We start from the raw sequence: 72,089 nt of genomic DNA on the forward strand, positions 1-72,089 counted from the left end.
TTGACGCCAACCAGTTCTATGTGCAAAATCTGGGAATAATTAACTTGATATCTAATTTTGTATTTTGACAATAAATAACATACCCTTAGAGTTATGAGTATTCTTTCTTCAGCAGTCACACATTCCCTCATATTTGTGTCAACCTTATGTATAAATGGAGCAACCAGCGTCACCAATTCCACATATGACTCTTTGGACATTCTGTAGAAAGCTATAAACTTTCTGTCTGTCTCTTTTAATTGTTCAGCTGCTACGAATAGTCTGCACCTTACATTTTTCTCTATGTATGGGTGACACCAATATTTTCTGCGCATTCTTCGTTGTCTACGACGTAGAAAAACATGCAATTATGCCTTCCTCATCCTCACTAGTACTTGACATGATCGATAAAGTTACACTCCGACAAATAACTATTCAATTATTGATATTTATCAAGTAAAAAATTGTGAATGTAAACATTACTATACCACTATACGCATGGTCGCACAGAGATCGCCAACTGATCCACACCCAGTCGCGTCGTGTGTGGAGTCAGGTTTTATTTTGGTTGCAAACTCGTTGCGTTTGAAACTAGTTCTAAACTCTGGTTGCAAACGGGTCGACCCGTGTGTGGTAGGCCTAAGACAGTATGAATCCCAAGACGACTTATGAGTAAGGCAAACCAAGGGTGCCTGCCTGTCTATGTTACTTGATTTCATGAAAGATTGTAATCTATCAAAGTAACGTTAACTGGGGAGGAAAGCTTCAAACCAAAAACTCGTTATTGGGTTCCGTAGAATGGAATAGTAAAAGAACGCCATTATGGACTGGAGAACGGTCCACTTTTGATACTATTCATCAAATATAATATTTCTGTAGCTATAACTGAACATAATATGTTAGCATAGTAGGTCATGAGAATCTTCAAATTTGTGTAACTGTAATTCACTGTTATCTTTAAAATCGGCTAAATAACTATGTGTTGAGCATTAACAACGCTTATTTTCTCTAGTGTTTGACAAATCGCTGCAATTTCTCCATTACATCTGCTACAACAATTTCCACTTTGAAGAGATATTTCAGATAATTTACACTCACAGGCACGAACGATTCTTGTTGCATTTGCAGCAGTCCTCTCATTATTTATTATAAGTTTAATTGGTCGAGTATCTCATTATAAACCTTTCTGCAGTTGTCAATTTAATTTCATTCAGAGATATATGATAATTATTAATAGGCTTAACAAGCTTTGAATTCTTAATGGGATAAATACTGAGAAATAATAATAACTGAGAAATAGAGCAATTCATCTCTTACGTATATAACAACCTCAATGCATTACTTTTATTCAATTGATACGTTGTAAAATGTTTTGTCTGTTCAATATTATTAATCTTTTGATGAATTGATTATTTTCAATCGGTAATCAGCGTGATATTTTCACTGAGATTGATTCTTGTATGTCTACGATTTATTTTATAAAGTTGATTTTTGCGAATGAATAAAAAATTACCAGAATCAAAATAATATAGGAAATTACTGCAAGTAATAAAAAAAATCGTGTCAACTAATTATCAGTTATTTTTGTTTCGAATGGTGACTTGAACTTAAATTAACTATATGACTGTCTTAAAACACATGAGACTTTATTTCATACAATAACATTACAAATAAAGTTTATCTCATACAAACAAAATAGGAGCACCAACGTTACACGACTTATCGCGTAACAGGCTTTGCTGAAGCTACATACACAGTTTCTAGTCCATAGCTCACTTCATTAGGCTACATGTGACACTAATACACATGTAATAGGTACCCCTAAGACCAATACAAATATGTTTGCTATTGATCAGCCAAATCCCATGAAGTGGTCATCATAGAACCTGAAGTTGCTTATATAGCAATGAAGCTTTGTTTATAAAATTTTAAGGTGTATAAGTCGATCTATATATGTCACACAGATAGATAGTTAGACATACAGACAGACAGAGATCAATCCCATTTGTCCAAGGAGGGAGCCGCTCAAGGAGTGAAGGTTAATTTTTCAATTAATTTATTTATCTGTCCCTTAATAAGTATCAAATTTTACAAGTACTGAATAGTTTTCTCTCATTTACAGCCTACAACATAATTCTGAACATTTCTATTTCACCCCTCTCCACCACCACCATTTATTCGCTTCCGTCACCCTTACATGGTGGATGCCATGAATACACTGTTACTGACAACAAATGGTCTACCCAAAGAAACGTTGCCAATACAAAACAAATTATATATTTTTGAAATTTTTATTCATCTCCAGCCACCCCTCAGGTTTAACTTCTTATTAGGCTAAAATACAGGCTGCCTATACAGGTGAACAATATCCTAAATGCAATAGTCAAAATCTTTCTATTTTACCCCTCACCACCACTTTTACTGACGACATCACTCACGAATGGTAAATGTTATTAAATAATTAATTGATTTATATTTATCACAGAAAAATTATATTTATTAAAAAAAAATTTATACATGCGAAGTTTAACCGCGTTTTAACGTACATATTGGGATAAGACTTTTGGAAATTCAGATAAATCCCTATTAACTATGACGCTTCTTAACTATTTTATAATGGCTTAAGTATTTATACTTTACTTGCACTACTTATATTTCTATTAAACCCAACAAAATTAAGAAAGTAATAAGTTTTAGTGTGAGGAAACGTTGTTATAGCACCATATTTTGTTTAACACTTTGGCTCTCTAACTGCACACTTTCTTGATGAGCTACATAGAAGAATCAACGTGTATAATCCTTGGAAGTGAACGTGTTAAAATAAACACATTACTATAGGAATCACATACTAAAGTGGCCTGTAAAACTATTAGGGTCCCAAAAAGTTCCAAAGTATTTTTACGGTATAAAAATGTATCTTATAATAATATCCGGGCTAAGTTCGTTGGCCAGCTTTAAACGCCATTTAATATCAATATAGCGGACGTTCAAACTTTAAAAATATTTACAACTCCGTTATTTGTGGACATAGGAAAAATCAAAAGCGGTCAGTATCGCTTGTAACATTTCCTAAACATTTTGTAATATACAGTTTTTTGTATCTCAGCCGGTTTTCGGGATATTAATTATACTTAAATCCCATGAGAATAAATTATTAATATTTCCAATTTCTCAATATCTATCTACTTCTTATCAGCTGGAAGAGCTATTTTAATGTAAAAGCTTAGCTCTGATAAATTTTTATGTACGTAAAGCTACTATGTACGATTCTATAACTAACGTTAAATTATTCAGGTTCGTTGACCTTTAACGAATGTCAAGGCCATCGTTGTTATCATAGCAGAGTGAGGTAACAGAAACTGTGCGAAAGACAGTGCGAAACTGTTATCCCAGCCAGAGCACGCGGTAGCTGCCGAACGAGTCAGAGTCAGATAATAGGTATCACATTACACATGTTTTATCAATACATGTAGATTGGCAAGTGAATCCGGCTTTCCCTAGGAATGTGTGTGATGTAAGCCCGAGGAAGATAAGGTAGGTAAGTCCCCACTGGGGCCAGATATAAAGTGGTATCAAGGTCACGGCCGAGCAGATGTGGTTCTGCAGTCGCTCGGTAGTGTTCGCTCCGCTCTCCCATCTCGGTGAGTACTTACTATCTCCTTTAGCTCTGTGCGGCGCGGCAGCGCACTTGGGTTTCGCAAAACAATACGCAACTAATTCTGTTTAAATAACAATAGTTTTGCATTTTAATCTATTTTAAAAGTTCTACTTAGAAATATTATTCACAATATTAGAATACAGTACATGGAATAATGTACATGAACACATTACTACAAACAATTCTATAAAATCAAGGGGTTTTTTAACAAATGTTGTCAATTTTAATAATGTTACATTTTAATACAAGGATTTAATAATTTACTGAATCCAAAACTATATTTATATTTTATATAATATAATTAAGTAAAGTATAATCCAATATAATACATGGAAAAACGAATAATAAAAAAAGTGTTGATGATAAAAATTGATTCGGTTTGAAACAACATACTCGTTGATAAGAGAAAATATTTTATTAGTAACTGATAGTAAAAAAAGTAAACAAATTATGATTTATATGCAAACTGTTTTACTAAAAAAAAAATAAAGATAAACTTATGTTATGGGATTACAAAACACCTTCTTTCATACATTTGATTGAATTGACTTATTTTGGTAAAGGTTTCCAAAATAAAACATAGAATTATTTACGTGTTTTCATAAATGATCTAATGACTTTTAATTACTACGAAATACAAATTTAAATACAGGAAATAAATATATTTCTAGCGTTTGTATATGATTTGTTAATCCTTTTGTTAATAGGCTCATATTCACAGACTTCATACTAGTTAACTGAATTAAATGTGGCAATTTTATTAAACTGGTTAAAACTTAAATGTAAAATCTGAAAATGTTTATGTCATAATTTCATACTTTTAGAATATCAAACCACTTTACGAATGAAAACAGAATGTATATGATAAACTATTCTTAATTTTATGACATTTTTAATACAGCTATTCTAAAATATTAATTCATTATAGATGAATTGTTTTAACTTTTTTTAACTTCTTAAATACATATCCTTAAAATTTTTTTCCCGAAAAAAAGTTAAGTGTAATCGTGCAAGTAGGAGAGTGAAAGTGATTTTTTAATCAGCATATTAAAAGAATCTCTAAAGTACGTGGAATCAAATTTATAGATTAAAGTTTTAATAATATATGTTGACTGCTTGGTAAATTTTCCAATTACCAAATTTACTTTATTTAATCATTTGCTGCTCACACTATGCATTCGTATTTTTAATTTGGCAAGTTAACATTATTATAATTAAAAGACATATTTCGACTTTTTAATGTAAAATAGTACGTGACACGACGAGAGATAACATAAATTATTAATTCCTTGAAATACTTCTGTTACCGCGATGTTTCATTTACTTATATACAAATAGTTCTACAATATGAAATTATTCAACTATAACTAATAAAATACTTAAATATAATATGTATATTTAAAAAATGTATCTTTTTAGTGAGTTCCGTAAGACGACAACAAACAAATTATGCTAGAGTACATGAAAATATAATTGGAATATCGTAATTTTTAATATTATACTCCAGACATAATACTGTATTATACTGCACCCATAATGAGTATCATATTTAGAGATAAAGATCAAGAGCTGTAACGATGTCTCGGTCGGGTGGTTGATCTCCATACGTTATCTGCTTTTTTTATCGTTCCGCTTTCGTTTTTCTATACATCACTGATATTGACTATCAAACCTACTAAATTATAAAATTTATTTCTCTTTATCCTTAATACTGCAAGTAAAGTGGTAAATATAAACAATCTGTCTACTTCTTTTATGTAAACTGAATTATGTTTACTGGCAGAACCGAAATTTACATCCTAAATTGGGTTTGTTTAATTTTATTTATTAACGAGAATTAAATTTAATTTTACTGTGTAAATCAAAAAGCCTTGCAAAATAAACACCTGTCAGCAGAACCATACTATACGAAAATTTGCAACAAACATCATATTAACAACATAACAAATTTACTACATATAACAACACACACACACACACACACAAGACATTATATGATAATGTCATTATTTGATACAAAAACAACATACACAATATCATATAAATAATAATGGTGAACTATGTATTAAGATGTTTAAGCATTATTTTTGGGGATAATCTTTCAACAATTAAGGAATTAAGTTCATCAAGTTCTTAAAATACTTTTTTCTAAAGCTAACGGATTAAGTGTGAAGATAAGTGTGCTTGGTTTCACGGTTAGGACGAGCAGGTTTTTTATATTTTTCCTTATTTATAACTACTTCTAAATAGATTTGTCACTAAAAATAATTTTCACAAAATTCGAATTTTAGGGAACATAAGCAAATACAAACATTTTACATGTAGCGCAAACTATTTAAAAATCAGTCACCGTACTTAAATATAATTATGTCATAGACAATTAGCATAACGAACCATAGAGACTCTACTGTGATTTTTAAGTATGAAATCATGTACGGATCCTTTTAGTTGTTACATTGAAAGAGTAGTTTTAACGATATTTAAGGTTTGGAAATGATAAAGAAAGGGAAAGTTTGAAATCAACAATTTCAAAAATATATATAAATAGTCTTGCAGTAATAATATCACGTCAGAACGTAGCTGATCGTCTCCTCTTATATGTCATAGGAGAATTTAAGGAAGCGCACAGCCTTCCTGGAGTTTCATGGTCAAGTGAAACTTTGTTTCTTCCATCTTTCACTAATTTCCGGTGTAATAGGCGTGTGATTGGCATAGTTCTTTCAACACTTTTCTGGAGATTCGGTTTCGAACTTCTTTTCGTCTCAAATGTGTGAACCATATGTTATGGGGACGACTCCTGACAACCATCTGACATAAAAGATATATTTTTTATAAGTACAATTAACTGGTCGTCTCATGTTGAGTATCATTTACTAAATATAATAATCGATTCTACAATTTACAATAGTATTGAAAAGTTACAAAAACTATTGTTTACAATATAAAATTAACCTTGACATAAATAAAACTACGATTGTTAAAAATGTTAATAAAATGCAATAACTGTATGTAAACATTAACATCGTTCATTTACATATGTACAATATTCGAAGCACTATAATCAAATATGATCAAAAGATAAGTACAATCGATCTTTTTATCGCCTATAACAATCGATAATTAGAATTACCTCTTGTAAAAGTCTACCTAAATATTCAAGAACATTGCGTATATTACAAATTACAGTTATTAAACATTGTAATTAGTATAAGATACTACTTATGGCATTAAAAGGCAAATTAAATTTTTTTAACTGATTACTAATTATAATAGTAAAAGTTGAACAAACACACGATAGTAAATAAGATTCCATCGCCCGAGGAGCCTGCATCCGCCAACTTATCAATCGGATTTTGGTAAGTCGCATACTGTTGCAATCCATACGAAAATAGATGTTAGGGTGTACATTAAAATTCTATTTTATACCTGATATCAATTAATTTATTACAAAAATAAAACCCCGTTTAGCTGAACCAGGTGATAGAAAAGTTTAGAAAGTAACTCAGTTAGACTTAAAAGAAACTTAAGCTATGTAATCGATATAAAAAAATCTAAATAAAACCCTTAAATTAATTGTACAATTTTCAATTTTATAGTTTTATGAAGAGATGCCATTAAATCTGGTCCAACCGTTGATTTTTTTACTGACGGCGAGAACCAAATTCTAGGCCTTAAAAAGTAAACTGAGAATATTTTGTTGTTTTCTCACAAAAAATAAAACTGTCATATATTTAGTACAACAGGCTTAGTACAACAAAAAGAAGAAAATCAGAGCACTGTAATATATTGTGCATTTTCAAATGCCATTTAATTAATTATACTAATTAAATTGTCAAAAATAATCAACCACTTGAGAATAAAGGAAATGTTGTATTCATACTATTCAAAACAATGTGGTCTGTTACTATTTAATTATGTAACCGAAAAAGTAATTATATATGATATTCTTTACAAAATTTTTTTCGTTCTATTATTAAGGCATTTACTCGTTAACATGTTTGGTCTTCGTAAACTTTAATCGTGTTCGAAGTGGACTCCAAAAAGAAAACAGTTTTAATTTTTGTCCGTTTTTGTTTTATAAATAAGATAGAAAGTACAGTAAGTTAATTATCAGAAAACAAACCACTGATTATGTTGTATTGTACTAATTGAATACCTGAAACAACTTACTATGTGCACAAGCCATGCGTCATAATTAAATAATTCGGTTCTATTATATAGGCTAGAAGATCAATCACCGTTTCCTTACCTAATTAGTTCGATTATGATGCTAAATCTGTTGAATTATTGACACACGATACAAGCCAAGCATAAGTTCATTTAAACAAACATTTATTAGTAGGCTACATATTTTTCCATAGTTAATACAACTTTCGGACCAATATACATATAAACATGAGGTCTGTAGACAGAATATAAACGTCTGAATCAGAGCGTACAGGGCGGGCAGATATGTACCACTCCCACGGACAATTACGCGTGGAACTACGCTCTCCAATGCATGTGTGGTAGGCTTGAGTGTAACTAACTTAGGCCACAAAGCCAGGTGTAATTCTCTCGCTTACATAATACTGTCCTGCGTCGGTTTTTCTCAGTACGTTCAGATCCAAAATTGATAAAAGTAGACACAATAAAAATAATAATAATTTAAATAAAATAAAAATTTAATAAAAATAAAAAATTAATAAATAAAAAATTAATTTAAATAATAAAAATTTAATTTAATAATATTCGGCAAATCACTGGACTCTTCAAACCCCATAAGAAGTACACGAAAATGGCAATTTACCATCGATTATATGTTTTCAAACCCAAGATAGGTGGATGTACTACACATTGATCATATACAACGATTTTCGATCATCAACTATGTAGATAAAAAAAGTAGAAAAAGGATTACGAACAAATTGAACAGTATCAAAGTTAATTTTAAGTAAATTTGAATGCTAACGTTCCTTTTTAGTTGAATCAATGGGGCAAACATCATTAACTATTGCGCGCCACTTATGCTTATGTTCTCAACACTGTGAAATTTAATGTTTATTGCAAGGTTGGTAGTCAACCTTTATTTAAAACTGTCATCGGATATACTGTTCAATATATTAAGTGAGTTTATTCTTAGATTTGTAACTAAAATACAAGAATACAAAGTTTTCAGTTAGCAGTTATTTAAACATGTAGGCTGTAACCTGAAAATTCCAATTTTTCAATAAGCTTATTTCAAGTACTGAGAATTGTTTTACTCGAGGTTAAAATAAACGCTGTGAATAAGCACGCGGCAAGGTAAGTTTAATTATTTATTATTAATCATCTCGCATTTGGTTTTAGGGTTTACTCATTTGATAATTTGTATTGTAGTTTCGTAACGGAATGCCGGATAAGTCTTGTATACGTAAATATGAAGACATAAATATCAAGGCGGGAATACAACACGTTACATTTGCGTGTAGGAAATTTCATCCAATTCGTGCGTTTAATTAATATCTCATAGAAAGAAATATGCCTAAATACCAGTTAAAACAAAATTAATGTTCTGATAAGTTTTGTAGTGAGAGATTAGCTATAATATGTTATCCGGAAAAAAATAATTTGGACTATACATTTAAATTATTCATCAGTACTATTTTTAGAAAGCTAGTTGTGACATTTCCATTCTTAAATCCGATTATGAACTTTAAGGAAATAGAATATATCTTTTTTATATCCAATCTTTTCTATCGAATATTACTATTTTACTAATCCTATTCACATATTCAGACCATTACGAATGTTGAATTTAGTTCATTTCACCTTCCGTTAAATACATGTCACTGTCAAAGACTTTGACCCCTGGAATTTAGAGTCCACGACCGTCTAAAGAAATCCATAAAAGTCGGCAACAAATAAGTTTAAAAAAGAACTCTTTGAATCGTTTCGTCATTAGAGACGCCTAGACTGTAAATGAGATCATCCAGTGTAATCCAGAAGAATAGGTATTCTCATTATTTATTTATTTATTTATTTATTTATTTAACGGAAACCCATTACATGCAACTACATAACAATAAGCAATCAAAGTTTGAAGAAAAAAAAATTATATAATTATCTCATCAATTGCACAATTTGAGTGCACTACGATGTTTTAGACAAGATTCCTACTTAGGTAGGATGGAGTAACCGAATATTCTACACATAACGTTATAAATATCATAACGTTATAACCTGCAATTATCATTAATTGTTTTTTAGTAAAGTCTGAATCCCGACTTAAATAATGAGATTTATAAAGAAGTATTTTTGTATTTAGAAAAGTTGGTAGATATTACTGAACCAATGAGTTACAAACAGCTGCGCAATAGGGCTAATACTCAAGAAAAGTTTATTCAACTATTCTGACCAACATAGTTAAATTTAAATTAAATTAGCGGAAAATCATTAAATATGCTATGTTATGATTTAATTTTTATAATTAAATAAACAGGGCATGCAGAAAGAAATAATAAATAGAAAAACTCGTGCCATAAGCACTATCGTAGATAGCCGTGTTCTTAAAAGAATACAATATGGAAAAAGATCAAACTATTACAACCATCCTCCAAAATTGGTGAAATAATGGTTACACTTTATTTTAAGTTCCTTTACATTTCAAATTCATGGCCTATTATACGTAAACATGATTAAAAAATGTATTACTCCTGTTAGTGTTAACGAATATGTTTTAAGAAAATTTATACTTTATAACACGACCAGTAGAAATTACTTAAGTCATGGAACAGTTGAACCCCTAAACATAACCTAACCTAACCTAAAATCTAAATTTAGTGAGCTGAGAAAACTATCACCAATTTAGCCAGGTCAGCCAATTAGGGCCAGGAAGATCCCACGATTGCCGAATCTGTGTGGGAATCGATGGTTCCTGGGGTCATTGAATAGCCCGACCATTGCCGTGATTGAGAGAACCCTAATCGGCGGCTCTTGTTGGTAAAATGTGCGCTTTACCGACGACTCAGCCCGTATAATCGCGCAGTGCCTAGGTCACGCACGACCTGTAACCCGACACTAACCCCACAGTACCCAGGCATTTCTTCCAATCAAATGTCCGTTTACTTATCTTTATAGCGTCCGTAATGTTGTATTTGTAAACTATACGTATTTGAGTCTACGTCCAATATGTATAAGCTTCATTTTCCAAGGCAATAATTATCTGATTTATTTGAGTGGTCGTATATTGGTTGCTTTTTCTCTTGAACAAGTGGAGATTTAAATTCCAAACACCTTCTATCCAATTATAATCTTCTAATCTATGATGTTCTAAAGATTAACTGTACCCAGCAGGGATCACTTCTGGCTGGTTTATACCTTCCACTTGATGAACCCACCACTGGGCACAGCAAAAACCGATGTGTCATTTAAATCTGGGCAACCTTATGGATGTCCAGGAGCGGCACATCACTAACCGCAAATGTCGATATTCTGGGGTTCATGGACAAAATTCGATAGGTCTAGTCTACTGTGGGAGGTGACTGTTGGAGTTGGTGGGGTTTGTTCCCTAACCTCAGAGGTTCTTGCTAACCTCGACAAGGGTGTGCCACCCCCTGCCTACTTTGGCTTGACAGGCTAATTCAGAGCTGATCTCCCCTTCTTCCGGGGAGACATGACTTTGAGATGTAGTACCCTGATTCTTCCTCGTGGATCTCGATAGGAGGTGACCCGTACTCCCTAACCTTTACCCATCCTGAATATACTGTCACTCCGGAAGCAGCGCAAAGGTTCTTACAGGACTAAGTGCAATTTATAAGCTTCTTGTCCTAAGATAATAAAAAAATTAACTATAACATTTTTCAAATTCGAAAGGGTTTAAACATTTTTTACGATGGAGGGTTATATAAAAACTTAGTTGCTTTGTATATCAATCTTCATTTGTGGAACACAAAAAAATAAGAATTGCAATCAAATAGCCTGTACCTCCTTGTTTTGCAAACAGTTTATTCTATTTATTAACGAAGTTATTTCAAACTCATTATTTGTGTTCTCAGTCTTAAATCAGTCATGGGAAACAACGTATGGGTTTTTGTCAAAGTCTGGCTTTACATTTCACTGAAGCAAAGAAGTGAATGTTTTGTAGGTTTAGTTAAAAACGGAGGAATTTCTCACATTGTCCAGGCCCGCGAGATGAGTTCAGACCCCAGTGAAACAGAGCACAGCCTCCCGTCATCATTACTACATTAGACGGGCTCGTCTAGCCCGGTCATCTTGCTTTCTACACTTTCCCCGACACTATCTGTCGTGCTTTGCTTCTTATATTTGGTAGTCAGTCTGATACTGATATTAGAACGGGTTTCCTTCATTCCACGTTTCAGTATGACTTGTGCTATTCATTGTGGAAACATCTTAGTGAGCGGATTCCTAGTATGGTATGTGAGATATGTGCTTACTGTATAAGATAAGTGTACATCTACAAATTTAACATAGTAGCTAACAAATCTATATATATATATCTCTATATATATATATATATATATATATATATATATATAGATATATATATATATATATAAATGAATGTTTGTATGTATGTCCTTTATAGAATCGTAAACTATTTGACCGATCATTATGAAAATGTGTATGTATATGTATTTTTCGACGGAGAAGGTTTATATGCTATGCCTATTGATGTATCTCGCCACCAGGCGGCACTGCAAAAGTTAAAAGTTTTTAAAGCGCCTGTACACTATAAACTGCGATTACGAGACAGTTGAGTATATTCAATAACGAAAAACTATTTGAAGGCGCTAAGCTTTGATGTATATTTGTCTTCAAAATACATTTCTGCTTGAACTTAAAGCTTGAGTGTTAGACCACTTTATAATAAAGTACATGTACGTAGACAATGGCTATAAACATACACTTTTGACAGATTTTCTTGATCATGGCATCAATACAAACTCTACATCGTCGTTGGAAATACAATTCACTTGAACCAGAAGTGCACATACACGGGCAAAGCTTACGAAAAGCGTGCGAAGCCGCGGGAAACAGCTAGTCTTTTATAAAACTTACATGAAAGCACAATTATTACTTAGAATTCTATTCTGTAGCAGTTAAAATATTAATTTAATCGTTCTTAAAAATCTATATAAATAGTACGTAATTGAATTATAACCCGCATAACATTTCGGACTAGAGATCCAGGTATAAGTTTAGTTAACAATTTCAGTATAACATTTTCATTCAATTAGTATAATGACCTTTTATGAATAGGATATAAAATAGATTTCTCATTATATCCACAACAATAAGACTATAATGATCTTAAGAACAGGGTATGCCAAACTAACTTACATGTAGCCCTCGTGATTGTCTATAAACAATTTCATCTAATAAATTAATTGAAATTAGTAACGAATTAATTAATTAAATATCTAATGGCTTTTATACCAAATGTGAGTGTATTTGGTCTCTTCCTTATGAGCTCCACCCACCATTATTATACGAGTAGTGGCTATGGAACTACTTTCCTTTCTACATCAGAGACTCTTAATCAGTTTACTTGTGATCTTACTGATAAGATAACAACTACAAGCTGGACGTCAGTGCGCCACTTCATAAAATCAACCTTTGTTGTTATTTGAAGATGGTCAATAAATGTTATTTGAATATGTCAAAATCAGCACGTCACACTTGTACAGTGCCAAATCACTTTTTAAAGCAAATTATTTACTATATTGTGATTTTAGACTTGACCTAAAGTTAAGTATTATGAATGAAAAGTTAATGCCTTATAGGGAATTAAAACATTTATTTGTTCGTTCTTAGAAGTATGTGTAAATAATACGAAATTGAATTATAAACCGCATCAAATTTTGGATCAGAGATCCAGGTACAAGTTTACTTAAAAATTTCAGTTTTATTTAATTACAATTACTATAGTAATTTTACTCCCCAGTGTAAATATAGTTTAAAGTTGATTTCTCAACTGCTTCGGTTTATTTTTAAAACTAATATTTTAGCAATACATTCCTAATGTTATTTATGTCAGCTTTTATACTAATAAACATGTATCAACCAATAAACTTATAATCATAACATGTTATTTTATTAATTATTTAATATTAATAATTGGGTTCATACTGTATGAAGTAATATAAAATGTGCGTCTGTGATGCGTACGAATAGCCTACTATTTTTTTTTATTCCTTACACATCAACAACTTTAAAAGGCCTGGAAAAAAAGAAACCCTCCTTCGTAAACCTGAACAAGCGTACTTAATCTAACTATAGACGTAACACCCAACTTGATTTTCTTGATTAAAATTTAGTAAACGATGTTCAGTTCATCGCTATCCTAGATCACACATTGTTTTATCCGTAAATAAAAATATCAAACAAGTTATATTTAATTTCTGAATAGACAATCGGCTTGACAAAGTGACACCTTACACAGCACTTAATAACTGAAGGTTTGGTGGGTTAGAAAAATTATACAATTACTGATGCGAGTAGTGATGGAATATTTTAATCTACTTCAGCTGAATAATTTAATGACGAATTAAGAACAGATTGAGTATATAAAAAGAAAACACTTTTTATTATTGTGAATGTTAAATATAACCCTAATTCACCTTCGTGTTAATGCAGCGTCTGGAATCTGACGCTGTCAGAGACTTGACTCTTGGAATTGTTAGTCATGATCGTCTGAAAAGATACAAAAAAGAAGCTCAAAATTAACTCTTTTCGACATCAGTGACACTTGACTACAAAATATAGTGTAATCTAGGTGGAGGTTTTCTCATTGTCTCATCAGGCACTAAGAGGAAGGTGAACTGGAACTGAACTCAACATTCACATTGAATCAACCCTTGCCACCATAGCTAAGCTATATATATATTATTAATAACAAAGATTTTTCACTTCTCGTATTGAAAATCTGTCTTTAAATTAGTGTTTTCTGTGTGCTAATAAAATGTTACGACAACCAAATTACTGAAGGCTATTACAAGAACACTCAAATTTTATATCGTGAAGTGTACAAAATTGATATCAAGCTAGTTTATGTAAATTATAACAGGCGCCTGCGGGCGCAGAGCAGCAGAAGGTGGACGATCCCATAAACAATAACATGTTATAGTCGATAATTGCTAACTGTTATAGTGTTAGATTTAGCCTAGGATATACGTGTTAGTAAAATATTAACTCCCCAAATTGCTAATAAAGTTTTAATTCCGTTTCAGATTTCCCAGAATGGTGAGTCCGAGAAGGACCGGTTTACAAACAGGCTAACAGACGATGATTGGTGAGTTAAGTTTAATGAGCTATTTACTAAAGTAAATTTACCGTAATCATGATAGAACTTATACTTATAAGTCCAGCCGCCAAAGTACTTGTGTTGATTTGACATCGTTACTGTTATTGTTACTGGCTTGAAATCTTCATCAATAGGTTGGTTAATAAAATACCGAAAGCATACGCATTTCAGCGCTTGAAAATTAATATGGCGACAAATCAAACAACAGTTATCACACTGACATCTGAGACAAGATGAAATTTCAACAGCTCACTTTTGTGTGACATAATTGCTTACTAATCGTACTCTTTCTGAACTGTACTTAGAAAGTCAATTTGGTAATTACAACTCTAGTGTCATTCTGCATTGAACATTATAAACTTGGATATTTATTAATCATATATTGACATTTTAAACTATCAATATTTAGTAATAGTTAAACTGACAGACGCATCTTGAGAAACAAAGGATTCTAACTTTGATAATTAGTAAATGAAACTATATTTTCACATAAAATTAGTTATTCAATATTCAACTTTACAATGATAATGACAGGAGACACTTCAGCGGTTACCGTTGACTAAATTTCTCCTTTTCCATAAAATGATTTCTTTTCCTACTTAACACTACATTGTAATTATTTAATAACGTATGAATTTGTAAGATAACATGTAAAAGGTAGGATATTCATAAATGATTTCCTGCTTACTAGGAGGGTCATTCAGTGTAACGAGACAAATTACTACTGCTGAAAGACGGTTTGTTCAGCCAGTGCAAAACTTTGGTTGCTTTTTAACATAGTTCCCAGCAACACATTTATAATTGTTCTCTTCTAATTTGTAAATGCCCTTGGCATAAAATCCTTTGGTGATATCGAATTCACCCAATTTTGCACCTGATTTTTGACCTCTTTATTGGATCGAAAATGTTTCTCTCGTGACCCTATTTTAGGGGTCCAAACAGATGGAAAATCGCACTCCAGCTGTTGAAATTTCTCTCGTCAGCTGAGTTGTATGTGGACAGCCGTTGTAATGAAGCAAAATCACGTCTTCAGTCAAGAGCCCGCGGTGTTTCTCCCGAATGGCAGGTCTTATCTTGTTTTCTAGCATGTCACTGTAGTACTGGCAGTCGAAACTTATTTGGACTTCACGAAAGTCTCAGTTTGTGGCTCCTGAAAATTTTAGATTACTGTAAGCATGACCTTACCGGCAGATGGCGGGGTCCTGAAATTTTACGAGTGGAAGAAGTCGTATACTTCCTCTCAAGGCTTTGTCGTTTCGACTCTGGCTCCATAGTAGAAGATACATGTTTCATCAAACATTAAAAACTTTTTTTAAACCTTCTTCTTTAGGCGAATATCGATGTTTCAACTGTTAACTGATTTGAAGTCTGGTTTCTTTGTAGCATCCGTGAGTTGTCTGGACACCCATCTCGCACAGGTTTTCTTGTACTGCATCTTGTTGTGTATAGTTTTATGGACGGTTCCAACACTCGCGTTTATTTTTACATTTATCAATTCAGCATTGAACTGATAAATGTGTGCCTATTGTCTTGAATTAACGGTTAATCCGAGATTAGAGAGAGGAAATCCCAACTTAACCGATCGTGATTGCGTTGCTCGTCAGAAATTTTGTACGGCCACTTTGAGTGTTCTACCCATTTGTAAACGTCCGATCCATTCAAACAATTGTCTCCGTACAGTTTTAACATTCGTTCGTGGATTTTACAACCTTTCTGACCTTCCGAGACTAAAACTATGATCATGGCACGTTGCTCTCCGACGGTGCAATTCTTGATCGGACTCGCCATTGTTATCTGAGTAAATTTGAAGGTATGTTTACAAAATATGACTGAACAGCTGATCAGATGTCAATGCAAGGTTACCAACTTAATGTACTGATACTTTAATATGGATCGATTCAATCGTTTTTAGCAGTATCAAATTTGTCTCTGCTTATTAAATATCCCTCGTAGAATAAAATATTTGTTTGACTACAAATATTTTAAAATTATTTACATACAATTATGAAATTTCCGTATATGATGTTATGTTTTTGTATTTTATTGGTCCTCAACACGTAACACTGTAAGAGGTATATAATCGTTTTGGTTATTTTACTGCTCGAAGAGAAAGTAGAGCTGAAAGCTGGGCGGGATTTTATGTCCCTTGACGCCTGGAAAGTAAAAGTACACAACAAAGGAAAGGGAGGATGAAGCAGTCATATATGGAATGTTTTCGTAACCGTAGCTCAGCCCCAACTGCAGTCAAGGACCTGAGAGCAACAAAACATCACGTCGTAAATACCTCTCTCTATCTCTACCTCTCTCACTCTCTGTTATCTGTCAGTTGCTCCCGTTACTCACAACAGGTTCCAATACTCGACTTTACGACTTCTCTCCTCCGACTCTCACCGGTCGATCCGAAAACTTAACCAACGCCAACGCGAGAAAGCGACGACAAGCTGAGCAATGGTCGTGAGGGAGTTTGTCCAGCAGATCCACTAACGCCTCAATACCAGCTTTCAAGGTCTTCTAAAACTGATTTCTACAGAAAAGTTACTTTAAAGGAACAATCTGAACATTCTGTATATTAGAATCGTTCTTTGAAGGATGCCCAGTGTAGACGCGAGGCAGTTGAGTATGTCAATCTATAAATTAATAATTGCTATATATTAATCTAGAATGGTATTAAATAGTTTCTTCCAAAACATTTGTAACGAATACATTTTTGTAGTGTTTCCCTCACAAGTGTTGTTAATAAGCTAAGGTACACAACTCGACTCTACTTATTAGCAGCGCCGTATATAGAAATCACGTAGAAAATGAATTAATAAAGAGATACTTAGTTATTATACTGACTCATTTTTAGTATTTCGCCTGATTTCTTCAGATGTGAAGAGCGTATCCTCATGTTTCCTTGAAATTACGGGGAAACTGACCTAGTCAAGGTTTAGTGATTACCCTTTACCAGCCATTACGAAACGTTCGCAAGACCGCCTTAGAAAATCCCGGTCGAATTCTTTGGGCCTGCATTGATGAGGGCAGTACAACCTGTGTCCCACATATTTTAACAGACACGAGATATGTATACGACAACTCATTTTGAGTGTTTCCATATGCGTTGGAACAATATTGAAAAGTGTACCTATTAATTTTGATTTTGGTGTCTGCAATGGAAACAAAATGGCGTTTGCCGACAGCAATGCGTAGTTTAAACGGATGAGAAGCATAGTTTATTGATTCACGTTATTCCACATTATACGATTGAAGAAATGCAAAGTTGCATGTTTCATTCAGCAGGATGGGACGGCTCCACACTACGATTAAAATAAAAAAAGTTAGTTGGTCGTTGGGTTTGAAGAGTAAACAAAGTTATGGACTAGTCACCTATACTTAGTTTGTGACTTTTATATGGGGTTATCTAAAACAAAAAGTTTATTCCCGCAATAAAGAAACCAATAAAAATATAAAATGACTACTCGAAGAAGAAATGCCTAATATCTTAAGGGAATTCTTTTAGAACGTTGCTCCTAACAGAAGACGTATTTCAGTTGGAATAAATTCTTTTTGCGGGGCAAGAAGCGTGTTTCACCCAAAAAGTTTCATAAGCCGTTACTTTATAGTAGTTAAATGAAAAATACAATTCTTATTACAATCTCTAATAGATTCATGTCTAACAGTAATTTTATCGCTATTGCTTGCTGCCGAATTAATTATCAATTGCTGTCGGCAACCATCAATTTGTTTTTCAAGTTTTAATAAACGTGAAAAGTTGTAGGTACACTTTTGGATATGTTTTCTAATTGTGTGAAAATATGTGTAGTAATTGGTGTACGTACACTCATCTGCTGACTGTTAAAAATGTTAATACGTAAGTGTGATATTATTATATAATCAGTCGAGACCTAAAACCCAATGTTTCTAAAACTTTCGAGCTTTGATCTCACTTGCTCTTTTGTGGCGTTGCAATTGCTTACTCATTTTCTCTTACTGGACACATTTCTGGAAAATACTTTTTGTCGTTATTTTCACTTAACTTTCGAAAAAACGAAACCGACTTGGATTTTGTCAGTTGAAATGGCATTGCGGTGAAAAGTAGGTGGCAGCGGCAGTATCTGCTAATAGCCTGACACACGGCTCGCAAACGCATGCTACCTTAATTTCAGGTGCAAAGGTGTAATCACACAAAATGTGTGTGAATTGAAACTCCAATTATTTTACTCTCGCTTATCCAATGCTGTTGAGCAAGGCATCCAATCTGAATTTCTAAAAATTATTAATTATTTGTTTGGCAAATAAAATACATTAATGTAATCCCTTAAATTTTTTAAAGAGAAAATTCGTCTACAAACTAGTTTATTTGTTTGTTCCTTAGCTTCATTTTTAAACATTTATTAAAATAAATTGCGAATTAAATAAAACAATTTTAAATAGGAAATTAGGAAGGATCCTATTTTTGTATTTAATGTATCGTGCTTTTTTAGATGGCTGAGGGTGCTGTGCTGCTTGTAGCCGCCGTGTTCGTGCTTCACGGCGCACACTCTAGGTATGAGATAATTGTGTAAAATAGTTAATATATAGTGTACATCCTTAATTCCTGGAATAATATAATTTTGAGTTTTATAAATCGATTAAATTTTATTCAATTTTTAATATATTTTAAAATGTAATTACATTATTCCGAAAACTAAGTTCTATGTTATCTTTATTATTACTTAGTAACGTAGACTATCACGAAAACTTAATAATACAATATATTCAATTCACATGTTTAAATTATAAAATTGTTTACTCTTACTATTACAAGAGACTAAGTTGTTATGTTTTGAAAGAAGTGAGATGTTTTTAAACCAGATACCACTGTATGACATAGTTGAAATTTGTTTGTAGACAAACGTATTTTAAAAATATAATATTGTAGTTTCAAGGTTAACATATAAAGTTAAGTCTTTTCCTATGAATATGATGCTGAAACAAGTTTTCTTTTCAGTGTACCTCCAAAATTCATAAAGGCTTCTTATGGAGTCCAGAAGGCGTTGTACGCCAGGAACTACGGGTACTCCTTGGTGCCCATACCTGCGCACATCCAAGTGCAGGCGCATCCACCGAAGACGTTGCCCATAATCGGGGATCATCCTGTTCTGTCCGCCAGACAGGGACGGGCCTACAGGTACTACAAGCCGCGGAGCAGGTCACGGCGAAGGAAGCGTCCTCCGACTAAGCGCAGAAGGCCGTCAGGGTACGGCTTGCCGGTGTATGCCACAAAGTACAAAAACTACGTACCTTCCAGGAGACCACCCTACAGCAGGTACAAGAGGAAGAGAAGGCCCTACAGAGGACCTCCCGGTCCTCCAAGGAGGCCACCTCCACCTATCAGAGAAGTCCACCACGAATTTGACGAGTACGAGCAAGAGATACCCGATGATTACGATGAATACGATACGCGAGAAAATGATTACAACTATTTTGACGTTCCACCGAAAAGGCTACCCTTGGAGTACGACAAGGAGTTCTTGAATCGTCACGCTGATTTATACAACGGTGGTTACAACCCCGGCCCTCCTCGGATCAGGCCGAAGGATGTGGTCGGTCAATACACGGACCAAGTCAGAACTCGGATCCGATACCAGACGAATACCGAAGATCACTTGGAGCAACCGGAGAAATCTGGTGAAGAATCTCAAGAGAGTCTGTGGCCCGGAGAAGTGACAAGTGTACATAGTCATGAGGATCCCTGGCACGATTCTTCCAACGTTCACGCGCAGAGCTCCTGGCACGAGGAGGTGCACAATCCTTCCAATCAGTGGCACGAGCATGCTAAACCCAACCAACAATCTTCTCACGAATGGTCTAGCCACTCTAGGCCCCCACGACTAGACAACCAGTGGCAGGTCTACCACGGACCGCAAGTTTCCCATCAGTCGTACCAACCTCAACAACACCACCAGCAACACTTCAACTGGCCGCCGAGACCCACTAGGGCTCAAGAGCTCCGCAGCTGGACGACCTCCCTGCGACCCAAACCTCTTTCGGCCGCCGTGGCCGCCCCGTCCAGACCCGTGATCCCGAGGGAACAGGAGTCCCGCCCCGTCTACAATTGGGATCCAACATCAAATAGTTATCAACTTGTCGAACACAACGACAACCGTCCCCGCTACCAGGCACACTACTCGGAAGCTGACTTCAACTATCTCCAGCGGAGTAGCAGCGACCACGTGGACCGGAAGGCGGCGGAGACTCATAGAAGTAATCGGGCATTCAGCGAACCGGATATCGGTTTCGGGGAGGGCTTAGAAGTGGTGGATGATAACGTTGCGGGTTGGAAAGTGAAGAAGTGATTATTCTATAAACAATGTTCACGGGTAAAACTAACAAGTTCACCTCTTTATTTTACTAATTTTATTAAATACTCGTACATAGTTTTTTTTAGATATAAAACATTGTAGTCGTATACATATATCAGTATTATACTGTTCTTTCAGTTATATTCTTTTACTACGCAAAGCACACAATAATGTACAGTTACTGTATGTTAAAATTTATTTTTATGCACATAGATCTAATGAACTTAGTTATTATAAGAAGGTACACGTTCAGTTGAATTGTTATAACAAAGCTAACTGTAAGATTACCGTATACTGAAGTTGTAAATATCTAGCTAGGTTAAGATTGTGAATACCGGTAACCTAAATTCTATTTGCTCATACATAATGTACCATGGGTGCATAGTATACGCATAACTTATCTGAATTATAACCTGTTAATATTATTTATATACCTCGCAAAATTTACGAACAATTTCTATTTTAAGAGATTGTGTTAACGTTATTCTGTTATCATTTTGTTTTTGTTGTTGTTAATTTTACTGTTTCTGTTATCTTGTTAATTGTTATTGTTATACATCACAAAGTAGGCTTAGTAATATATTTAATGCTATGCATGTTACACGGCAGGACACGAATCTGCTTGGAATCGAGTACGTTAATCTTTAACGGCTGTTATAATTTATACGCTGTATGATATAAACCAAAGCTGTACATAATATTTATACTTGTTATTAAATCTGATTTATGATTGGCTGGTTGGCTTTTACTTTCAGAGTCACTTTCCCTGATCTAGATAATTGAGGTGTTTCTCCGACGACAGGTGACGACGCGCTACGTTGCCTTGAGCATTGTGGAGTCCCCCTTCCCCGCCAACAGTCTTCTCTCCACTCTTCTTTCCATCTGGACATCGACGACTGTCAAGGCCACTGATAACCACAGATTTCCCTTTCTGCTACAATACGATTTTCTGATTTACCTTCACTAACTGAATTTTAAATCAGACTCTCAGCAACATCAAAATTAAGACTGATAAAAAATAAGTCTTTCCATTAACATTACATTACATTTTCTACCACAATTGAAAATATTTACAACACTTTTTTTTTTAAACAAATACTGATCTACAGATACTAAGCTATGAAACATGCATTGCCGGTGACAAAAGATCCTCGTTTATTTATTCAGATTCAAAATGAAATGAAATTATGTACATTCTGCATTTCAAAATTACCTAAAGAAAATTGAATAGCACTAACCTAAAGAAAATTGAATAGTACTAACGACTTTCTACAATTTTCAAACAAAATTTGTAGCTTTTATTTCTTTAATTTAAAATTGAGTTCTCTCAAGTATCATGGTTAACACCTAGGGTCTTGGTCTAGCATAAGTTTCTTCCACAATTAGAATGAGGTTGCGAAAATACAAACTATGAAAGCTGACAAACTGTCGTTACCGAAATAATTAAACAAATATCTATCCCCCAGAGTGTTCACTTCTGGCTGGTTTATGCCCTCCAGTTAAACCCACACTGGGTACAGCAAAAACCGATGTGTCACTTAAATCTGGGCAACCTAATCGATGTCCAGGAGCGTCACATTACTAACCGTAAATGTCGAGATTTTGTAGCACAAGGGTAATTCGATAGGTTTAGTCTACTGAGGTAGATGACTGTTGGAGTTGGTAGGGTTCGTTCCCTAAGAGTCGAAGGTTCTTGCTAGCCTAGACATATGGGTGTGCCACCCCCTCCGTGTTTTGCCTAGAGAGGTGGGTTCAGAGCTGGTTTCTCCTTCTTCCGAGGGAACATGACTTTAAATTAGTGCCCTAAATTTTCCTCATGAATCTCGATAGAAGGCGGCCCCTACCCCCAACCTTACCATTTCAGAATATCCTGTCACTCCGGAAGCAGCGCAAAGGTCCTTAAAGGACTAGGTGCAATTTTCTTAGCTTCTTGTCATAAGAAAACAAACAAACAAATAGCTAATTTAGAAAATGTATCAAAATAGTCAGAAAAATTATTAAGTAATAAATTTAACAACCTGTCTAATTTCCACTCAATTATATCTCAGAATGGACAATTTCAGCGTAAATAAAATCTCTAGGCAATGGCTAATTGTAATTTCAATTTCTTTCCAGTGGTTACAAAGTAAACAAATCTGAGTACAAAAATTGAAGTAACATATCAGCTGAGCATGGCAGACATATTAATTGTGTTAATTGTGGTGCAAACGAAGTCGGCTAACAAAGACGAATGACGTAAATTATATTTCGTTGTAGATTCTGCATTATGCTTTCAGCACATAACTAACTTGTTGTTTGACCTGATCAAAGAAAAATATGGAATATTTCCAAATCCACAGAAATTGGTAAAGTTGCTGAAATTGCAATATAATAATATGATACGTGCCTGATATAAAATTATGTTCTATTTTCCTTCTTCTTTGAGCAAAATGTTTCAAATTTCTTTCAAATCATAAACTCTTTCCAAGGCCTGCTAAGTCAACAATAGACAGTCGTGAGTCTTGTTGTCATTTTGGAACAAAGCCAATGGCTAGTGACACTTACTATTTACGAGGATATTTACTTTGTTAAGTACCTTGTGAAAGTATTTAACTCAAGGTTTGGCCTGTGGCTGTCATGTGAATACGGTTAGTGATACAATATTCTCAGAATTTGGCGAGGATATTCTCTAAATATAATTCAAGTCAAGTAATACTTATGGCGTAATTTAAGCTTTTGCAGAAAATGGTACACTTTTCCCCCCTCACCACTTTTAACCCAGTTAATCTTTCTTGCTATTTTACTCTTTAGCCAACTAATAAAACTCATCACTACCCTTATGTATTTAAATTTACCAATTATCTATATTTACTCATCTGATTTTGGTTAACAACCGAATGTCGCTAACACCCATCAACACCCAGTGAGCCGAAGGCGAGTATCTCGATATAACCTTACATGAGGAGATAACACACATTTATATGACACAAGTGTTAGAGATAAGTACCGTAGAACATGCAGCAGTGAACGATAGCATGAAAATCCTTTGTAAAGAGCCCAAAATATTAGATCACAAAAAATGATTAATGCGTTTCTTGGTATTAAATACCATTTACTCTGGTAGAGATGTTTCCTGAGTTGGTCCTGCCAGCTGTGTGATCCTGGTATCATCTATATGTGTACGAGAGATATATATAATAGATATCTAGGAATAATCTGTAGTTTTTCTCATAGCCAAACTGACAATTCTTACACACCGTTAAATGATGTCAATACAGTAAAGGAATATTATTTTCTATTCATTTCTCACTCCGACTTTTTTTACTGAGTTTAAGGGTGTCAAAGCGTGTTTAAAGATATTGATATGAGCGCGGAATTTGTAGTGAGTTACTTTCTGTCAATCAACTGCTCATAAATCTATGGTTGAAGTTGTACAAAGAAGGTGTGTGGTCCTTAGTATGATACAAACTGGATACAAACGCTTCTGGAAATTATGGTGAGGTAAGGCGTCCTACCAAGATTCATTGAAATTGTTGCCAATGTTTGACTTCATTGTGAGAGAAATAGTCGTGATATTGAGTAGGTTTGAACTTACATTTTTTGAAGTGTTATTTTTTTTTAATGACATATAAGAATCATTTAAATGGCTTTTTATTGTTTTAGGGTTATAATACCGTAAATTATGAAGAGAATATCTAAAACAACTTTTTACTTCTTTTGTAATATATTACAACAGGGAATGTTCTTCTAGCTCGTTGTTTCATTGTGACATGCTTGAAAAACTTGAACTCTTTAAACTTCATATACTTTATAGCCGTCAGTCGGCTTAAATAAAAGTACTCCGCATATATTACCCTACTAATTTTATAGTTAATATTTTCCATTCAAAACCCGTAATGAAGCTTAAGCCTGTTGATTTTAGTTTTTGATAAGCATGCCAGATTTAATACTATCTTTTATTTGAAGTTTAAACATAAAATAAAAGCAAAAAAGTTTAATTGCTTTAAAGCACTGACGAGACGGGTGGTCTCCTGAAATTCATTACTTATCAGGCAAATTACGACAACCGTCTTCTGAGAGCATTCTTCACAATATTGTTTAAATATATATATATATATATATATATATATATATATATATATATAATATATATACATATTATATATATATATATATATTATTTATATTATAAATTATTACACACACACACACACACACACACACACACACACACACACACACACACACACACACACACACACACACACACACATATTATTATTTATTATTTATATTCCCTATTATATATATATTCCCTATATATATTCAAACTAACGGTGAAGACACGTCTGTAAGTTGTAGTAATTAAAAGTTGACATTATTGATTACTCAGCACCATTAGAACACTACTAGTGGTTCTCAACTTAAAATTATGACACATTAATTTGAGTTATTAGTAAGGAAATAATAAATGGCAGTTCGGGCTTCATTGGTCAATAGAGCGTACAAACACTACTCATGGTATTAACACCTATTTTCGCACCGTCCATTCATATGTTCCCACATCAGTTGAGGTCGAGGCATTTCATTAAAGAATCCAAATGAAGAAGAGTAATTTTCAGCCTCCCACAATTTTCACGTACAATAATGGAGATGTAAATTCGCTTGTGGTGAGGAGAAACCGTGTAATTAGTAAAAAGTGCGGTCACTCCGTGAAATTGGTTGACCAATTTGTTGTTTTATTGCGAATGACTCCAAATGGACCATTTTATAAAGCTTGTAGTTTAAATTACCACTTCTCAGGAATTCGCACGTTTCCGTAATTACTTGCGATGATTCATTTACTAGCTAAACGTGATCAGTAAGTAAAAGGTAATTAATTAATTGTGACTCAGTAATGTGACTATCACTGATTCACCACTCAGCTATTCCAAAAAAAAATAGATGGTTAAAAAATTTCGTATTTGTTAATTATTTGTGTTTTGTATTTCCTTCACAAATTTTTGTACTATCCGCTGCAGCATTAGGATTATTGTGAAGTCCTAGAAAACATTGTTATCAGAAAACTTTGGATACTAAAAATTATTACTAGCGTTCTGATCGGGTTCAGTGTAATTGTACTAATACAATGATAACCAAAGTGAGACATCGATTAATAAAGTAGTTTTAAACCATAAATTTATCAATGTTGATTCATTGTTAAATCTTTTTTCAACTATTGTAATGGTTGGTGAAATTACTGAATAGATCCTAGTATGAACCCCAGCACCAGGGGAACCCAATGACCAGCGACAAAGACACAACAGTAAGAAATTTTACACCGAGGTTATTAATACAGCATTAGGAATTAACTAGGATCTTCTATTTGAAAAAAAACATGATGAATTTTAAATTGGCCCTGTTGGAAATATCGGTTTACTGGCTTGACCTTATTAAGCTTATTAAGGATTCGACAGGTCTTTCTTAAAATCATGTTGCTACATGTCCATCTGCACGATACGTCCTAATACAGATAGAAGGGTCTTAGAGACATAAAACGTGGTTTAAAGGTCTCTCTTCGCACAAGGGAGAACCCTATTGATTTTGGATTCAAAATTTCAGAGCACTAAAGTTGAAATATAACCCTACAAGTGTAACACTATCTCATATGTAACCATGATGGCAATGAGAAAAACAAAAAATTAGTAAATAGAAAATACCGTGTTTACATATGACATGATTTAGTCATTTAATATCACTCGTTGTGAAGTTACTTTGTTGGATTGGTTGGTTTCATAAAATGTTTAAAATATCAGTCAATTTTATCATAATTGACGTTACGTTAGTCAGGACATGCAACCACTACAGCCAGTCAGCATGATAACTTTATCCTCACTTTCATGGACACAGTCTGAAACTTTCCACAATTTAAAGGATGAAAAATAAATATTTTTAGATTATCGGTTTTCACTGATCTGGGAATAAAGTTACAGAGCGTAGAGACTCTCTTACGTTGTTCGGGTCCTTCGACAAAAGGTGTACCTTGTACAGTTTATTGTATCTTAATATGTTTATCAAGAATTTAGTGCTCTGTTTGGTCAGATAAGGAAAGATTGTTCCAAGTAACCTAATCGATCTTATCGTAAACAACTGTTTAAAATTGATTGAGGTGTTATAGAAAAAAACAGATTAAATTTTGATCGTGTTACTTGAAGATTCATTTCATAACATAAACCATTCTTTATGAATAATGATAGAATCATGGATAATCGAATCGTTATTTACAGATTAAAATTACAATGTTAAATTGTAATTTATCCTGTAAGAGGTTTAATCAGTAACAAAATTATCTACAAATAGGTAACACTACAACATGCAAGCAACAGTTACAAACACTATCGTAATGATAATTACATAATATGTAAAAGTTTTAATATAAAAAAAGGAGACCAATCCCTTTTTAGCCTTATCCTGACCTCCTTATTGGCCACTGGCCTGTGCGAAGAGCCTATAAAATAAAACACGAGGTACAGTTGACAATATATGCATCCCAGACAGTATACGATCCTTATCCCATACGATCCTCGTATGTGATCCATATTCCGTAGTATCTAAAGTCCGACATTTTAGACGATAAAGCAACCACAATTGACTCTCCCAAAGTTTCAGTACCGTACTATCTTCTGAAGAAAAATTAATTCTAATATACCACAATTGACAGTTTACCTATCTTCAAAACCAAGTCAGAATATTACATATACATTTTAAGAGGCAAGCTTTAGTAGTCTATTCATGATATGCGAAGGTGACAACCGTGTTTGTCATTCACATAAGGGCTTGACTTGCAAACACGTTCAAGCGGAAACAGTGAAATTTGAAAGTTCTGGATATCTTTAGAGAGTGAATGAATGAGTAGTTAAATTTCACAGACGACTGGTTGCGTACTTAACTCGATATGACAGTGACGCCAGGACACACGGTTATGTCTGCCAGATCATGAAGCACTGTAATTGGGAAATCTCTCACTTGTAAATACTCGTAAACCGTTCCCACACCGTAACTTTACACCCCTGTAATTAGTACAGCGAATTTTCATCGTAATGAAGTCAAGTCGGTAAATTTGATATAAACTTGCTAATAATATGTGACTTTAAAAGAATTTATACAACTCATTTTATTTATTGGTCAGTGATAAACCAATTTAAATATGATTAGTATTATACAAATCTGAGTATAGTATTCATTTACCGAAACATACTAGACATTTTCCATTGAGGAAAAACACAAGTGGGCTTCTAACTCTGAAAACTGCGGGAATCCAAAATCTACCCAACAGGCTATGCTGTTTTTGTTAGGAGAGGGTTTTGATATTGAAGAAGGGTTTCTTGCGATCCAATTTAATAGAAAAAAATAATATTATAATTCGAAAAGTTTTAATAAACGCCTAACATATTGTGGGTTTAAAAGTTATAAACACACGATGTATATTTAATTTTGGGATTCTTAACTAAAAGAATTGTTGTATCCATGACAAAATCTAAATTTTTAAGTAATATAGTCGATTACTATTTTGATAAGAATGATGTTAAAGTATGGTTTTCTGGAATGAATCTTAAGTACCACGTTAATGTATAAGTGGAGATATTTTTATCACCGGGGAAAACAAAATTGAAACAAAGTGAAATACTTGTAAAAAGTATACTTAGAATTTATCATTAAAAAAGTACTTTTTTAAGTATCAGATTTGTGTATATATTTTTTTCCCAATTTATAAATTAGCGTAGAGTTTGAAAATATAACACGTATTAATGTATTACTTTAAGTGTTGACTTTAACTCCAGTTCACCTTCCTCTTAGATTTTAGATTCTGCACTAAGAGAAAGGTGAACTGGAACTGGAGCTAAACTCACCAATCACATTAATTCAAACCTTACCACCCTATCTACGTTACGCATGGTTACCAAAAATTACCGAATAGTATTTGAATAGTGCATGAATTTGATAACATTTTGTAAGTCTTAAACATTCTTAGATTGTGAATGTTCATGGATGTACAAGTCCATGGATTTAGGTGTTAAAAATATGGAAGATCCGAATAATCCAGTTGCTCTTTTATGATACATTTTGTCGTAGATTCATAATTAAATTATCAAACTTAGCAAGTAAAACCGTTTAGAATCGAGTGTACAGATTAGCTTATACGAAATAATGATTTCAAACAATCCATAATATTATGAAAATTAATAAGTATGTATTAAATTTTTTGTGACAGTTAAACCAAGTGATTACTCATTATATGCATGTGGAAACAAAACATTGCTATCATATGGACATAATTATTAGTGCATATCTGTCCCATTTTTCATCAATCATGTGGCTATTCTGTCAGTGGTAATTTGTACAATTTTAAAAGAACGTTTCTCAAAAACTGTTTAACGTAGAACCACTAAACATTTACCCCATATTTATTATTATGTTAAAAAACTACTGAGCGTTTCTTAAACTTTAGTTTAATTTTGAAATTAGAAAAAAAATTAAAAACACGTTTTTTAATTTTAATGTTATAATATGTATTGCTACTAATCTTGTCAATATGCCCAATGAGTTAAAAAATACTAAGTACTTTGGAATAATATACATATTGAATATATGGTAAATATTTTAGGTCTGTACCTAGTGTACTTTTTTATCAATGTTCCTTTTTATAATAACAAATACAACTTTTTGATAAAAAAAGGAGTTTTATTAATTTACATAGTTTTAGTACAGGCCAGCTCCAAAGGAGGGGCAGCATCACTGTCTTTGGTTCCACCTCATCCTCAAGCTTTCTTTTAGCAACCTGTGTTCTCTGGTTGGCTTTCTTAAAGAGTTATTAATCAAACCTCCAAACATCCAAATATCCAAACATTCAAACTTTCGCATTTGTAATATTAGTGGGATTTTCTTTAATTCTGCGATTCAAATTATATGAGAACGTAACACTATTTTCAATTGATCCTATAGAAAAAAGTACAAATATGAACTTATTGCATTTTCTTTCAATTTCCAGTAATTTCGTAGAAATACGAACTTATTGTATTTCCTTTCAATTTCCAGTAATTTCATTATGATTTCATACAACAGTATTTAAGTAATAATTATGGATGACATAATACTGCTAGGTATAAATAAGTGAGGCTACTATTATAATATCAAATATGTAGTATATTAGTTCTACATTAATTACGATGCTATACTACTGTATATTGTTTATTTCTCTGAGTAATTATTAATGTTAGATATATTTCATTTATTTCCATCATTCACACACTAAGTAACAACAATAAATCTAAAGTATTAGAAAAAGAAAGCACAAGGATTACGGTTTCCATGGATAATTACATATGTGGTTTGGAAAATGGAAGCCCGGCACAGTTGTTACATAATTTTTATAAGGGATTCTAACTAAGTACCGCAAATTGGCTACCCTATATTTTATAAAATTTAAATAAATTCAATTGAAAAATTAATTAAACCAACACATTAAACTTAATTTTTGACAGATTTACAATTAATTTTGTGTGAATATTTTTGAGGATTAAATTGTTTCATCGGGGATTGCACAGTGTTGTTACCGAAAATGCTTAAAATTCGTAGCAATATTCACCCATATATTAATATTTTCTGGTTTACATTTTCAGTGTGTATAAAACATTAACATACTGTACATATATATATATATATATATATATATATATATATATATATATATATATACAACATACAACAACACACATCTGTGAGTATATATATATATATGAATGTTTAATAAAAGAACCAACTAGAATTACAGCTGAATCGATTTCCTGCATTGATCACGTTTTTACAAAGATAACAAACAAATATATGACGGAGGCGGAAGTGATGGTTGTTGACACAAACATAACGGACCACCGGATGGTTGTCTTGAGTGTACGAGTGTGCGCTAACCGGACGGACAGACAGATAGACACGTCACCTGCGAGCTCTGGCCCTTCTTATCGTATTGATTATGTCAAACTGAAAACAACTCTAGATAGCGTAGATTGGAAAGATGTCTACAGTGACACAAACCCGTCCTCTGCATTTTATACTTTTGACAGTAAGCTTCTGTCAGTCATTTCTGAATGTAAAGTTGAAAAACGCAATGCTAGGGAAAGCTTAGTTAAAATTAAACCGTGGATGAATAATTATATATGAGCGAAAATAAAATTTAAAAACAAACTTTTTGAGAAAGTTAAAAATCACCCGAACAATGATAAATTAATTAATTATTTTAAAAAATATAGGAATAAACTTCAGATTGAAATAAAAAATTTAAAAAATTCATACTATGAGAATGCTTTTAAAATCTGTAACGGTGACTCAAAAAGAACCTGGCAAGTATTAAATGAAGTGACAGATCAAAAAGTAAAAAATAAATCAATAAAGAGTCTGAACATAAATGGTAATGAAGTTAAGGATACTAAAACTATTTGTAATGAGTTTAATAATTTTTTTTTATCTATTGTGAATACATTGGATATAACGAAGACAAAACCTAGTAATCTGAATTCATGTTATTTTAAGAATTGCTTTAAGATAAAACACTCAGTTAACTCCATGTTTGTTGATCCAGTACTTGCTGAAGATTTGATTAGAGTAATTAATTCACTAAAGAGTGGAACTTCACCTGGGATTGATAATATTAGTTCTGGTATGCTAAAACAAATTTATCCTAAGATCTCAGATGTTTTGTTGTATTTAGTTAATTTAAGTTTTGAAAAGGGAATTTTTCCGGATATGTTAAAGACTGCAGTGGTGATACCCTTGCATAAAAATAACTCTGTTAAAGATTGCAATAACTATAGACCGATATCTCTTCTTTCTATTTTCGCAAAAATATTAGAAAAATTAATGAAAAAGAAACTAGTCACATTTCTTGAAAGAAACAAGTTTTTTAGTGAAAATCAGTTTGGATTTAGGGAAGGGTTGAGTACAGAGGTAGCATTAAAACGTTTCATGGATTTAGTTTATGAGTCCTTAAATTCCGGAAAAAAAGTTAGTGGAATTTTCTTAGATATAAAAAAGGCATTTGACACAGTAGATCACAAAATTCTTTTGGAAAAGTTATATATGAGCGGGGTTAGAGGAAATGCTTATTCCTGGTTTGGAAGTTATTTATCAAAAAGGAGTCAATGTGTGAAAATTAACAACGTTTTTAGTGAAATTGGTTACATCAGTAGTGGAGTACCCCAAGGGTCAGTTTTGGGAGCAATTCTTTTTTTAATTTACATTAATGATCTTTGTAATGCAAAATTAAATGGAAAATTAACATCTTTTGCGGACGACACAGCTTTGTGTTACGTAAAAAATAGTTGGACTGAAATAGAGCAAGCCATGAATTCTGACTTGAACGCTATTCAATGGTGGTTTACAAGCAATTGTATGCTTTTAAGTCCGGAAAAAACAAAATACATAAATTTCAATTTAAGAAGTGAGCAAGAATTTGATAATGAAATTATATATAAATGTATGGACTGTTTGCTTAAAAATACCCATTGCAATAATAGATGTGCAATTGTGTCACAGACTTATAGTTTGAAATATTTGGGAGTAATTTTAGACAGGGAGGTAAACTGGAAGAAACACATTGAAAGTTTAAAGAAAAAGTTATACAATACGCTAAGATGTTTCTATTTTTTGAGAAACATGTGCACGGAAGATGTCTTAAGAATGTTGTATTTTTCATTAGTAAACAGTAGACTGGAATATGGTATTTTCTGTTGGGGTGGGACTTTTGACAACAGTTTGAAACCACTTTTTACACAGCAAAAGAAAATTATTAAATTAATTAAACGAAAAAGTAAATTTGAACCATCTTGGCCTTTATTTGTAGATTTAAGAATTCTCCCTTTAAAATATATGTTTGTATATAAAGTATTAAAAATTTTTTTCGTGAAAAGTGGGAATTTGAATGAATTAAATAATTGTTACAAAGATAAATTGATGTATAAAGAACGTTTGGAAGTACCCAAGCCAAATTTGACACTTTTTACAAAAAGTTATTGTTTTATGGGTCCTAGAATTTTCAATATTATTCCGAAAAGCATTGCAAATTGTACAAATGCTAAGTTGTTTGCAAAAAAATTGAAGTTTTGGCTTTTAAAAAAAGATAATATTGATCACCTTATTAATATACAAGTTTAATTTGTTTAAATCTATATCGTAAAGAAACAAACATTATTCTAAGCGGCTAGGTTTGATTATATTGCCACAATTGCATTTATTTAGTGGGACTTTATGTAGTTAAATAAAATATAAAAATCTTTGTAGCGCAAATTGTTTAATCTTGGAGAAGGAACCTCTACACAGGCTTTGTCTTAGAGGCCCTATGTTTTTTGAAAGTAAATATATATTGGATATATACTAGAATATGTGTGCTGCATTTAAACTTATATTTTTATTTATTATATATATTATATATAGTATTTCTATTCTTTTAATAATTATGATAATTTGTGATATTGTATAGTTTAATCGCAGTCATTAATTTAAGACTATATGTGAATTAATATTATTACCATCTTTTTTGATAATTTTGCACCAGATTATTTTAGTTGTGATGGATTGTAATTACTTTCGAAAAATAAATATATTCTATTCTATTCTATTCTATTCTATTCTCTCTCTCTCTCTCTCTCTCTCTCTCTCTCTATATATATATATATATATATATATATATATATAATATTTCTAAGCTAGTGATATATATATATACTCACTAGCTTAAAAATATTCCGTACATTTCTTATCAGTAATCAATAAAATAAATAATAAAAATAACACCAGCTGAGACCGAAGGCCGAGAACAAGACAGCGGCGGGTTTTACTCTCACAGAAAGCATTAGCGCCCCTTAGATTTACAATTCCTGTTGGAATGTTCATTAGCAGAATTAATGCAATAATAAATTTTAGCATTTATTAACTGGCTGAACGTTTCAGAAGCCTATTACTTGAGATAACGAAAACTAAAAAGTAAAGTGTTGTTTATTTTTATATATAAGCCTAATATATAAGCAACATCGTGTTCGATAATGTTATATGAGATGCCATGGATTTGGCTGAGCGTTAGCAAACATTTTTACATTAGTGTCATGGGTAACCATGATGTCAACGAGAATATTACAGAATAAATAAATTCGGTAAACAAACTGAGCACAATCATGTGACGTAGTAATGTAGCTGTAAACTTGAAATTTTGCATGAAACCTAAGCAAGCCCTTTTACGTGACAGGGGTGTGGCGTACCCCTCGTACCGTATAACAATGTGATACGTGATATGTAATATCCTTATAACTAGATGCATGTTACATATAATATTTAAGGTATTATCATGCAGTGCCTGTTTCAAGGGTGCTTCATGGTGTAAAGACGTTGTCTAGTTAATAACCCAAACAATAAGGATTACCTCGACAGAAATTTATTATATTGAGGTGTATAATGAGTTGTATAACTTAGCCATAAAAGTGTACAACTCGAGAAGTTTTACTCTTACCATACCTCGGTTTCAAAGCTCGGAGCGAAGCAGCTCGCCGTGCGCGGCCGCTAAAGGCGGCGCCAGACATGCGTCATTCGTCAAGCACCGAGCAGCGACTCGCCGAATCGCGAGCAGTGTGGATGTCTGTTTGTCTATTCGGCAAGCAGCAAACATTAGTGCTCGTTGTTTCCCGTTCAGTGTCGGTCTTTTGCACACATCAAAGTGGACGAATATTTGGGAAAAGGCAAACTTTGCTTCATCCACACATTCGGCTTTGTGGTTGGGAGATAAGAACTGTTCACGGTTTCCAATTTTGTCATCAGAGCCTCATTGACTATTGGGTAAGACGAATTTTATTTTCTTAAATTGAGGTTAAGTAGTTCTTATTTGGCTGAAAACTTAGTGAATGACCAGGCTACTGAATTATAAAACTGAATTCTTTAAATGTTTTAAAAAATTCCTACAAATATTAATATTTAATATTTTTGTCATGATTAAAGTTACAATTTTAAGGGTTTTCATGTCCTATACAGTTATTGACCGGGGTTCCCCATTAACTCATTAACATTTTATGAACTTAAGAAAAATAACATAAACAATAATTTTATTCTTATTTTAAGGTATGGAGTGGCCTAATGAGTTGGTGTTGGATTTCTTACAATACTATGAGAATGAACCAGTTATTTGGAACCCTTCTCATCCCAATCACAAAAATAGAAATGAAATATACGATGCATGGAAAAGAATCGAAAGCAAGATGGTAACAAGTTTTCTGTCACCGAATTGAAAAAGAAAAAAAGACTCTCTGATGGCTTCATTTAGAACGTGTTTGAAAAAGGTTAAGGAAAGCTGTAAAAGTGGAGCCGGATCTGATGATATATACAAACCAAATTGGTTTGCTTATGAAATCATGGAAAGATTTCTCAAAGATAAGAAACCTGCCAAGAGGACACTTAGTTCAGAGGGTAAAATATTTATATTTAATTTATTAAAATCAATGGTACAGGGTACACATGTATTTAACTGTAGTCATTTTGCCAGGGGGATTTTTCCATTGTTCATAAAGTATTCAGCAAACTCTTCTCTGTATTCCTTTGCTGCGGTACCTGGCTCCTAGGCACTTTCTGTAGAGGTAACATAGATGTCATATCAGCGGTATCTTCCCTCCACGACCCTCCTGTAACCATACCATTATCTTCAGAATCAAAGGTTCCCGCTGGAGTGTACATCGATCGTGATGTCCTGCTTCTTCTTAAAAAATTATGCAGAATAACACAGGTCATAGTAACTAGTGCCACTTTGTCAGGTTGTAGTAGCATTGGCTTCCTTAGTACACGGAAAACATAGCCATTATTCCGAACGTATTCTCTACTATTCTTCGGGCTCGTGATAGACGGTAATTAAAAATGCGGGGTTTGCTACCTTGTTCATGGCTACCTGGAAATGGCTTCATGAGTCGCTTACTTAAAGCAAATGCATCATCACCAAGAAATACATACGGCATCAGTTTTTTGTCTCCCTGGTAGCGGCTCATCGTTAGGTAAATTCAAACTCTTACTTTTTAGTTTGTTGTAGAGTACAGTGTTTTTAAAAACTGCACCATCACTCAGTCTTCCTTGACAGCCACAATCAGCGAACATAAAACAATACTCAGCGTCAACCAGCGCCATGAGTACAATACTGAAGTATTTCTTATAATTGAAGATTTCGGATCCACTGTTGATTGGTGACTGAATTGTTACGTGTTTCCCATCAATAGTACCAATTGCAGTGTGGGAAATTCCACAGTTCCTCGAAATGCCGACTAATTATTCTCCACTCAGTCGCAGTAGCAGGAAGCTGAAAATGTTATTTAAAATTAGTGTCATTGTAATACTTTACATTATACAAGTTACTACATTTGTGATTTCAGGTGGCTCCACCTCCAAATGAAGAGCAATTCCAAGCCGAAAGGAACATAGATTTGCCAAATTTTATCAGATAATGTACCATCTGCCAGCAGGGAAGAGCCTGAACAAAGAAACGAAGGTAATGTGTTTTTTTCTATTGACTATCCATCACCGTAATTCGTGTGGGAGTCCCATAATTTTGCACCGTTGTAGTAACTGGAGTTTATTAAGATACTTAATGAATTTGTCTTTAATTATTTTTGTAACTTTACAACATGACATACAAAATTGTGCTTTGCATATATATTTTATTCCATTATATTGTAATGTTTCTTTTTCAGCTATTGTTCTACCTGCTTGTGCCACAACTTCGCCTAACTATGCCTCATCTTCCTTTAAACCTCCACCACGAAAAAAGTCCAGAACAGCTGAAGAAATTGAGATAAAAAAGAAGATGGATGCTGCGTTTACTACTTTACAATCACTTCAACCAAAAAAAGAAAAAACACTTATGTGACATATACGGCGAATTAGTTTGCGGCAAAATTAAAATCGATGGACGAGTCTACAAGGGAACATATGTATGCACCGGATTGACAACGTTCTTTTTGAAATGAGAATGGTGAAAGGACCTGCAACATCGGGCAACACCTACTTCATGCAACCATCACCTTCCTCGTCAGCTTCTGTAAATTCATCCCCATGTCCTGATGAAACTTTAACATTGTACACAGTTCCAAGTGATTCCAACGAAATTACATGCTCTCTCTGGAACTGTTGTAGTATGTTCTGATGCTGAAATATGAACATCCTCCAAATGTTGGACTTGAAAACTACTTTTCCAAATTTAAATAATTGGTTACTTAATATGTTACTAAATAATATATACTTATTGTTTAAATGCTAAACCTAATAACAATAATACGTAAATGATGTAAATGTTCTTGTACAACGTGACGAATAAAATGAGTTTGAAAATTTTATTATGCTTACCTTAATAACATCCTTCAGTACTTCAATTATTGAGCTGCATACTTCTGGAATTATCTCTGATATTATTTGGGGGTGATACTTTAAACAAGTAATGCAGGCTTTTAAAAACTATCTCCTGTTGCTAGGAATCGTAAGGTTATGGCTAAACGTTCATTCGGTGGTATTGCTTTCCTCCACTTTGTATCTTTCTTAGCAATCAAAGGTGTTACTTTTTGCTAGTAGTGAACTAAAATCTTCATTAGACATTCTACAGAAGTTTTGGAACTGTCCAGAAGGCTCTTTTAAAACAAATCTGCTAATAAGTTTGTACCGCTGTACCTGAAATCAGAAACATGCAATAAAGTGTTTAATTATTACTGTAGGTGGCATGGTAAGACTTAAGCCCAAGATCATGATAACTTATATATATATATAATATATATATATAAGTTATCATAACATGGTGTATATATATATATATATAAAACCCATGTATAAATACTATGTGTGTGTATGTGTGTGTGTCATCGAAAATATTAAATATGCTTAGTACGTAAGTTGCGACGGGGGTATTTTTTTATTTAAACGTATTAGCTGAAAACTGTATACCTAACTAAATATACAAAACATTGGGTAAGCTGTTCTACAATATATTATAGCTTAATCTTAGTGCAATTACTATATATATTGAGAAGTGTCCCAACATTCCCAGGGATAACAAACAAAAATTCAGTTATTATTTACAAGGTACTTACTGGCTTCTATTACGATTTACGGATACCGCCCACCATCTCCTTCTTATAGGTTTCCTTTTCATTTTTAGCAGTAAATATCCTCCAGTTAAAAATTATAAAAGCGTGATAAGCAAGAAGAGCATCACATCAACATCGACATCCATGTTGACGATTATTTGCTATTCCCAGAACGAACACGTGCTCGGAAAAACCTCACATGTGTGTAGACGTCTGCTCGTTAATCGGCAATAGCAAGACAACTAGTTCGCCGAACGTCAAACAATCGGTGCTTGCCGAATGACGCATATCTGGCGCCGCCTTAAGAGCTGAGCGGTAGTCTACCATCAAGCGCATTCTGTCGGCACACTCTCTCACTACTTGCAACAATACAATGTGCTGCACTTTCGCAGTCATAAACCGAGCCACAACTGCAGCAGTACTTCCTCATTGCCGACTCTCATAACCGCCTTACGCGGAACCGCCCTGCACTTAGTCAAATTACTCTTTTTGTACTCGCTTTCCAGCCCGGGAACACAGTAATGTAGTAAACAGTCGAGCCCCAGGCCACGCGCAGGTAAGGTCTGACCGCTGTCGCTTTCCAGGAGAAATTTCTTTCAAAAATTAATAATTGAGGAATGAAAGTCGGGACACGCGTACAGTATGAAGTGTTAACTTCTCACACGTGTTTAGTTCTTAACTGGTAGTACAGGAGCCGACATCCAATGTGGACTGTACAAGCACACGATCCAGGTTGTCTTGAAATCGATGAGGAATTTTTCGCTAGCCACTCTAATCTTAGTGACGTCGAAATGTCAATAGAGTTCAAATATGAAACAATAATTATTTTTCATATTACATTTCTTTAATATAATACACAAAGTCAACCGTAATGCACTTAAATAAATGTTAAATCATTACCAAATAACCGTAAACAGACCCTCAATCTGGTAAATTTATACCTGTTTATCTTTATCTAAAGATGACATAACTATTATTTATGTTTGACAAAAAACATAATTTGAGAAAAAACTTTGTTTAAAATTTTAACCCTTTTGAGAATCTCCCATTTCGATCTCCACCCAAGTTGGTGCGTTTTCTTTCTCTGACGATTTCGCGAAAACCCATGTTCTTTGCTTATACACTGTAAATTGGTACTCTGCTCCTGGACTCAGTTATTTATACCCATCAAGTGTTAAAATTCTTAATTGACATTCAGATGCAGACAGAGGTCCAATCCATAATACAAAGTATATATCTTATATATAAATAAATAATAAATGTTGATTCTTTAAGTATTCAATTCAACAAATGATATGTATATTGAAATTACAGTGAGTACACTCCACAAAGATATTGCATTATTAATCGTTCATTATCAATTCCTAAAAATCATACGGAAGTATCTCTGTAAAGTCTCATATTGGCTTTACTGACTTCTTACTGAAATTTAAAATCCAGTCTCTTGTAAATTGTAAACAAAAATATTAAGAGACATGTAATTTTAAAAGGCTTGCTTGCGAAATTCGGTATAACTTATATATTCAGTGATATTGATATTTATTATTTTGAAAAAAGACTTAGAATAGTAGTTTAAATAGGTTTTTAAGTAAGTATTTATACTTATTTATAAAATTTAAGAGATAAAAGGTTTTATGTCTGGTTTTATTAATTATTAGCGCATGTGCCTTAAATTTGGGTTAAACTGGGTCAGGGGTTAAACTTGTAGGAGTTACATACATACGTATGGGGTATAAATACAAATATTTCTATAATAAAAATATTCTTGAAATATAAAATGTTTTCCTAATAAAATTATATATAAAGAGATCCTAACAAAACATGCAAAAATGATTTTTGTCGAAATAAATTTTTTCCCCTACATAGTGAGATATTGTTAACATTCATAATATGCGTTCTTAAAATACATACAATACGTGTAGTTTACAATTTAAAAAATTACTTTTTCATTTCTTCATAGTAAAAAAACTGTAGTAAAGCTGAATCAATTAACAACTGTAATAAAAGAGGTTCAAAACTGTACTTATAAATAAAATCTTATAGTTACAATCATAGTTTAGTATAAAATCGTATAAAACAGATAAATACTTTCCTATAAAATCATATGTATATCACAAAAAACATGTATATATTGTTTCTCTTGGGATATTTGATTGGCACTAGCACTTATTTTATTACTTTTTATAATTTTATATATTTTAACAGGACCAGAGTTTTTATTTAGTGAACTCGTCATCTGTTGTTTGAAGATTAATACGTTATAATAAGACTAACTATTTTTCAAACAAAAAAAAAACTAAAATTTCGTAGAAACCTTGCGCAATGTGTTCATACAATTTGTAAAACTTTTACTAAAATACCTCAAAAAGACAAATAGAAAAGGACAAAAATCGATGTAGTTTAATTTTATGTCGAAGATATATAGAAATTATACCATTTAACAAGTTAACTAGATATCTAACCATAAACTTGGTTAAAAGTCAATACCAACTGGATTTAAATCATAGTAACTGTAATCTGTAATCATCTATTTCCAAACGAGAACTAGGCATAGACCTATTTTATATACAACAAACTCCATTAGGATCGGTTACAATGCTATCTTTCTTCACTTGATGTTTTCACTTTTATTCATGTTTGTGCTTTATTTGTTAGAATTGGGGTGATAGCTGTTAGAACCTTGGGCTTATCTACAAATCTTGTTTTGAGGAAATCTGAATTTAAAAGTTTGGTATATATAAAAAAGCTAAGACGTTTTATAAAAAAAAACTCTTACTATCGCAAATTTTGATTAATTATTTTCATAATTCTTCACCGAATTTAATTATTTTGATTAATTATTTAAAATAGTGTTCTTAATTGAAGTCTGTGGACTTTCTAGCATAGAAGACATAAAACAAAACAATTTGCTGCATCACACTATTTTACTAACCTTATATTATAAAACGTGACATGTTTTAATATTGAAAGAAAGTAGATGATAATAATATTTAAAAAAAATACTTATCATTTTTCATCCTTGATATGCCTTTAGACTTCTAATAATATGATCAAGTTTTAACTTTCGCTTTTGATCCGCACATTGTTGTCACTGTTCAGGACAATCTAGTCTTTCCCCTAACACTATTTTGTTAGTTTGCAAATGAAATTCGCCACTCATTTCTTTAGTATTTAACAAGGATTAACATATAACGCTCAAATACTTTTCGTACGTTAAACCACTACAATTCAAAATAAATATGCGAGGTTATTCAGAAATACACAGATATAACCAGTTGATTGATGGTAACCAGTCGTTTACTTCAGAATGGCCGCATCACACATGGAGCTTAAAACAGGTGTATCTTACCAACAAAGAGGAATATTTGAATGGGTGAGCAGGACGTTAAATACATAGAGAATAAATATAAGCGATCTCTACAAAAATGACTATCTTGAGATGGGTCCAGATATCGCATAAATTGTATCAATGTAGTAATTGATGAGTTTTCTGCAAACGAAACGCAAAGCGTATCCACGCAAGGTGTAAAATTCATTAAAAGAAGTTTGTTCTTTTTACTTCAGAAATAATGAAGTAGACTGTTTTACCTCAAACAGATGGGGAACGTGGCAGCGGAAGGATAAAAACAATATATACATAGCAATTAAACTACCTTATCAGTTTATTTTATCTGTTGATTAAAATTGTGCTTTTACAAATTTTCAATTGCAACCATTTTTGAAAATTATGGCATGACAGTTTTAAACTGACACCATTGATTGTGAAACAGTGATCTTTTTATTTCTAGTAGTCAGTTACTTAAACAAAATAAATACTACACCAAATAGCATATTATATTCTTTATGCAGTTGTATTATAATTGATTATTCAGATGTAATTGTGTATTTTATGCAATAAAACAGCTGAATTGAATGTTAAGTAGTGTTAGTTGACAATCGGATTATGCATGTGAGAATTACACAGTATGTGATGGAATGTTTATATTCACAAATTTAGTGCAATCGTGCATGAACGCAAATTGCCGCCGAAGCTCCTGCACTACCAGCTCCGGGCGCTGGAGCACGTCTTCACACTATCCGACCAACATCGGAATTCGGTACTGTAGTGAAAATGTGCGTGCTACTTACACGCTTATTGGATAAAGTAGGAGAGGCAAAAGTGAAAACGACTAAAAAGGAGGATCCTAATTTATAAGAGGAGGAGAGAACAAAGAGGACTAGGTCAAAGGTGAGCTGACCAGAAGACACAGCTGAGCGCCGCGCGCCCTGTGACCTGGACCTTGGGCCACTTGGCAACGGCAAGGACTGTGGGCATCCGCGTCACATACCATTCCCAAACATTCTTATCTATAACAATTACATTCTAAGAAATATAGAGTGCGTTTCGTGAAGGGCTGCAACTTCAGGGAATAATACAGCAGTACACAAAAACAGGTAAGAATCAAATTGATAAATGATTTTTTATCTCGCTGTTTATCGCCTGTCTGTCTGTGTCTCTCGTTGAACATTTAATAGCTCTGAAATTATTTAAGGTGTAATAGTGTTGTTATTTGGTATAATATTTATTTTGTTATCTATTACAATAAATAAAATATGGCTCGTGTTATCAGTGTAAAACTTTCATATCATAATTTCAAAAATTGTTGCAAGTGAAAATGCGTAAAAACACAATTTAAAATTTTTTGCAACTAAAAGGATTCCAAGTTTTTAGAAACGACTTGACATAAATACAACAATTGTTAATCTTTTTAGGTTCAAGTTACAAATTCTAAATGTTTAAAAGTGTTACGAGGTTTTTAAAGTACCAATAACCAGAATCGATATATCATCAGTGTTGTACAAATTAACATTTAAAACTAATACTGCGCCTTCAGTTTGATATTTTAAGATGACAACTCCGTATGCCTCTACTGTATTCAGACTTGCCAAAGTGATATTCGGAACCTACATCTATTTTCAGATTCAGTACGCGCAGTATACTCTATTCAGCATGGTGGAAATCTAAATTTGATTCCGAACTGGTAAATAATGCAAGTTACTACCAAGTAATCAATCATAATCTTGAGGCTGGATGGAAATAGTATAATAGGGATGGTGGAACAAGTTTAGATCAGATAGATAACCAACAGGCTTTCAGCGGACTATGCCTGCTTCACCAGACGTGCTTGTAGAAAATACTTTCCCAACAAACACTCCAATAGTTTATTTTAAATTCCATAACCTTCAAATTACAGATTGGGTTGGCCAGACTGCCCTGCAAATAAAAAAAACCGTTCTAAAGTTTTGACCACCGGGTCTCCATAACTGTAACAACAAAACAAACCCTACACATTATATTGTACTATACCATCAAAGACCAAAACATGGGTTGAGAACGAGTGTTGTTACAAAGTAATCTAGGAGATTTAAACTCAACGTTTTAACGAACATAACATTGTAGTTACCTGCACCAGTAAAAATGATCCTTCTGATTAACTATGATTATTATACATTTATTCTCAAATTCCATCCAAAATATTAACTCAACTTCCTTTTAAAACATTTACACGTTGTCATAAATATCGAGCATACGTGGAAAAGTTTAAACAAATCGTTAGACCTTAGAATCCCCATGTTGTTACCCTGTTTGAAACTAATATTCTCCAAATATTCATAAACACATTATCTTTAATTTAATACACAATCCATGTATGTTTTTAAAATAAACGCATTAAAAACTGGCATATATATGTTTATGTTTTGGTACCAGTAAATACCACATTTAATTTTTTGTGTCATCAAATTCTTTTGACCTTTGCCTAAAAGGCGGTCTGGTTTAAATAACCATGAGACCTCGATGTACACTATTGTCCCTTTGTTCACCTAATCATAATCCATTCACATATATACACACATAACAGATATTATTTACAAAAAAAAATTACAGCACAAAGGTAAAAAATGGATTTTATCTTCTCTGGCAGGGGCCAATCAAGCAGTATCCTCCTAACCCGAAAGGGTGGGCCACGGATAGAAGAACCCTGGGATTGGTTTCACATATATGTTTTAAAAAGTGTTAATATTGTTTATATTTTTTATAGTCTTTTATTGATGGAAAATAAAAATTTATTTATTTCTATCTAAATTTCGTGATCCTCCATGCTCATAATTTCTCTTAAGCCTGTAGAAAAATTTTGACTGAGTGTTTTGGTCTTTTTTAACCATTTCTCTCTTTCACAATAATATTTCGGACATTTCATTAAAATGTGTTCTAGCGTTTCATCTGTACCTAATGTACAATTTAGGTATAGTGGGGTGAAATAACATTTAATTCTATGTAAGCAGGTGTTTGCATTCTTTTGACCTTGTATGTTGGTTAAAATTATAACCATTGCACTCACAGCTGATTTGTTAATACCAGCTAATTTTCACTTAGCTGTTTGATTTGGTTGTCATAAAAATATGGGATAATATTATTTCAAAATAATAAATCTGAACAGAAAGTATGTTTCAGAGGAATACTATGTTATAACTTTTGGAATTCTATGACTAAAGCTGTTTTTTTTTTTACATCTCAATTAATTATTAAAACCTGCGTATCAGCAATAAAACTATTTTTTTGACATTAATTCTTTATCGAGTTAAGTATAAGATTGTCTATACCATATCTATCATATTGATATAATTTGGTGCTGCATATCTGTAAACTTAAAATACATAATAAAATGTATTGAGAAAATTATTGTATAAATAAGAAAGATTATTATTTGTGTATACAGACTTTTTACGAATAGTATCAACTAATTTCGAGGTTGTGTTCTCTACATCAACACAACCATGCCAATTTATTCTATTAGCCTTCATTAAGCATAACAATTAAAATACATTTTTACTGATTGAATAAATGTGAATCAACACGTAATTTCAACAACTAATTTGTAAAAATATACTCATTTATTCTTTTACCGATCCGAACAGTAATGTTCTAAACATTATATCATTTTGGGGGATAATTTAAGTTTTTAGACATTTCTGCTTTTATATAGGTATATTTAATGAAATGTGATGGATTAACTGCCATTTTACAATAAATTAACAATTTTCTTTCAGTGTTTGTCACAAGTCAGACGTTAGGCGGACAAACAAATTTTTGTTCTCACATGAGTAATGTAATTTTTAATTAAATAACAAAGTCAAATAACACTACAGTTATGAAGTAGTAAACATTGTACTTGGCCGCATCCACTCTTCGTATATCCTCGTATATCGGGCCTCAATGGTTGATGGGACCAAAATTTAATATATTTCGAATTCTTGTGTAGATAGTATTTGATTTATCTATTATGAAAACTAATGGACTCAACTAATTTAGTGTACTTAATCCCGGCATTAATCTTTTCAACGTAACATTATGTTTAAGATGAAATTCACTTGTAATTATGTTTAAAAAATATAAAGGTTTTTACCGTTAAGTCGTTCAGTTTAGATAAATGTGATACAGCTCACATTTTTATTGGCCTGAACGACGGTACATACGTATCCTTGTTTTAACATATTTCCCACAAGACATATAAGTGTTCAAACTCAGATAACAGTATCCATAAATTAGATTTACAAGTCAATTTTCATCATAATAATATCATCGTATTGTTCCAATTATGGGTCTAAGGAATTGTGTTGTGCCTTTGTTTGTATTAGTTACACTAGAGATAAATAAATCGTAAGGATGTGCTGTGGAGGCTCTACAGATAATTCAGTTAGTTCTGAGAAGCTAAGGTTAGGCCACTAACTTCAATTGTTATCTTTCAAATATTTGTTACTTGACCTATCACTCCACAGATGGCAGTCCGAGCGCTCAATTTTACTGTGCCTCAATTTGGATCATTGTGTGAGTTATTTATTGTGTAACAAATACAGTCAAGGTTGTAACCTTAATTCATAATATATGGTTTTACTATTTGTAACTAAACCTTTTATTCACGTTAGGAAATTATGTACATAGATATAATATGATATTCAAAAGTTATGAATATCAGAGACGAAGAGCTGAACTTGCTGTTGTTCTTGTTGCTGACCACGGTCCAGAAAAAATATACCAACCCAAGAAAATATCCTCTTGGTAAATACTAAATTGTATTCAATTAAATGTAATGCACAATCAAAAGGTAATACTGTAACATTTGATTTAGGTAAGAGAAATGTTATAACAATGGAGAATTACAGAATTACTAAGTTATTCAAAGAGAAGTCCTAGTCCCGGAGAAACGGAGACTACGTTCGAGATAGAAAGGGAAGAATGAAGTTAATTAAAAAAGAAAGAGAAATTAAAATATAGAAGTAATTAGCTTACTAACATTTAGTCAGGATGGTAATTATTTATTTTATTTCATGATGAATTGCTCTATGTTATTTGTTCTGGCAACTAATGAATTTGAATTGTTATATTTAATATATGGTATTTAATAAATGAATAATAATTTAATGAACCTTTTCCGCTACACTTGTTAAACGTGTAAAGAAAAAATTTAGAATTCTATCAAGTGTGTGTTACCCACGGTGACTAAAAGTTTACCACGTTTACCACGTTGACTGCGGTAGACGCCTTACGGTGGAGAGGGAGGATTAAGAATAGACGGTCTCACTCGGTGTACACTAGCAGTGAAGGTCGTAATAAATCAGAAACGTTGTATGAGAAACAACATCCAGGACAATATGGGAGCAGTATAGGGTACAACGACCTTAGTCAACATAAAAATACAGCTCTTTGTAATTTTTAAATAGAATTTGTGGAGTGAGAATTCTATCATGTCTAACAGATTCTCACGAACAGTAAAATCAAAAATGTAATGAAAACACTTGAGAGGGACTTTCTTAATGTTTTGCTAACCACATCTCTGTGATTTCAGATTAAAACATATATTACAACATATGGGAAAACGTTTTAAGATTACTTTTAAGATACATTATACACTAATTTTGATTCGATCGTCACTATGGTTCAGGTTGTATATCTCATTGAATACATAACGACCCAAACCATTTTGATCAAGAGTTACATCCCATAGAGGAGAATAACAATTATTTACCAGTATTTCTCATCGATACATTTCAGAGTAATAAAAACAATTTCCTCACACCACACAGAATTCTCCAATGTAACATAGTTTAATCTACAGTCTATATTATACCCTACTATACACTATACTCTTCAAAAAAGATTGTTAAATTACGTCGTTACTTCCTGATTGTATCCCATTAGAACTTGTGACTAGCGGATGTCTATTTTTCAGTTAAGTGTTGACCACCTACAGCTGTTTTGTTAAAATTTTTCTTTAGCGATTGTTTACAAACAGCGTAAATGTTGTAAGACGTACGTACGTTTTCGACTATAAGAAATATTTTGTATAACAGTTCTGTGTTATCATAATGGCACCAAGCATGATCTTGCCACAGTTTCATAGGTGTTTTAATGGCACTTCAGTTCCCACATCCACTCGTAGATCCTTCAGACCACGTAAAAAGTCTATGATGTTATTTCTAGTTTTGACATGTGTTGTCTTTTGTTTTTGTGCTTTCTCTCTCCTTTCTCAGTCTAGGAGTGGAAGAACTGTAAAAGATAACGATCACGAAGAGAATGCGTATAAACAAAGAGAAAATACAGATGATTTAATTCCGATGCAGTCTTATGGAAATGAAGCTAGTGAAATTGATGGACTGATGAAGTACAACATCGAGAGTCGGCAGAGCCCTCAGACAGTTACAGATATGGCCAATCTCTTAGAAAGAATAGAAGAAGAGGTTACGAAAAATCAGAATGATACAGAAAGACTAGAGACAGATGAATCAATTAGCAAGGAAAATATAAATTCATCTATAAATGCTACGGATTTATTGAAATCCAAGTTAGAAAGTATGGTTGAAACGGCACAGTCAGAGTACATACCAACTGTGCCTCCTTTAGCAAGTGATCATTACCCAGTTATAAATGGTGGGGAGGACAAGAATCCAACTGCTAGAATTCACAGGGATAAAGTAAAGGAGATGATGAAACATGCGTGGGACAACTACGTGCGCTACGCCTGGGGCAAGAATGAGCTGCGGCCGCTGAGCTTGGTGGGACATTATGGTAGCGTCTTCGGCTCGGCGTCAATGGGAGCAACCATCGTGGACGCGCTGGACACCTTGTACATCATGGGGTTTATGGACGAGTTCAAGCAAGGACGTGACTGGATATCCGAAAACTACACCCTTGATCATCCAAATTTGGCTCTGTCAGTGTTTGAGACTAACATCCGGTTTGTGGGGGGGTTGCTGACGTGTTTCGCTCTTACGGGAGACATCATGTTCCGAGATAAGGCGGAATACACAGCACAGAAACTTCTGCCAGCATTCGAGACAGAAACCGGTATACCCAGAGCTCGTGTCTACACCATGACTGGGGAGAGTTATAATTACGGATGGGCCAGCGAAGGGGATAGTATTCTCTCGGAGTTTGGAACTTTATCACTGGAGTTCGGCTATCTGTCAGACATCACATACAATAGAGTATACAGTGACAAAGTCGATAAAATCCGGCAGCTCGTCAACAAGCTGGAGAAACCACGGAACCTGTACCCGGTCTACCTCAGCCCCGTCACTGGAGAATGGGGACAACATCACGTGACGATGGGCCCACTGGGAGACAGTTTTTTCGAGTATCTGCTGAAGGAGTGGCTGCGCAGCGGTCGTGAGACGCAAGACGCGCGGAAGATGTACGACGAGGCTATGGAAGCCGTCATGACTCATATGCTACGCACCTCCGCCGGAGGTCTCATGTACTTCTCAGATTTTTATTTGAAAACGATCGAGGAAAAGATGAGCCATCTCGCCTGCTTCTCTGGCGGCATGCTGGCGCTCGGGTCCTCCACACTCCAGAGTCCGCAGAGCGCCAGGTACATGGAGGTGGCCGAAGGTATCACCCACACCTGTCACGAGTCTTACGTCCGAACGGTCACCAAGCTGGGGCCGGAGGTATTCCGGTTCTCTCGTTCGGCGGAAGCAGTGGGAGTCCTCCCCGGTGAGAAACAATACATTCTGCGGCCGGAAGTTGTCGAATCCTATTTCTATCTCTGGAGAGTGACAAAAGATCCTAAGTACCGCGAATGGGGCTGGGAAGCCGTTCAGGCTCTAGAGGAGCACTGCTGGACGCCTGGTGGGTACAGTGGTATAGAGGACGTATATGACAAGGACTCTTTACAAGACGATGTTCAACAGAGCTTTTTCCTGGCTGAAACTCTGAAGTACTTGTACTTGCTGTTCAGTGACGACAGCCTCATCTCGCTGGACGAGTGGGTGTTCAACACCGAGGCCCATCCTTTACCGATCAAAGGCGTCAACCCGTATTATCGAGTTCGCCCCCTCGCATAAATATCCCTCTTGTACACTTTAGTGAATTAATACTCCGTTTGTTGTTTAAACTGCTGTACCAATTAGGCTTAAAACTATTCCAACAGAATGGAAACGCAATATTTATTTAAGTTAATTTATTTATTGTGACATGCATTTTTACAGTAAATAAGAATTACATGTTATTGTAGAATCCATAACATTAAAATAATTTAAAACTTTTGCTACGCTCAGTTTATTCATAATTGACATATTTTCACTGTCCATCCTTATAAAGCGCAACAAATTATTACATAAATAAAAAAGGTGGTTCTTTGTGGTGATTTACTATATTAACGCATTAAAAGATTTTTATATATCTAAAGCTTTGAATTTTTTTGAAGTTATTGTTACAGTTTAATTAAAACATTCTAACAATTTTGTTACTTGCAATTATTTTCAAATTCATTGTATTTACAGAATGTGTCTTAAATATTTAATCAACCGGCTTTTTTAATTTATATATATATATATATATATGTATATATATATATATATATATATATATATATCAAATTGTATAAATGGCAATTGCCTTATTTAGTTTCAATAAACATTGAATAGCAAAAAGTGCTCCCGGCGGAGCAAGTACTTTTTGCGATTCAATGTTTATTGAAATTATATATATATATATATCTTAATATATATATATATATATATATTTTTTATATATATATATATTTATATATATATATATATATATATATATATCTTACTTTCGCTATAGAATGCAGTTCTGAGTACTTAGCTAAGCGTTTTTGTGACTATATATTTTTTTGTGTGACTAGTACAAATACAGTATACTCATATAACTTTGTTTTACATTATGCTAACATTGCAAATGGCGATGGTATTAGTGCTGGACATATACCTATATACTTCATATGAACTATTACCATCACAGCCAACGATCTGTGGGCGGCTTTACGTTACTGAAAATTGACGTAATTAATCAGCAAACTCTATACGTGCATATAATTATTCAAATAATTGTAGCTAAAGAACACAAAATACCCAAGTAGAGAGAGAAGCACAGTGAAAGCGTAGCCGGGATTAATTGGATATGTCACAAGACTATATGGGAAATCCAATCAGCTAGTAATGTAACGCGGTGAAAGGACGGACACGCTTTTCAAGTTAAAGTTTTTGTGCGCGAAAGAATCGAGGTAATGGCTGTGTCACACTCCTTGTCACGGAAAACACGTAGAGCATGTGACGTGGCAGTACTCCTGAGATGTCGTCCCGACACGACAATAACAATAACATTAGCTATATCGTTGTAAGGTAATAAAATTCACTGTGCACAACACATGAACTTGTTACACTCTAAACTAAGTTTAACTAGCACTTTTAGTTTTATGGTTTTTATACACGTGTTGAGAACGTTGTAACCTTATGTATTAGGGGTTTTGACACCTGCGGAGGAGGGTAGATTTCATTACTCGAAACGTAGTGTTTTATTTTTGTAACATAAAACGATGGCAAATGTACGAAATCCTATTATTTTTTCAAATCATCCATCGTCAATAACTAATTCCAAACACGGTGTACGGATAAACGTTCAGGAGAGTCAAAGGCCGAGTGTCTTTGAACATTGCAGTTTTCATTGGTACAGCCGACCTTGAACACACTCTCTCCGTTATTCTGTTTTATAAGATCCGGTACTTTTGTACTATCCAGAATTATATAGGAATTATATATTATATATTTTTGGAAGGATTTGGAAGGAAACCTATTTGACTTACTGTAAAAATTACATTTACAATTACATTAGGAAGATTGGTTCGTCTTGTTTGCCTCCCAAAAGGAAGCGATGTGGCGAGGAGGCCATTTTGTCCCTATCTACAATTGTTATTAAGTGACTATATAACTATAATTTGTCTATATAAGTAGGTACTATCTCGAGGGATGCCTTTTCCCACCAGAAGTGCGGGGGAATCGTCCAACGTGCTTTGGCGTCGGAACAGTTGGACGATCTGGGACGTGATCTGAGGTCGGGGAAATACTGATGAGAAATGCCCCTGGCTACCAGTGTATGCATCGGTGGCGCCGAAAGGCACCACCACGCACTTATGGCGAAGGAAGAAAAACAGCCCTCGAGATAGTACCAAAAGTTTAGCTCAGATCACGTGAGCGCTCGTAAAGGTTATCTTTAACTTTGGTACTACTAGCAACATATTTATGATAACCTAATATACGCCTACTTATTTCTCGTAGTAACAAGTAGTAGATAGGGACAGAATGGTCTCCTCGCCGACTTTGCTTCCTTTTGGAAGGCAGAAAACAAGGACGGACGTGTAATATTTACAGTAAGTCGAATAAAATCTGTTCTTTCTTATAATGTAGTTTTTTAGGTCCACGATAAGAAAACCTCTTCCAAAAATAGTGGCCACCGAATAATAACAAAGTTCCTAAGGATCCTCGCATAGGCTAGTGATCCATTGGTACGCGCAGAATAAGGCTAAAAAGGAGATTGGCCTTTCCTAAAAAACAAATAGCAGTGATCCAAAAAAAATTATTGAGCGCCATTATGACTTTAAATAATTTAAAATTGAACTTAATTAAAGTTCTGAAGGGGTGTTACTGAAAATTCGGACTTCATTCGGCTATTAACAATACATTGCACCAGTTACATCTAATACTAACAATTTATATGGAACAGAATTTGCGATTCATAAATAGTACATCTAAACTCAAAATAATGATTTTTTAATTGCAAAGATGATGTTTTAATTATTCTTCCCCCAATTAAAAGTGTCTAATATATAAACTGAATATTTCGTGTTTAGACAAGAAAAGAGGAAGGGTGAAATTTAAATGATTTCCTTAGTGCTTTGCACAGCATACTATAAGACGCAATAATTTATTTTTTAATTGGTCGTAAAATAATCTAACTGTTTACTTTAATTATGATCTTTAAAATATAACGGCTTTAGAAACTTCTTACACAATGCCTTACAAAGAAAATTATTTGTAATCGGCGCCATTGTTTAGTTATATTTGTATCCTCTTTATAATGACACGCGAGTTTGGAGGTTTATTCCAAGTGTCTTCTTCGATTTCATATTTCCCGATGGAACACAGCACTTTAAAAAAAATGTAAAGTAGCCAACAAACATCTATAGAATATTTGTATGTGGTTTTCTTTATCAAACAGATAAATAGGGAGGGTGAAGACATTGCTTGATTTCCATCCTGTATTTAATTAACAATTAGTATTTTTTAAGTAGTATCAATGGAACCTTGATTAGTAACACGTTGATACATCTTAGTCGGGCAAATAACTAATGTCAGTTGTAACTCTTAACTGTAATTAAACAAGTGTTTATTTGATCCATCCAATTATACAAAGCAGTGAAAAGTGAAGTTATTAATTCTGTACCTTAGTATAAAATAATGATTTTTGCCTTTTATTTGTGAGTGTATAAGAACACTTTTCTATTGCTGGATGATATGTGTACCAATTTTGTATTCTAGAACATGTTTTGAATGATTTTTTTTATTTTTACGTAGCTGTATGCGTGTGGCTTTGTACAAAAATAGTTAAACATATTGGTCCCATTTGAAACTCGTTTTCTACAAATAATATAGCATTCATCTTGCCTTCTGAATTTATGAATTTAAAGAGTTTGTTAGCCAACTAAGGGAAGGAGCTTAAGAAGAGACATATTTAAAAAAAACAGTGTTTCTATTTGAAAAATTGCTTTTTATCCTGGATAAAATATTGATAAAGTTATAAACCTTGAAAAATAGAAATGGAATTCTTTTATCTAATAATAAGTAAGCTTCACATGTTAAGAACAAGTGCAGATTTGGTATAAAACAACAGTTTTCAATTTAATAATTGAAATTAAAAAAAACTTTATGTAATTTCTAGAAATTCACATTTTTATAAAACAGGTATGAGGATGTTGCTCGTTTTCAACTGCACTAGTACTTGACAAACCTATGTAAATCAAAGATGTATATGCATTGCACTTGAATGACTTACAGGCTGTTTTAGATTTACAAATGGCATTGTGAATGATAGCAAGTAGAGAGTTTAAATTTTCCGGACGAACACAGTAAGCTAAATAGATCAAATAGCTTAGAATAATCTTCTCCAATCTCTGAGAATATTCTAGAAGTTTTAAATGAAAAATAACTCTTTTACTCAAATCTAAGACTAATTGGTTAAACGTACGAATTGGTTCAAGTATATTCTCTCCTATACACAATTTTAAGAATATGTAATGTATTAGGAGCGCATAACGAGACTACAGATTCACCAACTGCAGCACTGTACAAGTGCCCACGAGGTTATCACATCCACCCACCCGCCGACGTGATGCAACACATTCCACAGGACATGTGACGTGATAAGTAGCAGTGAAGAACCATATTTGATACAGTTTTTACGGCGTTTCCCGCGCGTTGGACGGGCTTTCACCCGACAGCTTCCGCAAAACGCTCGGACCAAGGCTACGGCACCGACGGAAATTACGCATTAGGAAACTGCTGAGAGGATGTCAGATCATTGCCATTTCACTTTCACACATAAACCGTTATTACTGGAGTTAGTGAGGAAATTACTCGATAGCAATTAACAAGAGAGCCATAGCGCTCGTGTCTGCAGCAGCACTGCCAGGGTTACGGCCGCTGGGCGGTCAGGCACGTACTGTGAAGGCGGCGAGAGTCAAGATCAGTGGTCCGGGATACGGGAGCTGTCCAGCCCGTACTTTCTCACGTTCCGATATAACACGTTATAAAGATAACACTGTTTGTTGTCTGCCGACTTCATATCTCAGACAAACCTCTAAGCGATGTGCTTACTTGTCTGCATTTTCTTTTTAACGTTTTGTTTAAAAAATGGGTATAAGCCAACAGGGATTAATTTTTAGACTGATTATGCCTTCATAGTATATTTTATAAAGTATTGAGTAGGCCTACCAGAAGTGGATTTTCTAGTCTATAAACAATGCAGATATCAACATGTCGAGCGTCACTATTTAATTAAAAATACTTTACTTCTGTAAAGCAGAAGAACTTTTAAGAATGAAGGCAAACATACAATGTCAAACATTTTTATGATCCTATTATAAAATATCATGAGGTGTAAAATAAGAGTGTTGTGTTACATTTACCAGCTGTTTATGTTTAATATGTTGTTTTAAAACAAAAATATTTGAACCAACAGAGATTACATTTTTAGACTGATTATACTGCCATAGTATATTTCATAAGGTGTTTTGCACCAGAATTAGATCAAGATAACACACAATGTAGATATTAACATGCTGAGCTTCGCTACTTAATTTAAAATAATTTACAAAAAGCAAAAGAGTTTTTCAGAATTTAATCAATCCTACAAAGCCAAAAATTTTGATGATCCTATTATAAAAATATCTTGAGGCGAAAAATGAGAGATTTTTGTTACATTAACCAGATTTTAATTTTTAATGTTTTGTTTTATTACAAAACAATGTTTGAACTAACAGAGATTAAAGTTTTAGACTGATTATAATGCCATAGTATATTTTATAAAGTATTTTGCATCAAAATTAGATCTTCAAGTTAATACACAATGAGGTATTAACATGTTGAGCTTCACTATTTTATTTTAAATAATATATAAAAGTAGAAGAATTTTGCAAAAAGGTTATGTAAATGATAAAAAGTAACCGGCCTGTGAATTATTAACTAAATTAAGCCTTCTTAGTATCTGCTTATTAACTGATTCTCACTGTAACATGTATATTAAGCAACAATTGACACAACATACGACATTTATTATACAGTCTACAAAGGTGCTTTCTAACGTCGAAATCTCTGAAACATACAGCAAACATACAATGCCAATCATGGTAATACTCCTATTATAAAAAGGTCTTGAGACGTCTTGTTTCACATTTACAAGAAATTCCAAAATCATGAGGAAGAGAGGCTCCTTTCTTTAATATACTTGGGGAGTTAGATCTACGCCAATTGCATTATAGGAAGCACATTTTAGAAAACAATATTGCATGTACCCGCGAATATTCATACACAAATAAATGAATTTTAGTGAAAGAGGTAAACTGTTGTAAAAGACCAGGACGAGCCATGACCTTCCAGTTTCATCTCCGAACTTTGTCATCAGCCTGAAATAGTGTGTAACGTATTGCTTTTTTTCAACGGCCAATGTTGAATCCATGGTATTCTCTCGCGGTTAATATTTATGGTTGAGTTATTTTTGAACTTCATTGTTAGAACCCTTCAAAAAAAAAAAAAAAAAAAAATATATATTATATATATATATATATATTATATATATAATATTAATCACTCCATGAGGAATTTTGGTAGTTTAAAGGACTATTGAATAATTGATAGAATAATTTAGCACTATTGTATTATGGCCAATGGGTACAGAAACTCCGACTACTGACGTTAATAAGATTTGAATCCTCTCTCAGTAAGAAATTGAGATTTCCTTGTGTAAGGGCTATCTCACTATTCAAGTAGGTGTCTTGATGACGCCTGTACTGAACATATTTTGTTTGAATAGAGCAATATTATGTTTGTACTAAAAATTTGTCATAAACAGAGCACGAATAATTGTTAGTTATATTCGTCTTAAAATGTTAAAAATAGAGGACATATCGGGCAAAATACTCTGATTGACTTTTTTCGTATCAACACTAGGTGTTACGCTATCAACACATGAAACATAAATTAATAATAATAATAAAATACGAAACTATGTATAATATAATACAACAAACTCTCCATGTAAAAAATGTCTACATCCAACTCAACTCTTCACTCAAATGACACGCGTTTATTGTGACAAAAGTCTGCTACATTACAACAAACCGAAAAAGTACGAAATCCAATTTTCTATGTTGTATCTACTCCAGCCAACCCATAAAACACCATGCCCATCATCAGAAGGAATTTCCACCTTAATTGCTATATGTGTAATCTCAGCATTATTCCAAACAACGAAGGAATACGCAGGAAGACTTCAAATCAAGAATTTATAAACATCAGAAAAACATATTTCCTGTTAAAAAGTCCGAATCCCTAGTCGTTGCTACCTTTTGAAGCAAAAGCAATATTGCTTCGGGGGACCTTAAAATGTTTAAATCACATGAAAATATTAAAAATATTTTACGGTATGCTCACTAACCATCCAAGACACTGTAAACAATTCGTGAAACCCCCTCAAGAGCACAGACATTAAATGTATCAAAGACAAATAAAAACCCCTCAGAAAAAGCTGATCAGCACATAGACCGTTAGTAGTACTTAGTATTTGAGCTGTTAAGTAGTTTAAGAATGTCTTGTTTTGGTAACTAAATACTTTTTTATAAAGGAAGACGCTTAAATATATGCAGTCATAAAGCTCAAGGAATCTGCTATACTGTTAATTTCTAATGTAGAATAGATACTGATGTGTAAGGAATCAGTAAAAGTAAAGACATTTTCATGCATCTGGTTAAGCATATTTTATTGTTATAACTTAATTGTTATTTTATAACAATGTATTTGCATTGTATTACTCTCTGTTTCAAATTTTAAGAATTTATATTCTTCATTAATAAAAGACTGTTTAATTTATATCAAAGAATAAAAATTAAATAAAAAAAGCTTTGACGTTGCGTTTTGTTTGTTGTCTTACATTATTCTTTACAGAGTACATTTGAACTTAGCAAATAATATAATATATAACAATAAAATACTTTTCTTAGTTACACTAAAATATATATTTATTAAATATTAAATCACAATATTGCCAATATAATATTTAAAGTTAATATAGATGTAAGTCAGTGTAAACGACAATAATGTAGCCTATACACCAAATCATAATATGAGTCACCCACTACTATCTAATGACATGACTAAATAAAAAAAAATAAAAAAACAGAATACATTTAATTTTGTTCCGATGACACACAGGACTTTTAAAACGTTGAAATTGCATAGTTTGTTTGCTAAGCGCCGAGATAAATAGGAAATCGTTATCACACGCTACCAAAAAATAACAATATAATATTACATACAACTGAGCCAAGTTTCTACTTATGCCATATAAACATAATGTTGTGAATAGTTTTGTAACTTGTCAAATTGTTATTCTACGACCAACAAAAGAATCAGCGGAACAAACCAGTTTAACTAGTGGTGAGGCAAGAACTATAACATTGTGTACGCAGTAAAGTGCGTCATAATTATCGAATCAGTTCCGCGCCTATACCAATTTGAACACAACAAAGGTTTGTGCTAGAAAAAGCTTGTATTGATATTACAAATATATTTTAGAGTATAACTGATTATGTTATTTCGTAAATAGTAAAACATACAATACAATATGTAATTTAATTCATTTTTAGAAATGAGTTTAATTCAATCCTTAATTTACAAGGTATTTACTATACAGAATGTTTTCTAACAGATAACAAATATTTCAGGAACCATTCTAGGGCGTTTAATATAGAAATAACTTACTAAATATATGTCCGAAGTGCTGTCTGTCTGTCCGTATGTGTTTTTATGAAATATTGAACACAATGTCTAACAATTCAAAATACTAATAGAAAAAAATTATATATTAGTAAAGGTTGTAAAATTTTACTACATTAAATCTATATTAAATTTTAAAATATAATGTGGTTCACCCCAAATATTAAAGCTGTACTTAATCGGTTCAATACTCCATTGATCCTAAATTACAAACAATGTTTTTCTTAACGGATTACTTTTTATGAATAATTACGAAGTATTCTATTAACATTTACGGAAACCTAGAGTTAAAGTCTGGCGCTTCTATAATTATGACGAACGAATAGATAACAATGTGTTTAGTTTCAAGTACAAGCTGTGAATTGTGATACTCGTATTGTCATTGTAGACAGTCCACACTTTTTTCCATTCATTTAATTATTTCATTTACAACGACAGTGCTGTGGTATGTATTATGGACAGATATATTCATTGTTGTAGAAAAACGTACAATAATGAAAGGAGAAGCACACTTAAATGCTCTTTTCTGTAACAATACATTTATTTATACATTAGAGTCAATGCAACGCGATATCAATCAAATCAAGGAAAACTGATATTTTCGGTAAATTTCACTGTGATGCCCTAACTTTAATTATATTCAATTTGAAAATTGTTACTATAATACATTTATTAGCAATTTTTCGTTAGTTTACTTCGACGTCAAGATTTTGATCCGTCCACCAGTTTTAGAGTGAGGAAAATGTTTCAATTTGTATACGTCTACACGGACGTCTGTAAAGGACGCACGCCAGTGTGTGCCCTGAGGCGGCGTTCCATATAAAGCAGGCGACCGATCTTTACCGAGCATCCTACAATCCATCCACTGGACGACAATTATTCGTCTAGTGGATAGAGTTTTTGAATCGCTCGCCAAGCTATGTAAGATGTTTACAAACAGACTTACAGTTTCCAACAGACACCACCCGCTAGTTCCTCGTTACGTTGCGTCTTTATTGGTCGTTGTGCCTTGTTAACCGTGTTATTTTTACCTCAAAAATCCGTTTTTTCTAATTCCTTATTTTAAAGCTCCTTGTTCGATTATTAATTGGTATATAGTAAATAGCCTTGTTATTTCCAACAATGTTTTGAAACATAATTTAAATATTTTCAACATTTAATTTCTTAGTACAAGGTGAAAAAAATACAAAAAATAAAATACAAAAATATGTAACAATAAATCATTTCTTGTCTTTTATTTTAGGAAACATATAAATTTTAAGTTTTGATGAATGTATAAAATTATATTTTTAGCGATATTAATTGAAAATGCCTTTAGAATTTTGCTGGAATTGCTCTTCGAATCGTTCTTTACTTAGTCTAAAATACCGTCTGAAACTCTCTTCCGTTGCCCTCTAAATCTGCTATAAAATTATAGAATTCACCAAACACTTTTCTTTTTATAATAACGGGATGCACCCATTGTTTTCGTTTACTAACTAAATACAATAGGACTGTATTTTCACCATCACAGCTGTAACTGTCAGCTGCAGCAATCCATGGTACACTTTAACAAAATTAATATTATACGAAGGTACACTAAATTCCATTACTCAAATGTTTTCATGACGGAGATGACAATTCAACTGAAAGACGAGATGCAAAGAAATTCGTCCGTCCATCCGCTTGATGGATGTTTGCTGTGTCAGGTAGTATCCCGTGGACGTCCAAGGCAAAAAGTCCGTCCAGTGGATATATGGATGTTCGGTATGATGTGTGTGTGGCCTTTAGCCTGTATGTCTGTCTGCAGAGTGTACTCGTATCTTCAAACCGTATGGAGACAGATCTATCGAATTTTTAGAGATTTGAAATTGTGTATGAAAACATCATTTGTACACATGCAAGATGAAGGTGTGTGCTCATTTACGGAACCTCCTTAATCTGCCAGGATGCGTCAAGGATATGTCCATATCTTCCAAACAGCGGCGGCCCCACCCCGCAGTGTTGGAGGCTAAATTTTAGTACTTTTTGGCGGAAGTTAAGTTAAGGTACCATATCCCATCAGAAGATAAACATGAGCATGGCCTTCGAACTTAGGTGGAACCGTATTGACCGCCTTGTCTGGCATATTTATATCTAGTAATTAAAACTTCTTAACTTAATTTAAAATTTTTCTAAAATTTGGTTTTTAAAATTTCAATTACTCCCATGTTTAAAGGAAAAACGTATATAATGATATGAAACTTATTCATTGGTACGTGTACCATATATTAACTTTATAAGAGTATCTCAAATCAGTGACAGATAAATAAATGTTTTCAGAAACACATACGGACTAGTAATTATTTTATAACAAATGCCCCATAGAGTTAATTTCTTGTTGTGATGCCCTGAACCTATATTTGAAATATTTGCTGCCCACTGTGGCATAACCTGTATAACAAAATATTTAATTTTGATATTGTACATTTCAAAAATGATTATTTCTAAAATCGCTTCATTCTACGCACCACTGGTCTCTATAGCTGCTCAATCCCCCATAAGAAATTGAAAAAACTTGTTAAATGTAATCAACTGTTTCGTGTAAATATTGTTTCATGACAGCATAGCCATATGTTTAATTAATTAACTATTATTATAAATGTGTTTATAATAATTGTCTTAAAAGCAAAGAGTAAGTTTGATAGTAACAAAACATTTAATCTTTTTCTAAAGTCGCTTTTGTGAACAGAGTTTACAGGTTATAAGTTTTAGGGAAAATTTACTTTTACTTAACCTTTTAGCAAATATTAAATATGCAGACATTGATCAGTACTGTAATTTGAGATATCAAAGACAAACACTTTTACTATAAATTTAAAAAGAATTGTAAAACCCATTGTCTTTTGAGAGAAGAATGCTTCTCGTACCTCTGTATGTAAATATATTCTGTTGTTCAGGGAAACAAGGCAAAATCATCTATGGCAAAAAATAGTGAGCTCGGAGTAAATTATAACGGCAAGAAATATACACTTTTTGACATATATATTTGGTTTTGGCAACAGAAGAACTCACCTTTCACAAGAACCAGTGCTCTTACAAGTGCATAACCTAAAATAGCAGCATTGCCAATTAATTTAGTTTAACATCTGAGCCTGTTAACCGTGAACAGTGACATATATGTACCTAAAACTGAGTTTACTTCCGTTCCTAAAATTATATATGCCCCATAATTTATTACATCGTAAGTGTGTTAACTGAAAAACTAAGGGCTTCGACTTTAAGATTCATCCACACTGACCTATATCAGTTTAGTTATTACTGAAATCGCTGGAACTATTCAATAAATATCATGGAGTGTTGGAGACAAATTCTAATTACTTCAGGGCACTTATAAAAAAAAACTGGTTCACTCTGAGTTCAGAGTCCTAAAACACTGATATTTAAACTTCAATCTAAAACGGGTTAGAAGATTGGAAAATCTTCCAGTGACTTTCACTAATCCCTCGCGTTTTTAGAATGTAATTTAAAAAGAATATGCCCGTAGTTTCCCTGTCTTTCAACACGAAATTGTGTGCGAAGCGCGTGTAACTGCTAGTAATTTATAATTATATTAGTAAAATGTCAACAACTGTATAATAATAACTGCTCAGTCATGTAATAAAAAGTATAAAATTATCAAGACTGCTAACCGAAACGGCGAGGGCCGATGAAAACGTTTTGGTTATAATAATGTTCACAGGAATTACTTCACAACGCGATCTAATGGGTAGGCCTAGTTATACCATTTATAGCAACTAGCCTTTGATAATGTAACCGTCTATAGTGTAAGTAGTCCATAGATTTCGGTTTCTTTATTTGTGCAAGATCAAATGTTGGAATCTGTTACCGCTCGAAACCTATAGAATCTGTTTCGGCGCGGTCTAGCAGCATAGGGTAAAGACAGTAATTATAATTATACTAGAAGTTACCCGCGGCTTTACTCACGATGCCTGTTGACTACATATCCTCAATATGGCATGATAACACTCTTGAAAATTATTGATTGTCACTGGAAGTTATTACAATTTTCAAATCAATATCAGAATAACTCAAATAAAAATTTAAAGAGCAATGCTTTGAGGTCTTGATGTTGGAAAGTGAAAAAGCTTTTATGAGTACCAATAAAATATACAAATTTCTCAGCAACATTTCATAACATTTGAAAGAACAGCTTCAACAATTTCAGTAATACTTGAGCTATTAGACCAGAGAGGATGGAATACTAAGTCCATATTAATCTTAGTGGAAGTACTTATTATGGAGCCCTATAATGATTTTTAAATCGGAAGTTGACATGTGTATGGTACGTAATATTACAATATTTGTTTAATTACGTAAATTCCACTGACTAGTATTTCAGATTTAGCGGGCGATAAAACATTTCTGGTTCGGATAAATTGTATTACAACTCTAGTAGCATTAACATTATTGCCTCGACCTAGAAAATAAATATGTCAATATGAAAAATTCAACTTCGTTGAAAAAAGCGTGTATCTCCGGTCATTGTAATGAACTTCAGTCCAAGGTATTTTCGATACAGTAGTAGCATTTGCATTGTTGCCCCGACCAAGAAAATATATACATACCTGCCAAAATCAAAATCTTTTTGGGTCAAAAAGCATCTACTTCCAGTTATTTTCATTCACTTCCGGTGCCATAGTAGCGTTTGTTTTGTTGCACTGATTAAGAAAATACATATTACATCGGTCTAAAAATCTATTTCGGCCACAAAGCGACTATTTCCAACTATTACAATCAACTTCTGGTCTAATACTGTGTAAAATTTCATATTTCTATGACAACTGGATAGAAAAATATATAGATTTAAACCACTATTGGTGGTTGACTTTCATGAAACATCTTTTATTTGTCTACATCATAATTTCATCTTAGTAGTACATCGGGGATTTGAAACACCCAAATATAATTTTTCTAGGGATTGCCACTTAATTGCAACCGTTATTGGTAGATGATTTTCACGAAAATCGTTACTTATCACCTAACTTTTACTATAAATTTAAATACTGTTATAAAACCCATTCTAGTTATGTTGTGACAGAGATAGACAAATATGTGTGTGTGTGTGTGTGTGTGTGTGTGTGTGTGTGTGTGTGTGTGTGTGTGTGTGTGTGTGTGTGTGTGTGTGTGTGTGTGTGTGTGTGTCTTGATCTGGAAGCAAGGCTAAAAACTATGACACAAAACAATCTAAGACCTGAAAAAAATTATAATGATGATTTACAATTTGTGACATATTTTCAACATTAGATTCGGAAATATAGTTTACTCAAACCAGAAATGCTCATACCAGTTTGACCTGCGAAATCGTTTGCGAAATCGTGTGTAACCATTAGCTACGGTTATACATTCAATAAAACTAAAAAAGAATGTTATTTTCGATTTTAATTCAAAATTATACTTCCACGGCTGGCAAAGGTTAGCAGTGAGTCCTGTACAGTCGTTTCCATCTAGGACCATCAGGCATGGTAGTGAAAAGTCAAGAATCTGCACTTCTCATCTTATCGATTACAGATAAACATTCCTGGATCATTGTTTATTAATTGCTTGATGTATTTTATCTTGCCTTTATTTCCTTGCAGTTTCAGTAATCCACTGTTGATGTCGTGTCGAAACGATTATTAACTATTATTTAATTTAATTAATATTAATATACAAGTTTCTATTAATTATGTGAGTCGATTGTAAATTTGTATTACATTTTAATTTATACTTTTATTTATTTGGTAATACCTGTCTAAATAAATGTTTGTGAAAATTCCTAAATTTGCTTGTACTCAGATGTTCCAGAAGAGTTTATTTTAACTCCAAGAACTTATTTTGGAATTAAAAGGAAGCTGGATGTGCACAGAATTTATCTGCGCCTTTAAAGAGAACCGCAGGTTTTTTAAATAATTCTAAAACCACTGTAAACGTGATGTAACTTAAGCTAGCAAGAAAGGGGGAATATTATTTTAGAGTCACCAAAAATGAAAATAAATGCGTGCCCAAATTTGTCTTGAGAGGACGTTGGAAGGGGATGGTAGGGCATAAAAAACAGCATTTTTACATTGAAAAATCTTTTCCAACGGTTAAAAAGTTACAGATCACTTAAAGAAAATGTTCCTGATTATCCTATCAGTGAATTTTCGCTAAAATTAATGGGATCATTGGGATATTTTTTAGCAAACTTGTTCTAATAGAATCAATAGCCATTAGGAGAGTTAGAGCTGAGTTCCGTATGAAAATTAAAATACTCTGGGTGTAGATATAGCCTTTAAAATTTATTATACTGATGCTATTTCGTGTGGCACCGACCTTTCTATGAAGTAGGCCTACGGATGGCAAAACCATGTGTTGCCAAAGCAAGATTATCAAATTTTGACAATCTTAGGAATATTCAACAAGTTACGGGGTGGAAAATAAGTATTTGCAAACCATCACATGGAGGGAAAAGAGCAATAATATTATGTATATTTTATTGCTGTCGATACAGGTTTATTATAGTGCATAACTAGCGTAATTTATAATACAATTACCTGTATTTTACATTCATTCTATTTCATGCATACATGGTTTCACATTTCACACCCATTCTTCACTTGCACTTGCTATCAGACTCAGATTTCCTAATTACAAATTAGCTACCCAAGCGACGTTCCATGTAGTCGCTGACTGAATAAAAAACTCCATGGAACTTATAGAGGTGTGATAAAATATTAAGCGATTTAAAACGGCATTCTACGTCACCTCAGTAGTCAAAAACAGATGTACCAAGAACTAATTACTAATTAAGTACTAATAACTGAACACATTCACGTTTCAATTACTGGTATATCCCTCACATTCAACTGTAGGTTTCTTAGTCGTGAGGATCTTGAAATCTAGAACAAATGAGTAAATGGTTGAAAATTGTATTTTTACACACAATTTTTACAGTAAAAACATCAAACAAGTGTACAGACACGTCGCGAATAGAAAATAATTATACCAAATCCATTATGTGTGCACTAAGCATTGGCTATACGAACGCCTATAGGTTGGGACACACATAACCGCACCGCGCCCGACACGTCAGTCGGCCGTATGCTGGCCGTCATACGGTGAAAGAATTGCAGCGCAGTTTTCAACCTGCAAGTCCATACTTGTCCGCACCGACACCAGACCGACGTGGCCGCAACCGTGCCCCGCACCGTCACCGATATGTGGAGTTTGAATTTTGACGGGCACGGTGCGGTCTACGAGCGGCATCATATGTTGTTTTTACTGTTGCGTTCTTCTTTTTAAAACTATTTATGTAGTCTACACGTTCTATTTTATTGAATTATTTAGTATAGCCTACTAACTCTACATCCTGTGTTCGCGTACAAAAATCATATTTATTGATAAAAGTAGGCTATTACATTTTCTTACATTAGAGTAAACTAGTCATATTTTCTTATTGTGCATATTTTCTTATTACAACAAAATTTGAAAACCATGTTGTACATTAAGTGATTTTAAACAAACTAAATTCGAACTATTAAAAAGTCTATATAAACATTTTTCATTAATTAAAAAATAACAAGCATGTAATTATTTGAGCAAAAAATCTATTTTTCTTTGATTTTTTGAAGTTACTTGATAAATTTATTTCCGGTATTTTGTAAGAGTCATATTTAGAATGTCTCTATGACATTTTTACTTTTATTATTTTACTTTATTATTCTTTTCACTTCAATAAAGTAAAAATAAAAATATTTTTTTTTACAATAAGATTTTCAAACAAGAAAAAACCCCAATATAAAATAAATAATAATAATACTAAATCATTTTATTTCCCCATAATAACAAACTGAATATTACAAATAAATATTATTGCCAGTGCTTAGTAATAAATAAGACTATGACATAACGTATTTACAATAGCAGTAAATAACAAATAAAAAAAAATGTTTTCTACTTACTTTATTTCTAATTTTATGTACTTAGAGTAATAAAATATAAAAAGTATGTTACATCCTTTTAGATTTTCTTTCTTTTCTTAAACCTAATAATTTAGGCCAATAGATTTACAAAATAAGGGAAATTTAGGTACCCATAAGAGGCTGTTCCTGTTGTTGGGGATATTATATACAAAAAGGGTAAAAATAAAAATAGGGAATCGAGCAAGAATGAAATGATAAAAATTAGTTATTGTAACTTATGTAGTAAATAATGTACTATTACGTTTCAAGGTTTAAATTTAGTATAACTATTGTGCTGTAATTAAATAAAAAGGATTTATGCATGATTTACAATTCAAATATTAGGCTTTACACATGTAGCATTAAATATTATATTATAACTTAGCAGACAAGACTAATCATACACTAATTTATTATCTTAAAACATATACTCAATATCATTTTGACCAATCAAACCATACTCTAATTTTTTTAGAAAATATATTTATGTTTCTACTATTTTTGACTAATTCTGGCAATCAATTATTTGTCCGGAGCTATAAAAGAAATAATTTTGTAAAATTTGTTTTTTGTATGTTCTCCAGTATATATTTTACAAATATTTAATATGTTTTACAAATTATTATAAACGGGCTTACAACATGGCAAACTCCCTGGCATCACACTATAGCTCTTGGGTTTAATACAAAAAACACCAAATACACTGTTTATAGTGTATTTGACCGAAATTCACTGCAATGAAACACAATGAACAAGAATTATACATTATACATTAAACATATAACCAAGATAATGATATTATTTACAAATTTTTACACACTAGCTGATTGTACAAAGCTTTACTGTAGCATTGCAATGTATCATTCACCACAGCTATTAATAAACATAACAACAATGAAATTAACAATTTTCTCAAGCAATACTTAATCTTCCAAATATTTTTTAAGTATCTGTCACTTTGAATTCAAAAGAACATGCCCTAGTACAAAACAGTGAGATTGTTGCGCTCGGACTGCATACGGACATGTGTGGCCTCACGGTAACCGAGCCGAGCCCGCACCGACAATCTGCCGACTCACGTGTCGGGCACGGTGCGGTTATGTGTGTCCCAACCTTATAACGTCGTCTCACACAGCGCCCAACATTTACTTTATCATTTCCGGGAAAATCCGGAAAGATAGTTTAGGCTCTTTATCCATTCCGCATTTAACAGACTTAACAGCCTTATCCGGACGGCTGTATACCACAATGGGTTAGGTAAACGCGGAACGTTTCCATAGCGCTGAGTTAGCTATCCGGTAGTTGTTATATATCGATGAATACCACCGGTATATAACAGTCGGTGGCGTACTCTATTATTAACTGACCACTACATCTAGGAAACGACAATAGTGCCTATGTAACTGGCACAGTACTATAGATGTCTGGCAAGACTTGGATTATGGTCCTCTTTTAAGAAGTTTAAATGGATTGTCTTATAGTAGTTAAAACTTTTTCTGACCTATTAATAGTGGGGAAAAAAATCTATTCGTATATCCAGTTTTTATTTGATATTTATTAAAAGAGTTAATGTTTACATAGAAGTATTTATTCACTTAGTATTTTCCCCTCTAGATTTCAAATTTCTGTTTTGAAGTAGGCTAATACTAGCAGTTACCCACCTCTTTGCACCCGATTTCCTATTGACTAATAGGTACCTACTTCATAGTCATATTATTTTCAAATAGTATAATAACCACTTCTGCAATACGTGATGGTTACTGGATGATATTTCAACCTCCTGATCCATTTCAGAATAGTAATTGGACTGTAAGTTAGAGCAATGTTTTGGTGCCCTGAAGTCGTAGAGTGAAATAGTTTGTATGAGTACCAATAATATACTCAGAACTATCTGGATCCTTAAAAAAATAGATTGAAAGCTCCAACAATTTCAGTAACAACTGAATTATTTTAGGCCAATGTAATAATGTAATATGATGAATTTCAAATTGGAAGTAGTTATCTTTATGGCCTATATTGTTTCAGTGTTTATGGTTGAGATTCCAAAATTAACCTTCTGGTTCCTTTATTGCAGGTAATATAGGCCTGAGCTGCGAATTGACTATTGACATTAACACATACCTTTGTCAAACAGTAAAATACTGTTCGAATGAATTATATTTCATACGTCATAGTAAGTAGCCTTTGTCTTGTTGCCACGATAAAGAATTTACCTACCTAAATATGAAAAACCTACGGCATCCAAATAGAATATACTGGTCAAAGGTATTTTTGACGTCAAATATTTTAATTTTTTTAATTGCTGCTTCTGACCAAGAAAAAAAACGTAACTGTAAGAAGCCTGCTCTGTGAAAAAGTATCTGCCCTTGTGATCTACTTCCGGTCTAACGTTATTTCGGTGCCGAAACGTTTGCATTGTTGCCTCTATAAAGAAATATATACATACATGTCTTAAAAGTCTGCTACAGGAAATTTCCTTGCCAATCATATTAGTCTGATTCAGGTCTAATACATTGCCGGGGCTACGTCAGGGTTTGCATTGTTGTCCTGTTTAAAAAGATATACACATATGTTGTTCAGAAAGTTTTCTTTGGTAAAAAACCTAAGGCCATTAACTTATGGTCATTATTTTCGGTACTAATTTTTTTCTGTTGCCATCGTAGCGTTTGCTTGTTGTGGATCATACGTTGGTCTGAAAACTATTTCGGTCAAAAAGTGACTACTACTGTTTAGTGTCATCTACTTCCGATCAAGTTATTTCCGATGCCGGTATCCTGTTGAGAGTATAATAAGGATGCTCATTAAATTTAATTTTTTTGTCACATCAGGAAGTTGAAAAACAAAAATATAGATCTTCTAGAGGTTTTTGAACCCTAAGATCTTCATTAAAATTCTGTTGTTTGTCTGTACAGCATGATGCATTGATTTAATTTCATTTTTCTAGGACAGCACTGGAAGTTTAAAAACAAAAATAAAGTTATTTTAGGGGCTGCAACCCCATTTCAGTCCCTATGATTGATTAAACTTCGTGAAAATGCTTTAATTTTTTTATTTATGCGATGAGACAAGCATGTGTCAATTTTCATCTTTAATGGGAGTTTAAATCCCATTTAAACCCCTATGGATGATTGTTTTACATACAAATCTTCTCTATTGCGAGCATAAAACGCGTATGTGTCCAATTTAATCTTCGTAGGTCATCGAGAAGATGAGAAACGAAATATAGTTCTTCTAAGAGTTGCAACTCCATATACTCACTATGAATGTTCGATCTTTATGAAAATGCGTTAGTTTTTCTATTTATGTCATGAGGCATACGAGAACCAAATTTTAACTTTCTGGTATGTCTTTGTTCTGGATTTCTTTTGTCTTGGTTGAAAACTCCATTTTTATTCTAGATATGTAAATTTGAAATTGTCAATTCTTAAAAAGTATTTGATATAAAATCATATAGTTTTAATGACACCTAACCAGTTATTTATAACAGGTAAAGCCCTCACTTAATCATTATTCTCAAAAATACCGATATTTCAGAAATTTGAAATTTGGCACACGTTTGTCTCATGACTTTAATAGAAAAACTAAAGAATTTTCAAGAAGGTCAAACGTCAATAGGGGAGGAAATGGGGTTACACCCGTACAAGAACTATACTTTAGTTTTTCAACTTTCAAGTGTCTACAAAGATGAAGTGTGAGATAATTTGTTTGACCTATGCTCAACAACAATATTCTTCATGAATATAAAATAAATCCAGAATTAGCCGCTTTTGGATTGAAGTAGTCTTTTCAGACCAACTAACTTACGCGTATATGTTTCCTTGATCAGGACACAATGCAAACGCTACTATAGCATCGAAATACCTTTGACCGAGAGTACAGTAGTTTAGAAGGGTCGGAAGTAGACTTTTTTAAACTAAATTAGACTTATAATACCTATCTGCCAGACATTTTTCACCATTAACAAGTAGGAAGTATATGTATACTTGTAATATGGTTATTAAACCCAGCAGGGATCACTTCTGGCTGGTTTATACCTTCCAGTAGAACCTACCACTGGGCACAGCAAAAACCGATGTGTCACTTAAATCTGAACAACCCTATGGATGTCCAGGAGCGGCAAATCACTAACAGCAAATGTTCTGGGGAGCAAGGGCAATTCGATAGGTCTTGTCAACTGCGGGAGATGACTGTTGGAGTTTGGTGGGGTTCGTTCTCTAATTATCAGAGGTTCTTGCTAACCTCAACAAGGGAGGCCACCCCCTGCCTGCTTTGACTGGAGAGGCTGTTTCAGAACTGGCCTCCCCTTCTTCCGGAGGGACATGACTTTGAGATTAGTGCCATAATTCTTCCTCATGGATCTCGATAGGAGGTGGCCCCTACCCCCAACCTTACCCATCCTGAATAGCCTGTCACTCCGGAAGCAGCGCTAAGGTTCTTACAGGACTAAGTACAATCTATAAACTTCTTGACCTAAGAGAACAAAAATAATGGTTATTATACTTACAAGAACTGATACTCACCTTTAAGGCAGTATATTTCTCATATTAAGAGAAAAAAATGTGTTGAATAATAGAGATAGCAAATGTTTAAGATGATTTTGTTAGACTGAACAACTACTGCACTGTTACTTAATACTTCTTGCGCAACGAAAAAATGGCTGATTACATTAAAGGAAGTAGTGAGGAAACGTAATATTTCTGTTTCCTACTCTGCAGTAACGGTGGTGTCTGCGAACCTCCCGTAGGTAAGGAAGACAATGCAAGTCCCGACCGCTACAGCCAGAAGAACCGTACTTAGGGGCCGTAAATGTCGAGAGCATTAGGGATATGTCGATGCCTCCCGATAATCGGCCATGAACCGTTCAAGATATGCACCTTATGTCGCCAAAGTGTTGTGAAAGGAAGTGCTTCCTGAGTTTTTCTCGTGGCGTCGTGGGGGAACCACTTTAAATGGGTATTGTGGAGCGGCGCGACAGTTAGTCTTGCTTCAGCAGCGTCCTGATCTGTCATGGCCGCCCGTCCTTGCTTGCCGGTAATACTAGTGCTGACCAGTGGAGTGTTGTGTTACTGTCATGTAGTTGTGTGCGCCGCGCATCTCTCCGCTCTGGCCGGTTACTGGTTACTGGTTACTGTGATGCGTTTACTTAGTAGTGATAAGAGGTGACAACTGATAAGGGATGTGGATCAACCTCCGGTGTGATAAGAGATTGCAAGATATTAGTGATATGTAATATCTCGCTTGGTATTATTTTCCTGCAACGTAACAGTTCTGTCTATTTAAAACATAATCAATATTTTTACGTATTGCCGTTAGATCCCGGTTTTCGGTGTATTTCCAGATCAGTTACAATAATTTTTGATGAGGAATTCACCATCATCATTTTTATACTCACGGTTCTTAGCTTTAATTGAAATTGATCATCAAAGCCCACAAATAATGTCAGCGGTTGAAATGATAACATAAATAGGTGGTCCACCTTAGAATTCCATAATGAGCAATCGGTTGAGAAAACGCTCGGCTCGTTGATCAGGAAACATTTATTTGGTTTTTAACGGATAATGTTACCCGCTATTTATTTATTAATTTTGTGTTTTCAACATGTTTTTCTCTAGTATTTTCTAAAAAAAAATTAAAAACAACAGGACAGAGACAACAATTCAAATATTTATTCTGCATACTTAAAATTATTCATTCCTATTTTAATATTAGTTTGAGCCACCTGACCAGACTTAAATGTTTTATTATATGTTGTGTTAAAATATTTCTTTATATCAAAATTTAATACGGATCAATTTATCCAGTATATATGCCAACCAATATATGTTATGTGCATATCGGCAAATATGACATAAGGATTTACAATTTAACATGATTTATTTGAACATTTAAAGTTTTGAATATAACCAA

At 33.3% G+C, this 72,089-nt stretch overlaps 3 protein-coding genes and 1 long non-coding RNA gene across 4 annotated transcripts in view; all 4 read left to right on the plus strand.

Annotated features, from left to right (window-relative positions):
* The first annotated feature begins 3,552 nt into the window (after positions 1 to 3,552).
* On the plus strand, positions 3,553 to 21,979 carry LOC124359093. The gene is made up of 4 exons (XM_046811534.1): positions 3,553 to 3,620; positions 14,848 to 14,909; positions 19,385 to 19,446; positions 19,891 to 21,979. Exons 3-4 carry the CDS (start codon positions 19,385 to 19,387, stop codon positions 21,236 to 21,238), a joined length of 1,410 nt encoding a protein of 469 aa, XP_046667490.1. The 5' UTR covers positions 3,553 to 3,620; positions 14,848 to 14,909; the 3' UTR covers positions 21,239 to 21,979.
* Positions 21,980 to 34,817: 12,838 nt separating this feature from the next.
* LOC124359097 lies at positions 34,818 to 35,438 on the plus strand. Its single transcript, XR_006922115.1, has 2 exons — positions 34,818 to 35,080; positions 35,360 to 35,438. It is a non-coding gene; the product is annotated as an uncharacterized LOC124359097 (long non-coding RNA).
* A 12,274-nt stretch (positions 35,439 to 47,712) lies between these two features.
* Positions 47,713 to 49,939, plus strand: LOC124356583 (mannosyl-oligosaccharide alpha-1,2-mannosidase IA-like). Its single transcript, XM_046807710.1, has one exon. The coding sequence runs from the start codon at positions 47,758 to 47,760 to the stop codon at positions 49,735 to 49,737; it is 1,980 nt and encodes a 659-aa protein (XP_046663666.1). The 5' UTR covers positions 47,713 to 47,757; the 3' UTR covers positions 49,738 to 49,939.
* Positions 49,940 to 71,171: 21,232 nt separating this feature from the next.
* LOC124356661 (histidine-rich glycoprotein-like) overlaps positions 71,172 to 72,089 on the plus strand; it is an 18,990-nt gene continuing 18,072 nt past the window's right edge. The window contains exon 1 of the mRNA XM_046807830.1: positions 71,172 to 71,213. Coding sequence (XP_046663786.1) covers positions 71,190 to 71,213 — 24 coding nt within the window. The 5' untranslated portion in view covers positions 71,172 to 71,189. The remainder of the gene's footprint in view (positions 71,214 to 72,089) is intronic.

Source organism: Homalodisca vitripennis, chromosome 1 (assembly GCF_021130785.1).
Source record: "Homalodisca vitripennis isolate AUS2020 chromosome 1, UT_GWSS_2.1, whole genome shotgun sequence".
NCBI classification, from domain to species: domain Eukaryota; kingdom Metazoa; phylum Arthropoda; class Insecta; order Hemiptera; family Cicadellidae; genus Homalodisca; species Homalodisca vitripennis.

Coding starts and splice junctions, on each gene's coding strand:
- LOC124356583 (XM_046807710.1), top strand. CDS start 47,758: ATGGCACCAAGCATGATCTTGCCACAGTTTCATAGGTGTTTTAATGGC.
- LOC124359093 (XM_046811534.1), top strand. CDS start 19,385: ATGGCTGAGGGTGCTGTGCTGCTTGTAGCCGCCGTGTTCGTGCTTCAC. Junction 19,447..19,890: donor CTTCACGGCGCACACTCTAG/GTATGAGATAAT, acceptor TTTTCTTTTCAG/TGTACCTCCAAAATTCATAA.